At 42.8% G+C, this 65,179-nt stretch overlaps 1 pseudogene; it reads right to left on the bottom strand.

The window, feature by feature from the left end:
- Positions 1 to 15,562: 15,562 nt before the first annotated feature.
- On the bottom strand, positions 15,563 to 60,642 carry LOC117394575 (xylulose kinase-like; annotated as a pseudogene).
- Positions 60,643 to 65,179: the final 4,537 nt, after the last annotated feature.

Here is a 65,179-nt window from a genome sequence, read left to right on the forward strand (position 1 = left end):
CACCTTTTTACCATCACCGATAATCACAGCTTTGTGAAGCACCTTTTTACCATCACAGATAATCACAGTTTTCTGAAGCACCTTTTTACCATCACCGATAATCACAGTTTTGTGAAGCACCTTTTTACCATCACAGATAATCACAGCTTTGTGAAGCACCTTTTTACCATCACCGATAATCACAGCTTTGTGAAGCACCTTTTTACCATCACAGATAATTCACAGCCAGATAATCACAGCTTTGTGAAGCACCTTTTTACCATCACAGATAATCACAGCTTTGTGAAGCACCTTTTTACCATCACAGATAATCACAGCTTTGTGAAGCACCTTTTTACCATCACCGATAATCACAGCTTTGTGAACCACCTTTTTACCATCACCGATAATCACAGCTTTGTGAAGCACCTTTTTACCATCACCTATAATCACAGCTTTGTGAAGCACCTTTTTACCATCACAGATAATTCACAGCCAGATAATCACAGCTTTGTGAAGCACCTTTTTACCATCACAGATAATCACAGCTTTGTGAAGCACCTTTTTACCATCACCTATAATCACAGCTTTGTGAAGCACCTTTTTACCATCACAGATAATTCACAGCAAGATAATCACAGCTTTGTGAAGCACATTTTTACCATCACAGATAATCACAGATTTGTGAAGCACCTTTTTACCATCACCGATAATCACAGCTTTGTGAAGCACCTTTTTACCATCACCGATAATCACAGCTTTGTGAAGCACCTTTTTACCATCACAGATAATCACAGTTTTGTGAAGCACCTTTTTACCATCACCGATAATCACAGCTTTGTGAAGCACCTTTTTACCATCACCTATAATCACAGCTTTGTGAAGCACCTTTTTACCATCACCGATAATCACAGCTTTGTGAAGCACCTTTTTACCATCACAGATAATTCACAGCCAGATAATCACAGCTTTGTGAAGCACCTTTTTACCATCACAGATAATCACAGCTTTGTGAAGCACCTTTTTACCATCACAGATAATCACAGCTTTGTGAAGCACCTTTTTACCATCACCGATAATCACAGCTTTGTGAACCACCTTTTTACCATCACCGATAATCACAGCTTTGTGAAGCACCTTTTTACCATCACCTATAATCACAGCTTTGTGAAGCACCTTTTTACCATCACAGATAATTCACAGCCAGATAATCACAGCTTTGTGAAGCACCTTTTTACCATCACAGATAATCACAGCTTTGTGAAGCACCTTTTTACCATCACCTATAATCACAGCTTTGTGAAGCACCTTTTTACCATCACAGATAATTCACAGCAAGATAATCACAGCTTTGTGAAGCACATTTTTACCATCACAGATAATCACAGATTTGTGAAGCACCTTTTTACCATCACCGATAATCACAGCTTTGTGAAGCACCTTTTTACCATCACCGATAATCACAGCTTTGTGAAGCACCTTTTTACCATCACAGATAATCACAGTTTTGTGAAGCACCTTTTTACCATCACCGATAATCACAGCTTTGTGAAGCACCTTTTTACCATCACCGATAATCACAGCTTTGTGAAGCACCTTTTTACCTGCACAGATAATCACAGTTTTGTGAAGCACCTTTTTACCATCACCTATAATCACAGCTTTGTGAAGCACCTTTTTACCATCACAGATAATTCACAGCAAGATAATCAAAGCTTTGTGAAGCACCTTTTTACCATCACCTATAATTACAGCTTTGTGAAGCACCTTTTTACCATCACCTATAATCACAGCTTTGTGAAGCACCTTTTTACCATCACAGATAATTCACAGCAAGATAATCACAGCTTTGTGAAGCACCTTTTTACCATCACAGATAATCACAGTTTTGTGAAGCACCTTTTTACCATCACCGATAATCACAGCTTTGTGAAGCACCTTTTTACCATCACAGATAATCACAGCTTTGTGAAGCACCTTTTTACCATCACAGATAATTCACAGCCAGATAATCACAGATTTGTGAAGCACCTTTTTACCATCACTGATAATCACAGCTTTGTGAAGCACCTTTTTACCATCACTGATAATCACAGCTTTGTGAAGCACCTTTTTACCTGCACAGATAATCACAGCTTTGTGAAGCACCTTTTTACCATCACAGATAATCACAGTTTTGTGAAGCACCTTTTTACCATCACCGATAATCACAGCTTTGTGAAGCACCTTTTTAACATCACAGATAATCACAAATTTGTGAAGCACCTTTTTAACATCACAAATAATCACAGGTTTCTAAAGCACCTTTTTATTCTAGTGTCAGTTCTAACAACCTTGTTCTGTTCTCTGAATAAAGTGCAATCACACACAGATTAATAAATTAATAAAACATTACTCTAATGTTCAATTTAATATAGACAATCAGGGACTCGTTTCTATACGTCGTATCAGGCTAGTACAATGTCAGGAGCACAATATATGATAGAAGTAGCGATGCTCTCACTACTTGCTCTATGACAGACGTCCCCAATATTCCAATGACCCTCTCTTCTTCTGCTGAGAGTGTGTTGGGGGGTGGGGGTCAAGCTGCTATAACAGGTCCACTATTTTTTTAAACTTTATCCTATGTTATGGCCCGCTAACAACATTTATTGTATTTGCAATTGCCGTCCTTTTCATCCTCTTTGAGGAAAACGTTACACGGTTGTTCATTTAAAAAAAAACAACATTTGCTTATTAACGTGTGCTTTTTTCTAGCAGTACCTGTAAGCTAGCTCTGCTTGTATAATGTTTTCTTTTTTCTAGCAGTACCTGTAAGCTAGCTCTGCTTGTATAATGTTTTCTTTTTTCTAGCAGTATCTGTAAGCTAGCTCTGCTTGTATAATGTTTTCTTTTTTCTAGCAGTACCTGTAAGCTAGCTCTGCTTGTATAATGTTTTCTTTTTTCTAGCAGTACCTGTAAGCTAGCTCTGCTTGTATAATGTTTTCTTTTTTCTAGCAGTACCTGTAAGCTAGCTCTGCTTGTATAATGTTTTCTTTTTTCTAGCAGTACCTGTAAGCTAGCTCTGCTTGTATAATGTTTTCTTTTTTCTAGCAGTACCTGTAAGCTAGCTCTGCTTGTATAATGTTTTCTTTTTTCTAGCAGTATCTGTAAGCTAGCTCTGCTTGTATAATGTTTTCTTTTTTCTAGCAGTACCTGTAAGCTAGCTCTGCTTGTATAATGTTTTCTTTTTTCTAGCAGTACCTGTAAGCTAGCTCTGCTTGTATAATGTTTTCTTTTTTCTAGCAGTATCTGTAAGCTAGCTCTGCTTGTATAATGTTTTCTTTTTTCTAGCAGTACCTGTAAGCTAGCTCTGCTTGTATAATGTTTTCTTTTTTCTAGCAGTACCTGTAAGCTAGCTCTGCTTGTATAATGTTTTCTTTTTTCTAGCAGTACCTGTAAGCTAGCTCTGCTTGTATAATGTTTTCTTTTTTCTAGCAGTATCTGTAAGCTAGCTCTGCTTGTATAATGTTTTCTTTTTTCTAGCAGTATCTGTAAGCTAGCTCTGCTTGTATAATGTTTTCTTTTTTCTAGCAGTATCTGTAAGCTAGCTCTGCTTGTATAATGTTTTCTTTTTTCTAGCAGTACCTGTAAGCTAGCTCTGCTTGTATAATGTTTTCTTTTTTCTAGCAGTACCTGTAAGCTAGCTCTGCTTGTATAATGTTTTCTTTTTTCTAGCAGTACCTGTAAGCTAGCTCTGCTTGTATAATGTTTTCTTTTTTCTAGCAGTACCTGTAAGCTAGCTCTGCTTGTATAATGTTTTCTTTTTTCTAGCAGTACCTGTAAGCTAGCTCTGCTTGTATAATGTTTTCTTTTTTCTAGCAGTACCTGTAAGCTAGCTCTGCTTGTATAATGTTTTCTTTTTTCTAGCAGTACCTGTAAGCTAGCTCTGCTTGTATAATGTTTTCTTTTTTCTAGCAGTATCTGTAAGCTAGCTCTGCTTGTATAATGTTTTCTTTGTGTTGCTGTTTGGGCAGATATCACGATTTTCCTGTCCGGTTTATCTCCTAACACAACCCACAATTTCCCTTCATAATTAGGCTCATTATATTTAGTTTTTTAAATGTCGCATGAGTTCTGACATATTTAATAATGATTTAGTTAAATATTAAAGTAGACTTAAATAACTCTTTATTAGTCTGTATAAAACAATGCATGTTTATGGTGAAGTTCCAAACATGTACATTACATGGGAATATATAAAATTACATATGCAGTATAAATTAGATAGAAAACAGGGTGTTAAGCCACTTAAAACCTTTAGTTTATGTCTTGTCACTACATTCACCACTACTGAACAGACTCCTTTTACACTACATTCACCACTACTGAACAGACTCCTTTTACACTACATTCACCACTACCGAACAGACTCCTTTTACACTACATTCACCACTACTGAACAGACTCCTTTTACACTACATTCACCACTACTGAACAGACTCCTTTTACACTACATTCACCACTATCGAACAGACTCCTTTTACACTACACTCACCACTATCGAACAGACTCCTTTTACACTACATTCACCACTATCGAACAGACTCCTTTTACACTACATTCACCACTACTGAACAGACTCCTTTTACACTACATTCACCACTACTGAACAGACTCCTTTTTGATAAGTGTAGCCATCTCTTAGGAAGGTGTGTACTGAAATAATAAGGGTAGAGTACAGTACACAGGGTACATATCTCGACCTGCGGGGCACAGAACAATACAAGAACACAGGAACACTTACGAATGAGAGGCGGCTGTTCGATTATCAGTGCTCGAGCTGAGCGATCCCCAAACTTCAACCTGTCACTTCTTAAAAGATACCAAAGATTCAGGAGCAACAAAGTGGCTTGGAGGCATACACTCCATGTACAGTCTGACCTGCGTCTGTCTGCACAGCATTTGAAACGGTAGCCTCTGGTTGTTCTTTGCTGGACGAAAGCTGCAACGTCCTTTTTGTAACGTGGGAATCAGAATGAAACGCAGTATGGAGCATAGTATGGGGTAGTTTGCATGATGTGTAACACTAAAGACCTGGGTAGTGTTCTAATGTGTAACACTAAAGACCTGTATAGTGTTCTATAAAAAAAGAACTCTGCTCATAACAGCAGACCACTGGTGTGTCTAAGAGAAGTATTGTAACCCCACTCAACACACCAGTACACCAGTCTGATTCAGGTATTCCCATATACAAACAGTAGTGTGCAAATAGGGTTAGGGACAGTGGCACATCTTGTATCTAAACAATAATGTTCAATGCAAGATTTAATGTGTGTATTTGTAACTAATAAATTGTAAGCATTGTTAAAATTTGAAACATGGTCTGGTCTCATTCTTATAGCGTAACAGTAGTTAATTTCATGTTTACCATTTATAAACCTTACACTCAGCCTCATTGAAATTATATTAAAAGAGTTCTACAGAGACTGTGTTTTCAAATCCAGTGATTTCAGACAATTCACACTCCATGCTTTGACTCCCTGTAAAGATTGTAGCCAAAGCAAGGGCTTTGAAATCTATAATTTCAATACTTTGTAGCTGGGTTTATTCATGCTGGGTTTATTCATACATCTGTTGGCAGAAGATGCTGATCCATGCTCCGCAGGCAATGAGATCACAGGTGCTGAAAAGCCACACCTGGAAAGTGTCAATTCAAACAGACACCAGGAAATTAGACACAAGCAACACACTCAAAGGTGTAAAATTCACGGTTTAAGGTGGCATAAAGAAATAAAAGTCTTGGCTAATCAATGGGCAGGTTGTTTTTTTCTCTCTCTTGCACCAGGCAATTGCAAATAAAGCATTTAACTTTCAATGGTTGGGTGTAGGATAACACTGAATTATCTAGCAAAGCTGAAACCACTATACCCATCCGGGCTGCACCTTGTGTAACTTCAACCTGTTTATTTTTAAGTGAAATGTAACCCCTGACCTGTCCAGCAGACAAACAAAGCAATTCACATTTCAAACATGTCAATCAACCGCTGAGGCTGATTAGCAGGGTACAGATCTATGGCCAGGCTGGATCCTGACACCTATACCTCCAGTTTAAATCTATAGTGAGCACAGTGATGAATCCCCACATACATATTCATTCATTTACCTGTCTAGAACACCCACTTTTAGTTAGTCCCCTGGGTGGTTGTAATAAATATACATTTCTAATATGCATTTGAATGACACTTCTGTATTATTGCCTCACATTCTGGAGCCAGGCATCTCCTCAGTAAAGTGATCATGGTAAATGGATCACTATTACTGTGCTGTTGAGTTGAATCACAGCAGGATTAACTTGCAACACAATCGCCAGGTTAGGTTTCGCTGCCTACTAAATGCTATTGACTGACCCTGTTACAATTCCCCTTGACCTTATGCAGGACACTGTTGAGAACAGGAGGCAAAGTCTAATGCTAAAGTCCTGGAACAGCTATAGGTAATGGCTGCCTCTTGCTTTTTTCCCCCACAAGGCTTATAAAGTTTTCACCATTTGGATGTAACAAAAAGTACATATTATGCCATCATTAGCCAAGTTATTTATCTATTTGACCGTATGGGGCATTATTTCCACTTTAACCAAACATATAGTAACATAATCCAAGGTATCTTAAGCATTTGAGGAATATAGATGAGCCCAATGGCCTCCTCTCATTTACACATTTTATTCTGTTGTTCTGGACAAAAAGTTATACTGATATCAAAGGGATATTTTAGTGTTCATGATGAGTCTTGTGTATATTTTGTTTTAGTGAGTAAAATGAAAGAATGTTTTTTTTTTTTTTTTCAAAAGATCAAGTGCAAATGCAATCAGTTACACAGCTATATTTGGTGAGCTCAAGCACTCTAAATTGGGTATGCTGGTGATGTCATTCCTCCAGTACAAGCCAGAAGTGGAGCAATGCTCTTGGTGTGCAATAAGTAGTCCAATAAGTAGTGCTCGCTTCCCCGCACCTCCTGAGACAACACTGCTCCGAGACCTGTCTCAGATGCATCCGTCTGTAGGGTAAACCTCCGACTAAAGTCCGGACTGCAAAACACTGGCTTGCTACACAGCCTCCTCTTCAAGGCGAGAAAGGCCCTCTGACACGGCTCCATCCACTGGACCGTATTTGGGGCAGCCTTCCGGGTTAGGTCTGTCAAGGGAGCAGCGAGAGTAGCAAAGTTTGGGATGAACTTACAATAATATCCTGCCAGTCCCAAGAAAGAGCGCACCTGGGTTTTTGTGGTAGGAGTCGGCCAGTCAGCCAAGGCTTTCACCTTTGCAACAAGCGGTCTGACCTGGCCGCCTCCAAACCGATACCCCAAATACTCTGACAGACTCTTCCCAATGGCACATTTCTTTGGGTTAGCAGTGAGCCCGGCCTCCCGCAAGGATTTCAGTACTGCCGCTACCTTACAGATGACTCTGCCAGTCCTCATTGTGGATAACCACGTCATCTATGTATGCAGCGGCGTACTGCTGATGAGGCCGCAAAATGCGATCCATCTGCTGGAAAGTGGCCGGCGCTCCATGCAACCCAAAGGGCATGGTAATTAACTGGTATAACCCCTGTTCTCTCCCGTGATTCTGGGGTCAGGGGTATCTGCCAGTACCCCTTCGTTAAATCCAGTGTCGTCATAAAGTGAGCCGTGCCTAGACGTTCCAGCAATTCATCTACCCGGGGCATGGGAAAAGCATCAAACTTTGATTTTTCATTGACTCTCCTAAAATCAATGCAAAATCGTGTTGACACGTCTGGCTTATCTACTAAAACGATTGGACTATTCCAGTCACTTTGGGACTCTTCTATTACCCCCAGCTTGAGCATTTCCTCAATCTCCGCTTTCACTACCTGCCTTTTACGTTCAGGTATGCGGTATGGCCTTTAACAAACTCGTGTCCCCGGCTCAATTTCAATATGATGATGGGCTACTCGAGTCTGCCCCGGGACTGGAGAGAACACGTCAGGAAAAGCAGCCACCAGATTGTGAACCTCACGTTTCTGTCTTGGTGTCAGGTTATTACCACCCTGAACCGACCCCATCCTCGCCAAGAAAGAAAGATCAGGTCCCAAATCAGTGACGTCATCTGTGGGTGTTGCTAACAATGTCTCCTGTTGCACCCAAGTCTTCAGGAGGTTCACATGATAAATGTGCTTTTCCCTCCTTTGTCCCGGCTGGCAGACCTCGTAATCCACCATACCAACCCGGCGTGTAACCTCAAAGGGTCCTTGCCACTTTGCCAGTAGTTTAGACTCAGAGCTGGGTAATAATAAATGCACTTTATCTCCCGGCTTAAATGTGCGCAAACGGGCCCCTCTATTGTAATTGGTCTCGTGCCTGTGTTGTAGATTGTCACAAGCCCATTGACCTACAGACTCAAGACGTCTGCGCAGATCCAACACATACCGGACCATATTGGTCGAATTGTCCTGCTGTTCCTCCCACATCTCTCTGACAAGATCGAGCACGCCCCGAGATCTCCTCCCATACAGCAGCTCGAACGGGGAGAACCCTGTGGAAGCCTGCCGGACCTCTCTAATCGCAAAAAGGTGGGGAGGAATCAGCTTATTCCAGTTGCGCACATCGCTTTCAATGAACCTACGCATCATGCTTTTTAGAGTTTTGTTAAAATGCTTCACCAAGCCATCAGATTGAGGGTGATAAACTGATGTCCTGATAGTCTTAATCCCCAAAAGTTTACATGATTCACGGACCAGCCGTGACATCAAATTGGTTCCTTGGTCAGTAAGCATTTCTCAGGGAATCCCCACCCGAGAAAAAACTTTAACAAGCCCATCGGCGACAGATTTAGTGGAGGCAGAGCGAAGTGGTATGGCCTCTGGATAACGCGTAGCGTAAACCAGGATAACCAACAGGTGCGTGTATCCGACGCACTTCGCTCCAGCGGTCCTACTATATCTACCCCAATATGCTCGAACGGAGCTTCCACAAGTGGCAATGGCACAAGGGGGGCTCGTGGCACGGCTCTGGGGCTGGCATGTTGGCACTCTGGGCACTGCTCACAAAACCGCCTCACGTCGCCATCCAACCCCAACCAATTGAACAGTGCCTCAAGTCTCGCTTTAGTTGTGTCCCTACCCAAGTGACCAGACAGGGGAACAGCGTGAGCCAAATGCAATAAATCTTCCCTAAAAGGCTTAGGGACAAGCAACTGGCGACGCACCTCTCCCCCGGTCTGGTGCAATTTATCAACCCGACATAGTAGGTCACGGTCAAGTCTTCAGGAGGTTCACATGATAAATGTGCTTTTCCCTCCTTTGTCCCGGCTGGCAGACCTCGTAATCCACCATACCAACCCGGCGTGTAACCTCAAAGGGTCCTTGCCACTTTGCCAGTAGTTTAGACTCAGAGCTGGGTAATAATAAATGCACTTTATCTCCCGGCTGAAATGTGCGCAAACGGGCCCCTCTATTGTAATTGGTCTCGTGCCTGTGTTGTAGATTGTCACAAGCCCATTGACCTACAGACTCAAGACGTCTGCGCAGATCCAACACATACCGGACCATATTGGTCGAATTGTCCTGCTGTTCCTCCCACATCTCTCTGACAAGATCGAGCACGCCCCGAGATCTCCTCCCATACAGCAGCTCGAACGGGGAGAACCCTGTGGAAGCCTGCCGGACCTCTCTAATCGCAAAAAGGTGGGGAGGAATCAGCTTATTCCAGTTGCGCACATCGCTTTCAATGAACCTACGCATCATGCTTTTTAGAGTTTTGTTAAAATGCTTCACCAAGCCATCAGATTGAGGGTGATAAACTGATGTCCTGATAGTCTTAATCCCCAAAAGTTTACATGATTCACGGACCAGCCGTGACATCAAATTGGTTCCTTGGTCAGTAAGCATTTCTCAGGGAATCCCCACCCGAGAAAAAACTTTAACAAGCCCATCGGCGACAGATTTAGTGGAGGCAGAGCAAAGTGGTATGGCCTCTGGATAACGCGTAGCGTAAACCAGGATAACCAACAGGTGCGTGTATCCGACGCACTTCGCTCCAGCGGTCCTACTATATCTACCCCAATATGCTCGAACGGAGCTTCCACAAGTGGCAATGGCACAAGGGGGGCTCGTGGCACGGCTCTGGGGCTGGCATGTTGGCACTCTGGGCACTGCTCACAAAACCGCCTCACGTCGCCATCCAACCCCAACCAATTGAACAGTGCCTCAAGTCTCGCTTTAGTTGTGTCCCTACCCAAGTGACCAGACAGGGGAACAGCGTGAGCCAAATGCAATAAATCTTCCCTAAAAGGCTTAGGGACAAGCAACTGGCGACGCACCTCTCCCCCGGTCTGGTGCAATTTATCAACCCGACATAGTAGGTCACGGTCAAGTCTTCAGGAGGTTCACATGATAAATGTGCTTTTCCCTCCTTTGTCCCGGCTGGCAGACCTCGTAATCCACCATACCAACCCGGCGTGTAACCTCAAAGGGTCCTTGCCACTTTGCCAGTAGTTTAGACTCAGAGCTGGGTAATAATAAATGCACTTTATCTCCCGGCTGAAATGTGCGCAAACGGGCCCCTCTATTGTAATTGGTCTCGTGCCTGTGTTGTAGATTGTCACAAGCCCATTGACCTACAGACTCAAGACGTCTGCGCAGATCCAACACATACCGGACCATATTGGTCGAATTGTCCTGCTGTTCCTCCCACATCTCTCTGACAAGATCGAGCACGCCCCGAGATCTCCTCCCATACAGCAGCTCGAACGGGGAGAACCCTGTGGAAGCCTGCCGGACCTCTCTAATCGCAAAAAGGTGGGGAGGAATCAGCTTATTCCAGTTGCGCACATCGCTTTCAATGAACCTACGCATCATGCTTTTTAGAGTTTTGTTAAAATGCTTCACCAAGCCATCAGATTGAGGGTGATAAACTGATGTCCTGATAGTCTTAATCCCCAAAAGTTTACATGATTCACGGACCAGCCGTGACATCAAATTGGTTCCTTGGTCAGTAAGCATTTCTCAGGGAATCCCCACCCGAGAAAAAACTTTAACAAGCCCATCGGCGACAGATTTAGTGGAGGCAGAGCAAAGTGGTATGGCCTCTGGATAACGCGTAGCGTAAACCAGGATAACCAACAGGTGCGTGTATCCGACGCACTTCGCTCCAGCGGTCCTACTATATCTACCCCAATATGCTCGAACGGAGCTTCCACAAGTGGCAATGGCACAAGGGGGGCTCGTGGCACGGCTCTGGGGCTGGCATGTTGGCACTCTGGGCACTGCTCACAAAACCGCCTCACGTCGCCATCCAACCCCAACCAATTGAACAGTGCCTCAAGTCTCGCTTTAGTTGTGTCCCTACCCAAGTGACCAGACAGGGGAACAGCGTGAGCCAAATGCAATAAATCTTCCCTAAAAGGCTTAGGGACAAGCAACTGGCGACGCACCTCTCCCCCGGTCTGGTGCAATTTATCAACCCGACATAGTAGATCACGGTCAATTTCAAAGTGTGGGTACGCGGCGACACGACCAGGCTCAACCACCCGACCATTAACCACCACCGCTTGATCAAATAGCCGACCTAGTGTGTCGTCATGTTCTTGCTCGAGTCGAAAGTCATGGGAGCGAGCTAAAAAATCAGCTCCCATGGCTTCCAACTCGGGGTCTGGTCGACCCCGAGCGGAGGCAGAAGGACCAGGCTCCTGTGCTGGCTCCTGCACCTCCCCCCCTGAATCTTCGTCAACTGCCCCCACCCGAACCTGACCGGACTCCCTCCATTGCCAGCCCTCATTCTTAGCTACCCGGTGTTCCCTTTTTGTCTTACAGGGTTTAAATCTGTGACAAAACCAAGCTGGGTCGCGGAAGGGAAAGATATCTCCAATTACTTCCTCCTTCTCTACCACTGGGGAAGGCAGGGCAACCGCAGCCGCTACCCAATCATTGAACTGCAGGCAGTCCTACCCCAAAATGAGGTTGTGGCAACTGAGGAACCAAGCCTACCTGTATGCGTGTTGTTTTAGTGCCAATTTGTAGTGTTATCCATACCTTAGGGTAGGTGTGAATATCCCCATGTATACATTTAATGTTAACCCGTCCCAACAATCGTTTATGCCCCGGTGAGATCAACCCTTCTTGTATCAGAGACTGACCACACCCTGAATCTAAGAGAGCCCGAGTTTGTGTCCCTTCCACTGTCACAGGAAGAACAAAACTCGTTTGCTGGAGTGACTGAGATAATTGAACATGCTTACCTGACCTAGCGAGATCACACTCCATGGCGGGGCAGTCGCGAGCCAGGTGACCCAGGTCGTGGCACGTCCAACACCTCGGTTGGGTTGGCTGCTTTCTCTCCCTGAAGCCTCTGCCGGAGGTTGAAAGACAGGAGCAATCAAAGGGCTCCGACAATGCTGTGGCCGCCCGAGACCCCGGCCCTACACTGCGATCGGCCGTGGGGCAGCCCACCCCATCCCTGTTCCCGGACAGGGAGCTCCTGCAGCCACAGCCCGTCTAAATGGCTGCCGTCCCGTCCATCCCCCCCCCCCCCCCCCACCCCCGAGTCCCTTCACCCTCTCAGGGGCAACGTGGGGCGCAGGTGCTGAGGCAGCAGATTTGTAGGGTGCAGTGCTAGGAGCGGGCTCAGCTGCCTGGTATCTCTCAGCCATGGTGACTGCCTCATTCAGGGTTCCCGGTCCCTGTCTTTGTACCCACAGTCCCAGGATCGGTCCCAAAGCCTCCAGGAACTGCTCCAGCACCACCAATTCCACGACCCGATCCTTGGATTTGGTGCCGGGATCCAGCCATCCCACGGTATAATCACGGAGACGGTGGGCCAGTGTACGGGGATGTTCCATCTCTACTAACTTCCTCTCCAGGAGTCTCCGTCGGTACCCTTCAGGGTTGGCTCCGACTCTATTGAGGATAGCCGTTTTATGGGTGGCAAAGATCCTCATCTCCTCCGCGGACAAAGTTTGGGCAGCAGCTTGTGCCTCCCTGATTAACTGCAGCAGAAGGTAACTCGCCCACCGGTCCTGGGGCCACTGATTGGCCTCCGCCAGAGCTTCAAACAGGCGAAGGTATGCCTCCGGGTGATCCTCCGCCATCATTTTAGTGGCTGCTGCCATCTGGAAGCAGCCTCAGTCCCACCCTGCACCGCCGCTGTCAGTGTCTGGTGCAGAAGGGCCATCATCTCTGCAAACTGCATTGCATCCATTCTGATGATTTTTTTTTTTTCAAATGGGCACTGCTGTGTCTTGGCAATGCCAGTTATCCCACAGCTGCCACCACGTGTGGTAGGATGTGGGAAGACACAAGACAGACACAAAGTTCAAATATGAAATGCCGGCACAGGCGCCCAGATTTATTAGGGTGAGCTTGGTTGGCAGGTGTTTTGTTATAATTTGGGGCACTCTACCAACAATGGTATTGTGCCCCGTCTTCATACAACACACACAGGTGTGTAACCCAAAAGAACATTAAGTGAAAAGGTGAAAGTAAAAAGGAAAACAAAATACTTGAAGGAAAAACTACAAAATAAAGTGTGCAGGTTTTACCGCGGCTCGTTGCTCCCTCTAGTGGGAGCCCCAAGGAACAGGCACTGTTCTGCACCATCTCATACACTGTGGGACGGCTCAGTCCCGCTAAACTCACTAACTAAAAACAAACATTCGCACAGTAAATAAACCCATGTGGTTTGCTTGCACCCCAGGTCTGTAAGCCTCGCGCTGAATTGCCACTCCGTCTCTCCGAGTCGCTGATCCAGAGCCTCTGACTTTTCAGGATTCGGCCCTGAAGTCATGCTCCACTATGTTTCCTGTATGAGCCAGAGAGGATATAAAACAGCGCCTTTTTATTAATTCATTCACCCCGTGTAGTCCCACCCCCCAGCCAATGACAGAAAGTCAGCCAATTTCCTCACAGCTGAGTCCTGTCAACAAAACATTGCCTGACAGCGTGGGAATACACGGAGAATACAAACCCCCTACAGGCTCCCGCATGCACCTGACGGTCAGTCCAAATCCCTCCCCTCTCACAGACCTGCATGGAGGTTTAATTGGTTCAATTAAACAACTAATGTAAAAACATGACAGAAATAAACCCCTGGTCTGTAAGGGACAGAACAGTGGAATAAACCCCTGGTCTGTAAGGGACAGAACAGTGGAGAATGGCAGAGAACACAAATAAAGGAGTTGAAACATGTACAAAATGCAGATGATATAAAATGTTGGGTAATTTCTAAAATCACTTCAGAATTTCAGCTTTTAGTCTTTCTGAAGCAGTACCTGTGGTTGAAAAATAAGATTTGTTCGTAAGCTTGGTAACAGAGAATTACAAATACGGTAACGTATATTTTTTTCTGAAATTAAAGTGGTAAGACATGAATTAATATGGTACCCACTTGCACTTCTTTTTAAATCCATTCCAGTATCAGGGCCTTGTTCCAGCCTTGTCCTTAATTACTGAACTGGCAAGTCTAGAGCCTTGATCCAACACGTATTGCATTGTTTCATTGAGAAATTCATTAAAAAGATTAAGGACCTGGTTGGACCACAGCCCTGATTTGCAATGTACTGCAGTGAGCACCACTGGTATAAAACGCCCCTTTAGCTTACATTATCTTCTTTAGTATTACTGTAGGGATTCTAGAATCCCCATTGCTGCGCTTGCTGCAATGATAAGAGACACACAGTCTGATAGATGTCATGAAGGCTGCCTGATCTCCCTGATTAAACAACTTTAACCACTAGGGTTCCTCCAAAGCAACCCACTTTCATTTCCACAGCCATGCGGAATCCCAGCTTGACTCCCACGACGTCACAGTGCATGATCCATGGGCAGCCAATCACACTCAACTCTGTCATTCCGAATCCTAAGTGCCATTTACTCTTTATTAAAATCCAGTTCCTTTTAATTATTCAACAAGCTCCCTGTCATCTGTCCCCAGGGTTGCCTCATTCTGCTTCAATGTAGCTCATTGCGCCTGTCCAGATGCTGTATTACCCTGATGCTGTTTTTTAATAGAAAGAGGCTAGCATGTCATTTACTTTCACTGTCCCTCACCAGCCTGGTCTTTGGTGTTATAGCTCACACTGTCCCATTAATCCCGCCCACAATCGACTTCACGTTTCCATTCCAATATAATATGTTGGTGTCTGCTTATTACACCCCATCCGAAGTGTAGCCTTCCGGGGAATACGTGTATACTGTATACCGTGTATACACACACACACACACACACACACACACACACACACACACACACACACCATATGAGGCACTTAACCTCCAAGTATTTAATGCAGCAAAACAGGACAAATTGCACATTCAAGGTTGATCTGGCATTAATGTTGCTGATTGTTGCATACATTCATGCAAACTTCTAATATGTTCTGGCAATACTAACATTATGCAAAGCATATATGGAACTATTAGGAAATAAAGGAGGGTGGACGTCACAAGGCAATTTATACAAAGGAAGTGAACCCTTTCATTAACGGTGCAGTTAGACTAGAGGACTTAGCTGTTACTTAGCTGCTCATTAAATGGGAAGAAGAAAAGATTCCGCATCGGGGGATAGCAGCATGACACTAAGCACCCAGATACTACCCCGACTGCAACTGCAAACAGGGAATTGAGGGACACTGCATCAGATACATTTAAGATATGGCAAATATCCCACAAGACAACTACTGGGGTCTGATATGGGGAAAACATTGCACAGGATTGTAATAAAAGTGAGTCAATACACACTCAAACAAAAGAAGGCAGGAAATGATCAATAGACCAAAATAGTAAGCCAGGAGAGCACAGAATTAGGGATGTAAAAAACGGTCTCATATCCCGTCCAGCCGTACCTCTTTGAGAGTTGAAATTCCAGTACGGATCCGTGCTCAGTATTGGGGTTTCTGCAAATATCAGTGTTAACTTGTTCAGTGGACAAGTTTAAAAAACACATAAATAATACAAAATGTTATGTAAGTGCACTTTCTAATGCATGTTCCAACCATCTATATTTTAAAAACACAGAAAGCAGTAAAAAAGCTGCTGGACCAGTTTGTGCGTATAATGATGTGGAAACTGGACAGGTCAACGACCATTGTGTGGACCTGACTTCCTTAAGGTGTACCAGAGTTCCATAGATTTGGATCAGAACACTCAGTGTGTCTGGTCCCATTTGCATCCCTAACCAGAACATAACAAGGCTGTGTCCGCTTTAGGAGGATTGAAAAACTGAGCGTAACATGTGTCTATTTTCTTACTGTTGATCTATTCATCTACCGTACTCTGCAGCCCAACGATATCTACAGTACAAAGAGACAAATAGCCTCCCAACTGCATTTTTAAACTACCATAAAAAACATTGTATAAGTTGATTTTCATGTTCTGGGGGCCCTAAAAAGGGGTGAGCGACGAACACACCGAAGCAACGTATTCTTTACTATGCCTACCTATGTACAATGAAAAGACCGTTTACAGCCTTAGTATGCCAGTCAAAATATCAGCGCCTCAGATCAAAATATTCTTCCAATTGGCTTTTGAAACACTCCATGCGGAAGTTAATTTTTAATTATTTTTCATTGATTGGTACTCGATTGTAAATGTGCAGGAAGACAGTATTTCTTGTTTTGAAATCAACAGGTTAATGAATGGATTTAATGAATACCTGCCGGTAAATACTTCTTAAAGACAATTCCGAGTACGAGTACCGAGCTCCTGCACACCCCTAGATGTTACGGTAATAAAAAATACTGGGATTAATTTGCTGGCTTTCCTTTACAGCCAGCATCAGTGCTGTCTGTATAGGTTGCTTTATAATTGAACTATTCATATCAGAATGACGTTTAAAAACATGAAAGAAGAAAAAAAACCTGATGACTTATCTGCATTCCAAACTAATGGCTTACTCTCCTTTGCAGAAAATAAATCTGAATAAACTGTCAAAACAGAAAGAATAAACAGCATCACTCTTGCCTGCCATTCAGCAGCATGGAATCTACAGCAGCATCCATTGATAACAGTGTGCTAGCAAGGGACACGGCTCTGCCACCTTCCTGCATCTTACATCACATTCCAAGGAATGTGTTCTGACTCCAAGCAGCAGTTTGTTTGAATCAGGTGGCATGGACAGGGCCAGTCTTTAGCGGGTCTCGGTAAGAGCCTGATAATCTTACCTTCTCTGCTCCTGGTGTTGGTGTCACTGCAAGCTTTGGTTCTGGTGCCATTTTTACAGCTTCAGCAAAGCAAACCCCCGTTTCAGCTACAAGCCCTAAAACACAGATCACTGTAGCCTGTCAATCAACTATGACTGTAGGTATTATTAAAACTACTGATGGTTCCACAACGTTGCACATTAACAGCACCTCTTGGTTTAGTGATGCTGGTATTAAACATGCTCCTCAGAACTAGAGCGGACTATACTTTAACTAAACAGACTACCATCATATACGAGTTTCTGCCCTCGGGTACCTAGAGACACACAGAGGCCCAGAGTGGGATGGACCAGGATGACTCTTACCCAGTAGAGTTTTGAAAACATTTCGGGTGTTAAATCTCTCTTTAATAGTAGAACCTCTATCCTCAAGAGTTTCAGCTGTGTCATGCTTTCATAAACATACAAGCATTAGTTCCACTTGTACATTATAGTGTACTGTAAACCCACAGTTGCATTTTTATAGAATCGTACCCAATAACAGGGGTCACCACTGAATGTAAATAGCCATGTGTTTTGTAAATCATAGTCTATTCTATATTGCAAAACAGGTATAACACATAACTCTATAAACACATGTGTGCCCCTATACACCAGAAACAGATAAAGTGGCTTGCACCAATGAGCAGAAATACACCACTAGCTGCAAAAGAGGCTTGCAAGCATCTTGCAAAGCTAGGTGAGAAAAGCTGTGTAATGCTTTGATTGGTTAACATCAACAGCCATACAGAAAGGGAGTGTGTCAAGCTGACATTGCAAATTGACCAATAGGATTTATATATTTTTTATTACGATTACAAGCATTTTGGGGTTTTTTTAGTGCTTCTGAGGCGGGTCTGAGAATCAAAGAAGATTTGACAACTACAAAAATGTTCACAGTAAATACGCTTTGAGTGGCAGTATTTAAGGTGAGCATTATCGGACAGTCTGCGTTCATTTGAAAGGGACCATAACAGAAGCAGATTTGAATGGAAAAAAAAGAGTTTAAGACATTGTGGCAAAGTGGCTTGCAGTGTACAGGTGCAGGATTGATGCGGTGAGTAAAGAAAAGGCAGACAACAAGAAACCAAGTGCAACGATGGTTTATTTATAATCCCGCTCTGGCGACCGCAAATAAAAAAATTCCAGGCAAAACCCAGCAATGGGTATTGCACTGTTATCAAAAACGGGTTTACAGTCCCAAATAATAAGCACAGTCAATTAGAAAAAGAACACAATACAAAACACAGTCACCAGTCCTTAGCGCATGTGTGGCAAAGTGCCCCCCCTGTGTGTGTTATATGTTACGTGTTGTGTGTAAATGTTGGTGTATAGGCATTGGTACACGGGATATAAGCGGTCTGTGTTTCACGTGTGTGTAAATTGTGTATTTGTATTTAGGCACGGGGATGGCACATCACATCACGTGCAAGTAAAAAGTAATATGCGAGCACGGGGAATTGCACTTTAATTAATTCACGTGCAGTTGTACCGAGATTCCAATTGAATGATTGACTAGCAATCGAATCTCGGTACAACTGCATAAAAGCTGCATGTTTTCACTCACTGGGGGTTGGTGTTCGGTGAGTGGAGAACGAGTGTGGAGAAGGAGAGTTAAAATAAGAACGGAAGAACGTAAATATAAAGTAAATAGTGTTTTCACTCACCGTGTTTGTTCGTCCCTGTTTGTTAGTGTCTGTCCGTTTTGTCTACCTGTTTATTTTGGGCGTGAAGTGCCGTGTCCCGTGTTTTGTGCTGTTTTCAACCCTTTTATTTGTTAATAAACGCTGAGTGCAGCCATTGCACTCAGCTCATCATCAACCACTGTCTTTGTTTTGAATTCCTGTCTGGTCTGACGCCACCCACTCTGGCCGTCTTTGTGACACGTGGTGTCAGAAGTGGGATAACAGCGCCTCCAGGGCTCAGGCCAGAGCGGGAACCGCAGTTTTTTTTTGTGGAAAAGTAAATAAAAAAAAAAAAAAAAAAAAAAAAAAATGGAAGGCTGGAACTGGAGAGACGGCTGCAGTGAGCTGGAGGATCTCCTCGGCAGGTTGGAGGACCAAGGTTGGTGCCTTGCCTGCGGGGTGTGTGGGCACACGGTGGCTGTCTGCCCCTTCCAGGAAGAGGAGGAGGAACCAGCCCAAAGGAGGAAGGTGAGCAGAAGGAGGCAGAGAGGGGGAAAAATGAGGAGGAAGCAGAGGGAGCCAAGGTGGTGCACCATGTGCATTGCATATGGGCATGAGGACGAGGACTGCCCAGAGCAGGAGCCAGGGGAGGAGGAGCCCGAACGTCCTGCGCCTGAGTGGGAGGAGCCCGAACGTCCTGCGCCTGAGTGGGAGGAGCCCGAACGTCCTGCGCCTGAGTGGGAGGAGCCCGAACGTCCTGCGCCTGAGTGGGAGGAGCCCGAACGTCCTGCGCCTAAGTGGGAGGAGCCCGAACGTCCACAGCCCGAGTGGGAGGAGCCCGAACGTCCACAGCCCGAGTGGGAGGAGCCCGAACGTCCACAGCCCAAGAGGGAGGAGTCGGTGCGTCCACGTCCCAAGAGGGAGGAGTCGGTGCGTCCACGTCCCAAGAGGGAGGAGTCGGTGCGTCCACGGCCCAAAAGGGAGGAGTCGGTGCGTCCACGGCCCAAAAGGGAGGAGTCGGTGCGTCCACGGCCCGAGAGGGAGGAGTCGGTGCGTCCACGGCCCGAGAGGGAGGAGTCGGTGCGTCCTGTGTCCGGAGGGGAGGAGCTGAAGGCCCAAACCCCTATTTTTTTTTGGGAGGGACGAGGGCGTGAAGCTCAGGCTCCACAGCAGCCGCTGTTTTTGCTGCTGAAGGGAGCCCAGCGGAGACGCCCGCCACCAGCTCTATCCCCGCTGTCGGAGGAGCCGGCAGCGCCACCAGCCCTACCCCCGCTGTCGGAGGAGCCGGCAGCGCCTCCACCACCACCCGAGGGAGAGGAGCAGGAGCTGCCTCTGCCTCCACCACCACCCGAGGGAGAGGAGCAGGAGCTGCCTCTGCCTCCACCACCACCCGAGGGAGAGGAGCAGGAGCTGCCTCTGCCTCCACCACCCGAGGGAGAGGAGCAGGAGCTGCCTCTGCCTCCACCACCCGAGGGAGAGGAGCAGGAGCTGCCTCTGCCTCCACCACCTGAGGGAGAGGAGCAGCAGCTGCCTCTGCCTCCACCGCCACCACCACCGCAAGGAGCAGAGGAGCAGGAGCTGCCTCTGCCTCCACCATCTCCAGGAGCAGAGGAGCAGGAGCTGCCTCTGCCTCCGCCACCACCACTGCAAGGAGCAGAGGAGCAGGAGCTGCCTCTGCCTCCACCACCGCCAGGAGCAGAGGAGCTGGAGCTGCCTCTGCCTCCACCACCGCCAGGAGCAGAGGAGCTGGAGCTGCCTCTGCCTCCACCACCACCACCGCAAGGAGCAGAGGAGCAGGAGCTGCCGCTGCCTCCGCCACCACCACCGCAAGGAGCAGAGGAGCAGGAGCTGCCTCTGCCTCCACCATCTCCAGGAGCAGAGGAGCAGGAGCTGCCTCTGCCTCCGCCACCACCACTGCAAGGAGCAGAGGAGCAGGAGCTGCCTCTGCCTCCGCCACCACCACCGCAAGGAGCAGAGGAGCTGGAGCTGCCTCTGCCTCCACCACCGCCAGGAGCAGAGGAGCTGGAGCTGCCTCTGCCTCCACCACCGCCAGGAGCAGAGGAGCTGGAGCTGCCTCTGCCTCCACCACCGCCAGGAGCAGAGGAGCTGGAGCTGCCTCTGCTGCCCGTACCTCCGCAGGGAGTACGGTGGCCGGAGCCCCAGAAAGGGGAGCTGCCGGCCACGAAGAAGGGGGAGGAGGTCTGGAGACCACTTTCCCCAGCAGCAGTTTCGCTGCAGGAGTTCTTGTGGCCGGAGCCCCACAGGAGGGAGCTGCCGGCTATGAAGAAGGGGGAGGTCGGGGGACCACCTGCCCCCGCAGCTTTTTCGCTGCAGGACGGGACCAGCATGCTGTCAGCCGTGCCACTACCGGCAGGGGAGCTGACAGCATTTCCAGCCATGGGCCCACTGAAGCCTCCCTTCCCAGCCCGAGACTTTTGCCTGGACTGCTGGGTATTTAAGGGGGGAGGTGGCCGTTGAGGCCATGTGTGCGTTGCACAAGGGGGGGTATATGTGGCAAAGTGCCCCCCCTGTGTGTGTTATATGTTACGTGTTGTGTGTAAATGTTGGTGTATAGGCATTGGTACACGGGATATAAGCGGTCTGTGTTTCACGTGTGTGTAAATTGTGTATTTGTATTTAGGCACGGGGATGGCACATCACATCACGTGCAAGTAAAAAGTAATATGCGAGCACGGGGAATTGCACTTTAATTAATTCACGTGCAGTTGTACCGAGATTCCAATTGAATGATTGACTAGCAATCGAATCTCGGTACAACTGCATAAAAGCTGCATGTTTTCACTCACTGGGGGTTGGTGTTCGGTGAGTGGAGAACGAGTGTGGAGAAGGAGAGTTAAAATAAGAACGGAAGAACGTAAATATAAAGTAAATAGTGTTTTCACTCACCGTGTTTGTTCGTCCCTGTTTGTTAGTGTCTGTCCGTTTTGTCTACCTGTTTATTTTGGGCGTGAAGTGCCGTGTCCCGTGTTTTGTGCTGTTTTCAACCCTTTTATTTGTTAATAAACGCTGAGTGCAGCCATTGCACTCAGCTCATCATCAACCACTGTCTTTGTTTTGAATTCCTGTCTGGTCTGACGCCACCCACTCTGGCCGTCTTTGTGACAGCATGTTATAGTGCTCTTGGTGCAGGTACAATTGAAACCAATTTGTACCGTCACACATGACCCCTTGGTAAACGATTGCAGCCGTTCCTCCTATCCGTGGCTGCCACATCATTTCCCTTCCCGGTCGATGAGTTAGTGCACCGAAGCTCCGCCCCCTTTCTAGATAACCGACTTCCTTTTAACCCTGGGAATGAAGTGTCAGGCCAAACAGTCCAGGGTACTTTGTTCCCATTACTTTTCGACCACAGAGTAGTTGCGCTCCCGGGGAAGCATAATTTTACTGATATACAATATCGGGTGTTCTACTCCGTCAACCTTTTGGGAGAAGACCGCACCCAAACCCACATCCAACGCATCAGTGTGGAGGATGAATCTCTTGGTGAAATTAGGTGTGATGAGAGTGAGGGCCTGGCAGAGTCTTCGCTTAATAGTATTAAATGCCCCAACACTCTACTGACCACTTATTAAATTTGGTGCACTCTTTTTGGTGAGGTCAACTAAAGGGTTAACCACTGTGGCATACTCGGAGATAAATAACCAACTAATCCCAGTAGCGACCTCACCTGATTCTTAGTTTTGGGGATTGCCACATCTACCAAAGCCTGAATTTTGGTGACAATGGGTTTCACCCTTCCATTCCCCATAAAAAATCCCAAATATTGAGTCTCAGTTTTGGCAAATGCGCATTTTCCCAAGTTAGCCCAGCTACTCTTAGAGACTGAAGGACGGCTGCAATCCTAGCCAAATGCTCTCGCCAGATGGAGCTGTAAATAACCACGTCATCAATATACACTGCTGCATATTCATGATGTGGGCGTACAACCTGGACCATCAGTCTCTGAAAGGCAGCGGGCACACCATGTAGCCCAAACGGCATGGTTTTTAAATTAAACAGCCCTTCAGGAGTTGAAAATTCGATATTCTCTCTGGAACTGCGGGTTAAGGGGATCTGCCAGTATCCCTTTGTCAGGTCCAGAGTAGAGATAAACTTCGCCTTTCCCAGTCTATCTAGAAGCTCGTCGACCTGAGGCATGGGGTACGCATCGAACTTGGCAATAGCGTTTACCTTACGGAAATCAATGCAGAAGCGGTTGGTGCCATCCTTTTTGGCCACTATCACAATTGGACTGCACCACTCGCCCCTGGACGGCTCAATCACACCAAGTTCGAGCATCGCCCATAACTCTTTGCGAACGCCACTTCGTTGACTTTCTGAATAAATTTCACGTTCATTACGGTGATCGGGCTGTCTAATTTCATAATTTACCATTGCCCAAATCACTTCATATGGCCCCTGCCATTTAACACATAATTTCGATTCTGAGGAGGGAAGCAGCAGCATTACCTTGTCTCCCGGTCGAAAGGTTCTAATTAGTGCATTTTTATTGTAATGCTGCTGTTGCCGGTGCTGAGCCAATTTGAGGTTGTCCTGAGCCAAACGACCGACCAAATCCATGCAATCTCTTAGTAGGAGCACATGCTGCACTACATTTTTGGAACGAGCCTTTGTGCGCCTCCCACCCCTCTCTCAGCAGATCGAGGATGCCGCAAGGCTGTCGGCCATACAAGAGCTCAAAGGGGGAGAATCCTGTCTAACTCTACAGCACCTCTCTCACTGTAAAAAGGAGGTAGGGAAGAAGGGATGCCCAGTGTTTTTGCTCTTGATTTACAAAACATCTCAGCATCTGCTTTAAGGTCTGATTAAAACATTCCACCAAACCATCTGTCTGTGGATGATAAAGATGTCCTGATGGGATGTATTTTTAACATTTTATAGACTTGTACATATTAGACAAAAGGTTGGTTCCATGATCAGTCAGAATCTCCTTGGGGATCCCTACTCTAGCCGTAATCTGCACTAATTCTGTGGTTATCGCAGAGGCACTAGTGGATCTCAACGGAACTGCTTCCTGGTATCGAGTTGCATAATCTACCACCATTAATGTATGCATATACCCAGAGTCAGAAGGTAGCAAAGGGCCCACTATGTCCATTGCAATGCATTCAAAGGGGGTGGAAATAAGGGGCAGTGGGACCAAAGGGGCGGGGCGCACCAGACCCGGCGCTACTCGCTGGCAGTCTGGGCATGTGGCTACATATTTCGACACTATGTCCGCGCTTGATTGCCACATGTCTGCTATATTGAGAGGGGCAGGAGTAGCATCTGTCCTAGATGGCTGAGTAACCACACTGCGTTCCGACCCTCTTTGACTGGTGTTTGTTACTCTTGTCGCAGTCTCCCACCAAACCCCAGCCTTGTCTCATTAATGCTCCCTCCCATTTTCTTATCCATCTCTCTATTTGTTTTTCTAGGATGAAAAAGGGGGGAAAACATTTCGGTTTGAAAGGGAAAAACTTCACCAATTATTTCCCTTTCTTTTCTGCCACGATTACGTATGCGGTCAAGACTGCCATTAATTTCACCAAATCTTTATAGTTTGGCCAGTCTCGGCCCAGAATAACTGGGTGTGGTAGCCTAAACGCCACCCCCACTACTAGAAGACGTTTTATCGGTCCTACCGATAAATATGCTTTTATGGTGGGGTATGTCATCGTGTCTCCATGGATACAGGAGATAGCCACCTGACCTTGTGGCTTCCATGACACAATGCCTAGAAGAGCAGTCCTAATTAAGGTCTGTTCACACCCTGTGCCCACTAATGCGTGGGTGTTTACATTACCTAAAACCACATTAACAATACAAGGCCCCTCCCGACCATTTTCCCTTCGCTTATGTATTTCAGTTGCCCAATTATATGCCGCCACGTCACACTGTTAAGAAGCTTGCACTTACAGGTAGACATGCTATTCTGTTAAGAAGCTTGCATTTACAGGTAAAGACGTGCTATTACGTTAAATCCAAGCTCCAAAACCATTTTTCATCTATAATGAAAACCTACAAATCTGAATTGAAAGAACCCAGGAGGATAATGTGTAGCCAGGTACACACTGGAGACTAAAATAGCAGCTTGTTTCTAAGGCAATGTGCTGTTTACATAGATACATTATGACTGCATTGACCTTTAATTCGAGTCAAATATCTTTTCTCCTCAATAAATGTCGAGTCACACTGAATCTGCTTGACATTTTGAGCTGGGTTAATCCAACATGATGGGTTATCATTTTCCTATTTTTTTACTCATTGTTACTAAACACTAATTATCATTGGTGTGACTTGAATCTAATTTAATTACATGTTACGGTTTTGGGTAGAATACTGACAGCCTTCTATAAAAATAAATCACCGTTTACATTATCTAATAAAGGATGTGATCTTAGAAAAAAATCGGAGACGATTACCTGAATTGAAATCAATTCTGCTCTGCAAAAAATCCAATACAATGAAGTTTGTTTCATGCAATCTTTTTGTATCTGATTGGTGATTGACCAATTGATCTTCATCAGCCTATACCCAGGTTTAGCCACAACTGGACTTTTTAGAGCAATTTACAGTAGCAAGCAGTACAACTCCCTTAAAAGATTACTGCAGAAGGGCTGGATTGCAGCAGCTTGTTATTTTTAAGGGTAGTCCCAGATAGGTATTGCAAACTAGTGGTGTAAAATGCTCTAATACGTTCTAGCTGTGGCACAATCCATCAGGATGCAAGAGGTTAACAATGAAAGGAAGGGAGCCTTTAGACTGCTGCACCCGGACACCTGCTGGTAACGTGAAAGCAATGGCTTTATTGGAGCACTAACTACATTAAAAATAATGTTTAAAAACACAAAAGCAACACTATATATAATGTCCATTTCCCTGGCAGTTCATTTCTTAGTTTAGTTTATACCAAAACAGGCACACCACTGGAACAACGACCGTCATGGGATTCCTCCTCTTCTTCATAAGACTATTGATTTCTTTAAAAGAGACTCTTGCACATTCCTCTAAGTCATAAAGGAATGCAACTATACAATGGATTGACTTTTCCGTGCAGAAGCAAGGAAAGTCATGTTGTTTAAATGCTTGTGAGGATATGTGACGTCTAAACATGTGTACAGCAAGTAATAGTTGATATAGTTTCTGCTGTCTTGCTCGTATCTTGATTATCACCTATGAGTGTATGTGTAACTCTTCAGAGCAACTCTAATATATAGTATACAATACAGTTTCAGGCGATCAAGACAAACAGCCCAGGATCATATACAATTGTAAGGGAATTGAATTGAATTTATTTGGTATAAGTCCACATATAATATCAATAAAAATAAATAAATAAATAAATAACACTCTTTAATCTTACAGATAAAAACAGTTCATACATAAAATAAATGAATAGTATGTTGACCCAATACCCAGGATACCCCAAATTGACTTATTTCCATTGGGGTCCTGTTCAGAATGAAAAGAGACAGCATAGTATTATGATCAATTGAAACATATAACAAGAATGTATCATCATAGGCATTCAGAAAGACAATGTTACTCAATCTGAAGTCTCCTATTAGCTAAAAAAATCTTTACAGCCTTCTTAAAAACATTAAGACTCATTAAGATTCTTAATGTGACTTTGAAGCGAATTCCATATCTGTAAACCCGTAAAATAAAAAGTATTCATGGTTGAACTGGTTACCTTTGGAACTGAAAAATTATGAACACTATTTCTAGTAAAGTAACTATGTTGATCTACTACTCTCTTAATTATTATGTAAATAATCGATTGATTGTGAATTTTGTATACATGATTTAATTTTAGTTGATTAACTCTATCACTAACATTGAGAAGTCCAATACTGTTTAATTATTTCTGTCCAATATGTGATCTGAAGTCCATGTCTTTTATAAAGCAAATTACTTTATTTTGTGTCACTTTGAATCTTATTCTTCAGTTTTTGGGTAAGACCTGGGTACCAAGAGTACACGAGTAGTCAAAATGGCATTGAATCAAAGCTTGACAGACCGTCTTTTTCATTTTCCCATTAAAAAATCTCGCTTGCCGATATAGAAATTTTAGCTGAGAGTTACTTCTCTTTATAATGTGATGTGCCATATAATCTTAGTGGATACCATCCCTTCTTTGTGTAAGGGAGCCCAACACAACAGAACATACAGTATTTTGACACAACAATTGAGTTGAATTATCGTATGTTCACTTAGATTCTGCACTTAACATGACATCCTTATTGAGTTCAGTCAAGTCAAATATTGACTCGGTCATTGAAACGATGCCTGTATCATTTTATGTCCAGTCGAATGTTGATGGGATAAAGTTATTGATGGACAATTTTAAATCAGAGCCGACGCATTTCAGCATTCACTGCCCGTCAAATATTTGGAAGCAGAGTCTTTTCTGATAGCCAGTGACAGAAGGAAAACTTACAATGTTCTTTAAGGAAGCTGGCTTTAAAAGCAAAAATCCCCTCCTCCCCCCGACACTTGACCAGCTACTCTGTGTTGAAATCGACAGAGGAGATAAATAATGACAAGCAATTAAAACTGAGTACTGATAGTAAAGGAAAATACCATTTTCAACACGCACTGAATACAAAAAAAAAATAATAATACCAGACAAATATAATGCTGTTTGTCTGTCAGGCTAGGATAAAAGACTGATAGTATTATCTTTATTAGTTTTAGAAAAATAAGAGACAAGTGAAATAACCAATTCATGTTCTCTGTGTCCCAGCTCAGAATATGTTTATGAAAAATAAGAGACTGAAATAATCGATTAATGTTCCCTGTGTCCCAGCTCAGAATATGTTTTAGAGGTTTTGTCACTCATAAGCTCAGCACTTCAACAAAGTACATTGTTATTATTTAAAACAAAATCACAAGATAACATTTAAGAACAGCAAAAATGACGGCACTCCTACATACAGTACTTGGACTTACTGGGAGTCCAGTATTTGAAGTCATTCTATGCTACCAAACTTACCTGACTTTGTCCAAGCCTTTTGTTTTAAATAAATCTAATGTCTGCTCTGTAACCTTCTTATCACTTCCAGTGAACACCTCTGCACTCAAAAAAGCAGCTCTGACAAACCCCAGGGTCGATTTCAAGTGGGACTCTAGATCAAACCGATTTCAAGTGGGACTCTAGATCAAACCGATTTAATTTGAAGAACTACAGTGCTCCTCCCATATACTACAGTATCAGAGCTTTATTTAATTTACTGGTTATGTATCTTTCTTTTTTTCTGTATGTTTAAGGATATTGTTCACAGCCAAGCTGAACGGGGCGAGGCAGCGAGGGTAGACGTGGTGTTCAGTCTCTGCAGCCCAGGCTGAACAGGGCGAGGCAGCGAGGGTAGACGTGGTGTTCAGTCTCTGCAGCACAGACTAAACAGGGTGAGGCAGCGAGGGTAGAGACGTGGTGTTCAGTCTCTGCAGCCCCAGCTGAACGGGGCGAGGCAGCGAGGGTAGACGTGGTGTTCAGTCTCTGCAGCACAGACTCAACAGGGTGAGGCAGCGAGGGTAGAGACATGGTGTTCAGTCTCTGCAGCCCAGGCTGAACGGGGTGAGGCAGCGAGGGTTAGACGTGGTGTTCAGTCTCTGCAGCCCCAGCTGAACGGGGCGAGGCAGCGAGGGTAGAGACGTGGTGTTCAGTCTCTGCAGCCCCGGCTGAACGGGGCGAGGCAGCGAGGGTAGAGACGTGGTGTTCAGTCTCTGCAGCACAGACTCAACAGGGTGAGGCAGCGAGGGTAGACGTGGTGTTCAGTCTCTGCAGCCCCGGCTGAACGGGGCGAGGCAGCGAGGGTAGAGACGTGGTGTTCAGTCTCTGCAGCCCCGGCTGAACGGGGCGAGGCAGCGAGGGTAGAGATGTGGTGTTCAGTCTCTGCAGCACAGACTCAACAGGGTGAGGCAGCGAGGGTTAGACGTGGTGTTCAGTCTCTGCAGCCCCGGCTGAACGGGGTGTGGCAGCGAGGGTAGAGACGTGGTGTTCAGTCTCCTCAGCCCAGGCTGAACGTGGCGAGGCAGCGAGGGTAGAGACGTGGTGTTCAGTCTCTGCAGCCCAGGCTGAACGGGGCGAGGCAGCGAGGGTAGACGTGGTGTTCAGTCTCTGCAGCCCCGGCTGAACGGGGCGAGGCAGCGAGGGTAGACGTGGTGTTCAGTCTCTGCAGCACAGACTCAACAGGGTGAGGCAGCGAGGGTAGAGACATGGTGTTCAGTCTCTGCAGCCCAGGCTGAATGGGGCGAGGCAGCGAGGGTGGACGTGGTGTTCAGTCTCTGCAGCCCAGGCTGAACGGGGCGAGGCAGCGAGGGTAGACGTGGTGTTCGGTCTCTGCAGCACAGACTCAACAGGGTGAGGCAGCGAGGGTAGAGACATGGTGTTCAGTCTCTGCAGCCCAGGCTGAACGGGGCGAGGCAGCGAGGGTGGACGTGGTGTTCAGTCTCTGCAGCCTAGGCTGAACTGGTTTACACAAGTTCCTCTTTTATTATTTATTTATTCATTAATTTTGTTAGAGCTCTGGTTCTTGTGTATATAGATTGGTACATTTGTTGCATAAATTATAAAAACAATTGATCACAAAATTATAAAATCTTAGAAGTGCAAGTTTTAAACACAAGTGCTGCATCTCAGTGTTTTAGGGACTGCCACACAGTTTTAAACACAAGTGCCGTATCTCAGTGTTTGAGGGACCGCCACAGTTTTGTGTAGTTTGTGTAGATTGTTAATTTGGCAAGCAATGGGGTTAAAAACCCATCCCTGGAACAGCATGCACACTCGGGGCTTTTCTCATGTTCTGTAATTCTTCAGTTTTTTGGTCAGTCAGTGTTTATAGTTGCTTCTGTTGCTTGTTTGTCATGGAAGGTTGGTCTCTAGCCTCATGTCGCTCCCATTTATAATGCTGGATGCTGCTGTACCTTTCCTCAGTTTACAATGCCACTAACTCACTATAAGGTAATAATAAAGCCAGCACTACTAGGTTGTAAAATTGCTGGAAATAAGAGTTTGGAAAATTCCATAGTTTAAAACTGTATTTTCTGGACTGTACAAAATGCCATTAAAATAATAAAAATAAAAAAATTGAACAATTTCATTTGTACAGCTGACCCTGTCTCTTATCACAATAAGACCTTTAGCTAGCCGCCTGGAGGGGCGGTCTATCTAGCCAAGGATTCCCAGAGGTTTCATTTCCCCTACTAACTTGGTTAGGGTTTTTTTGTTTTTCCTCTCCTGAGTGCTAACGGATCACACTGACACCAAAGCAAGCAAGCATAGGTGGGCCGAATGGCCTTTTCTCATTCTTGAATTTATCTTCCTATGTTCTCGTAACCACGTTGGATGGGCAGGAGGAAGGGAAGTGAAGCCGATGCAAGCAAGCCAACCCTGATCCTGATTGAAGTTTTTAACGTGATTTTTTTTAGGAGTGGACACATCAAAACTTCAGTACTTACCGTGCATGGCCCTGTACGCACATCCCAGAAAGGCTGAATTAGCAGTGTCAATTGTGTACACCAGGGCACTGAATACGCCTGCCAGGACCTACACAACAATGAGAACTTGATTAGACATGAGTTTGGAAGAGAATGCTGCAGTCTGGAGAGGAAATAGACCCCATTGGGGCTGGTTAGGGTTAGCCAGCCTAGCTAACAGTATCCTACTCTGCTGTTTCACATTGATGCTGGAGACACCAGCTTGAGGCTTCTAAAGCTGAGGGAATGTGAAGCCCCTTTTTCAGAAACAGTGGCTTGAAACCTGGTTCCAGGAGACTGGGCGACATAGTTTGAGGCAACTTTGTTGCATCAAACCCCTAGTCTCCCCTGGTGTGCCATGCAGCGGCCTGAAACCTAGTCTCCAGAAACCAATTCCAAGCCACAAAGTGGCTTCATGTTCCATCAGCTTATTACAGCAAGAAGGAGAATACACCTAGATGACTAAAGTTTGGATAAAACGGTTAAAGACTTAAGAAAGGAAATGGACAGGAGTACGAATGCTACTTTACAACAGGCAACCCAATAGTGCAGGTCAAGACCTGCAGTGAGAGTGCTGGGACAAGATGTGGCACTCCAGGTGTGTACCTGCGGCTGGGCCAAGGGGACAATGGTTAGGGGTCTGAAGAATCAACAAGGGAGAAAGAGATGCTAGAAGGAGAAGGGGCAGGGGTCTTACATTGATCTGTACTTCTTACAAAGCCGTTCAAGTCAGACGAGTGAAATCCAGAGATACGATGTACACCACAGTTCACAGGATATCAGCACCTCTGTTATAGACAAGAACTGAACGAATGAGGCTGAAGCCAAGGTGTGTGTATGCACTAGGAGTGTTGATATAAGCCATACACAGGCACTGGCAGTATATACCTATATACCTGTTATATACCGTTGTTTTTGTTCACAAACAAGTTTTAAAAATACAGCTTGATTAGTTTCCTTTTCATTGTGATTTCAAAAGGTTGATGAAACAGAATACCATTAAGTGGCTGAGGTAAGTGTGTGATTGTGATGCCACCGTTTTGAACGGACTTTGAAGTTGAATGGAATCCCGAGAGTGTGTGTCAGGCATGATTCATTTTTTTTAAAACATCAACGTCAACCAGACTAATGTTGACAATAAAGCATGGTAAAAACTCAATATTGTGTGTGTGATGTCATGAATTGGGTTTTCTCTGTGATGTGTCGTTGTTTAAAGCGGGTGAAGAGTGCAGTCCAATTTGCCGAAGGATTCCCAGCATTCTATAATACTTTGGATATTATATCCACATATCAGAATTGCTTGGGCTACAACCAAGCTCGTTAACTTGTACAGATACAGACGTGCTCAAATTTGTTGGTACCCCTCCACAAAAAACAAAGAATGCACAATTTTCTCTGAAATAACTTGAAACTGACAAAAGTAATTGGCATCCACCATTGTTTATTCCATATTTAATAGAAATCAGACTTTGCTTTTGATTTTTTATTCAACATAATATTGTAAATAAGAAAACAAATGAAAATGGCATGGACAAAAATGATGGGACCGCTAACCTAATATTTTGTTGTACAACCTTTAGAGGCAATCACTGCAATCAAACGTTTTCTGTAGCTCTCAATGAGACTTCTGCACCTGTTAACAGGTAGTTTGGCCCACTCTTCCTGAGCAAACTGCTCCAGCTGTCTCAGGTTTGATGGGTGCCTTCTCCAGACTGCAAGTTTCAGCTCTTTCCATAGATGTTCGATAGGATTCAGATCAGGACTCATAGAAGGCCACTTCAGAATAGTCCAATGTTTTGTTCTTATCCATTCTTGGGTGCTTTTAGCTGTGTGTTTTGGGTCATTTTCCTGTTGGAGGACCCATGACCTGCGACTGAGACAGAGCTTTCTGACACTGGGCAGTATGTTTCGCTCCAGAATCCCTTGATAGTCTTGAGATTTCATTGTGCCCTGCACAGATTCAAGGCACCCTGTGCCAGGCGCAGCAAAGCAGCCCCAAAACATAACCGAGCCTCCTCCATGTTTCACTGTAGGTATGGTGTTCTTTTCTTTGAAAGCTTCATTTTTTCGTCTGTGAACATAGAGCTGATGTGACTTGCCAAAAAGCTCCAGTTTTGACTCATCTGTCCAAAGGACATCATCCCAGAAGGATTGTGGCTTGTCAATATGCATTTTAGCAAATTCCAGTCTGGCTTTTTTATGTTTTTCTGTCAAAAGTGGAGTCCTCCTGGGTCTTCTTCCATGGAGCCCACTTTCGCTCAAAAAGTGACGGATGGTGCGATCAGAAACTGACGTACCTTCACCTTGGAGTTCAGCTTGTATCTCTTTGGCAGTTATCCTTGGTTCTTTTTCTACCATTCGCACTATCCTTCTGTTCAATCTGGGGTCGATTTTCCTCTTGCGGCCGCACCCAGGGAGGTTGGCTACAGTTCCATGGACCTTAAACTTCTTAATAATATTTGCAACTGTTGTCACAGGAACATCAAGCTGCTTGGAGATGGTCTTGTAGCCTTTACCTTTACCATGCTTGTCTATTATTTTCTTTCTGATCTCCTCAGACAACTCTCTCCTTTGCTTTCTCTGGTCCATGTTCAGTGTGGTGCACACAATGATACCAAACAGCACAGTGACTACTTTTCTCCATTTAAATAGGCTGAATGACTGATTACAAGATTGGAGACATGTGTGATACTAATTAAAGAAACTAATTAGTTTGAAATATCACTATAATCCAATTATTTATTATCTTTTCTAAGGGGTACCAACAAATGTGTCCAGGCCATTTTAGAATATCTTTGTAGAATAAGCAATAATTCATCTCTTTTCACAGCTTCTTTGCTTTATTCTATGACATACCAAAGGCATGCAAGTATACATGATAAAATAGCTTTTCATTTCATCACTTTTGAGGATGAATAAAGCATTATTTCAATGAGCTGTAAGGGTACCAACAAATTTGAGCATGTCTGTATGTGAGTGCATACGCTCTGTGAAAGGGATCGTACCTGCAGGATGCCCTTGTTTGAAGATGCTCCACCAGTTGCCAGGACTCGAGTTTCTTGTACTGAAATAAAAAGCAAAAAAAGTATCAAATACTGCATCTATAGAAAAACAAAAAAGGGAGCTTGTTTGTTTCATACTCCCATTAGATCCCCAAAACAGAATATACAATTGATATTGTATACTGTTTCCCTTAGTCTGAAGAATAAGCAACCTATTAGTACAAAATCATTCCCACACTGTAGTAACAATTAAATATATGAGCTTATTGTCATCAAAATGAGGTGCCATGAACATGTTAAAAACAAATTCAAAAGTTTCATGACATTTAAAGATGAATTTTAGGATTATATTTGAATTATGTACCAAACACAAAGGCTGAGTGCTTATAGAATTTCATGCAGAATATAACTTTTCATGTACTTTTAAAAGCTAGAATTCTGTCAATAGAATTATTTTTTTTCACAAAATAAATTGCTAATAGAAATCAACTATTGACCTTTAAATAAAAAGAAATGTTCTGAGTAAACAGGCCAAGGTTGAATTGAACCAGTGTCGGCGGAGGTCTGTTCCAGACATATTTAGCAATAAAGGGCTTCATTCAAAGCAACAGTCTCGATCTACTTCATGGCTTTTAGAACAAAAAACTACAAAACAAACTAATTTCAGGGCACTTACCAGCTCTGAATAGCAATCTTGAACTTCAGTATGGTTTGCAACATAAAAGACTCATTACATTGCATTTAATGACATTATTATACTGTTTACAGTGGTCTCCCTCTGCAGTAGATGGGGCGAGCGGTACAGTTCACAGCCTACCTCTGTAAAGCACTTTGTGATGGTGGTCCACTATGAAAGGCGCTATATAAAATATATAAAAAAAAAAAAAATGCATCGCAAGTTCCTGGTCCGGTACATTGTATTTAATAACGTTATTATACTGTTTACAGTGGTCCTCCTGTGCAGTATATGGGGTGAGTGGTACCGGAAATGCATTGTGAGGTCCTGGTCTGGTACATTTTGTGAACAATTCCCTGAAGAACAGTGGTACATTTCTCTTTAGAAATACAAATAAATAAATACATTGGCAACATATGGTGTCATTTCAAATTTTATCATTTTTTTCTTTATTAGTGTAAGACTTTTGGGAGACTTCGTGTGGGTTTAAACACTCGAGACCTTTCCAGGTATCGTCTTGAACAAGGTGACTAATCAGGGTGCAGCAATACAGATATTAAACATCAACTCACTGACTGTTCGGTCATTGCATAAACATGAGCATAGACAACAAGCCCCTGGCTTTCTTACTGAGGACAGAACTGTGTTACTACTAAAACACTCCCTCCAGGAACCACTAAACTCGACTGACCAGCAGTGCAGTAGATGGGTTTCCAAGTTTCCATGGTTCGCAGTTTCTTTTATCTGTATTTTTTAACCGGTTAATCAAGGCCTGCAGGGGTTTTGCTGTTCTTCAGGGTAAGAAACAAATGTGACACAAAAAAAAAAAAATTCTGCTCCTCTGCCTGGCTTATCTATTGGGTTTAAAATGCTGGGTATTCGTGTAACAGAATGGGTCTCTGTGGCAGAATGAGGGTACTGGCCTGTGTATATATGTGTTTTGTAGTGGTGGTGGGTAATTAAAGGGTTAATTCACCAGCACTTTAAAAACATGTGAGAATGTGGTGGAGGGTTTAATTGATTAAGTGGGTGTAAATTGCTGCACAGGTGTGTATATAAGGGAGCACTGAGAGCATAGGTTTAGTTGGTGTTAGGATTCTGGAGAGGGTAGATCTCTGATCCTGTGTGTGCGAGATCTGGTTTTGTTTAAACTGTTTGTTTTATTTAATAAATACGTGCCGTAGCGCTTTTCCCTGCACATCCTGACTCTGAGTCTCCTTACCCCGGTCAGCCTGTCACAGTCTCCAATCTGAATTGGTAGGTTATATATCATAACCCTGGTTCCTTGAACTAGAAATGTTATCCATTACCCACTGGGATATACAGTACCTCTGTGTAGCCTAATGGAATAACATTTTGTACTTGAAAGGGAACTAACAAATGTTTTAAATCTAAAAATAGAATGTATTAGCTGCAATTAGCACCAGTAATAACCGTATTATTTTCTAGTATTTGATATTGCAGTTTGGAATACGCAGATAGTTTGAAGACAGCTCTACAGATGAAAATGTGACTCTGTGTCATGGTACTTAATGATGTTGTGTGTTGCAGTTTAAACTCACTGCAGTGGTCCTGCTGCAACAAGACCATGAGACCAACAGCTGATAAACTGCACAAGGAGACAGCATTCTGACTACAGCATTGCATTGCAAACATATGCATATCCATTTGTATCAATTTGTCTCTATTGGGGAGGAGAAATCAGCATTGACCGAAGTTGATTGCGGTGTTCCACAAGGTTCTATTCTGGGTCCATTGCTATTTTCATATATGTTACCATTGGGTGATATTGTTAGGAAACATGGTGTGAACCCAGCTGCATTTGTCTTTAAAGTCTGGTGATACTTCTGTTGGGGAGTTATTTGCTGCTTGCCTTGCTGATATCAAGTGCTGGATGTCTCAAAACCTCCTAATGTTGAATTCAGATAAAACAGAGGTTATGTTTGTAGGCTCCCATAACCAACTAAAAATGTAAGATTGCATGAGTTTGACCCTAGCAGTCTTTTATCAAATCCTAAAACTGAAATAAAAAATGTGGGGGTTCTCTTTGATTCTGATTTATCATTTGAGTCTCATATTAGGGAAGTTTCTAAAGTATCCTTCTATCACTTGAGAAACAAAGCCAAACTGAGACCTATTATCTCCTTATCTGACACCAAGAGACTAACACATGCCTTTGTTTCTTCCAGAATTCATTACTGTAATGCACTCCTCTCTGGCATTCCAAAACGTGCAGTGTCCCGCCTACAGCTTGTTCAGAATATAAGACTAGCAGCACAGGAAGCTGGACAGCAACGTTAAGAATAAGAAAATGTATTTTAAAGCATTAAACAAACGCTCAAGAGATTACAACTCTAATGCACTGACAGGTTTACATCTCTGCTGTGAACCCGGATGGAGAGTAGTCTAGTTCACCTACCTTATTTTGATGGTGGAAACTAGAATCATAAGGTGTTAGATATTCATTTTCACCACTGTACACCTCACATCCTCACTGAGACACATTATGTATGGCTTGTGTAATGTTATTCTGTAGGTAAAAACAAGACCAGTCACTGAGGATGCAGAACAGCAAGAGCCCATCATGTTCTTGTTATTAAGAATTAAATCGGACACGCTTCTAACTGATTGGTTTAGACAGTGTCAGAACAGGAAACAAGTGAAAACAGGTCCCTTTCCCAAGTTAATTTCCCTCTTTACCAGACCTAGCAAGACCTTCTTCAGCAGAGCGGGCCGTTAGCTGTACAGACAGGGCAGGGGGGTTGTGTTTTAATTATCATTTGAATTTGCCTATTTTGAGAGGAGTGTCAGCTCAAAGCCAGATAGAGTTGCTTTGTGATGCTGAACATTCATTGAAGCGACTGTTACTGGAGACCAACTCTGAAACCTGTATCATAACAGATGATCTTGCACCTTTACATGAGTGGCAGATGATGGAAACAGAGGCAAAATAAGTGAAAAGGGGGTGCTGTTGTCATGGCAACCCCTCCATAAAAGTATATTAGCAAACGTTATTAATACACTTTAAAAACAACGCCACTATCAGTTACGTGTCCGTAAAGAGACAAAATAAGTCAAAATGCATTCAAATTAGGTTTGGGTTTTTCAATACAATATTACAGATAGAAGTGAGGGGGTCCATTAAAAAGCATGGCTATTTCCTTTCTTTAAGGAGTGCCGCTGGTAAAATCTACACCAAAAAAGTCTCAAAAATGTTTGAGACTTGACATGTTTGCACTTTTTCTTCCTTTAGTAAAATACAGTACTATCTATTGAGCACCCACACTGACATGAAACCTTACCTAATGAATTGAAAGTATCGGAACTGCTTGAAGATCACGGTTTACTGTGGCTTTACCAGGGGAATCCATGCTGTTTGCTTAACAGTGAATTGGGAAGGAGAAGCCCATCCTGTGGTCCGCAGCATTGACAGCTGCCATGAAGGGGTGATAAACACTAGGATGAGTGTAGATGAAGTGTATCGCAAGGGTCTGCTCCATTGAAAAGGATATTCTGGGAATCATTTCATTCAGTGACCACCCACCCCCCCCATGTCGCACTGGTATTTTATTGTTATATACTACTTGTAAAAAACCAAATAAAAAGTGTACAAAGTAGTTTTACTGTAAAATACTAAAATTGTGTTGCTGCTGTTTAATATCTTTTTAAAAATAAATCAGACAGATGTCTAATGCAGCGGATTTACAACTTGGACTCTACGTTCATAATAAATAAATAGCCATGAACACACTGAAACTTCTTCATACAGACAGCAAAAATAAGCAAATAAACAGTAAGTAAACAACAGCAATAGGTAATAAGGACCAACAGCACTCTGGAATACAGCCTGCTGTTATAAGAATAGTACTGAAACTTGTTTTCAGTACTTAATTCAGTTTATGGTTTTTCCTTTTTTTTAATGTTTTAAAAAAATGTGAAAGCAATTAATTGATATGCATGTGAATACAAAAAAAAACAGCAGTGCTTCACTTGTTTGACTCGGTCTTTTATTTATTATACTTGTAAATAACGCTTCAGTACCACTGTCAGATGTGCTTTGCAGAGTGAAGCTATAGGGGCTATCAGAAAAATACTCATTTTTAAACAAACCTTTAGAGTAAAATACATGTACGTGTATTGCTGTTTCTGTAAACATCTGAACGCTAATTAATACAAACCATTGCTATGTTCCCCAGCTGGTCGGATGAACGTGCTAGTGTTTCCATTTTTATAGCCTCTTAATTAGTGGTTGCTAAAAGGGAGCTACAACCTGCATTCCGCGTGGTCCTAGTGTCCCACATTCTACAAGTTCATCAACATCCTATCAAAATCCCAGGGGGGGCTGAGCCCCCTTTTTAAAATTCCGGCAGGGGCTGGGGATCCCGAGTCTCCCCCCCCCCCCCACCACCATAGTCGGCGCCTATAGAATACACAACGGAATCCATCTCTGAAAGATGAAAGCAGAGTAATAGAAGGGCAGTTATGAAGTTAAAGACAATAAACATATAGAAACGTTTCCTGACTTGAAAGAAAAATCCTGGTAAAGTTTTTTTTTTTGTTTGTTTATTTTAAATTAAACAAGCGCCATTACTGAGTATATAATTACAAAGTGCGAGTTTCTTCTAAGGCTGCAAAATGAATGAACACTCAGGGATTTGTTACTAACTTGAAATATTGCTGGTACACTGCCTTGGAGAATTTGTTTGACCATGTTCTCATAGCTAATATTGTCGCCAGGCAGATTTTGTAATGAACTCTGTCCGTTAGCATAAAGAGTCACTTAAAGAAAAAGTAGGTCTTCAATGCCTTTCCAAGCTTTGAGTGTTTTTTTATTTTTTTTCTTTGTTTAATTGGTACAGCAGTGGACAAATGTTTCAGAACAGACAAATACTTTGGAAAATCCATCTATAACATTAAATCCTGAATCATAAACTCAGGGGTGAAACTAACCAATATGGACACAAACATACATTTTGTATTGAACATTTATATGTAATTTACTCCTATTTTTATGTTAAATGTAACAAAATGAGCACAAAAAAAGCTTGGGCATGGCCCACAGCCGGAAGTTTAGCCCGGTGGTAAGGCAGTACTGCACTGTTTCATTCTGGAATATTCCGTTTAAGGACGGTTTGGGCATAAAAAACACTACAGATGGTGACACAGTTTTGTTTGTAGAACACGTGGAACATTATTACTAGGATAGACTATTTGTCTTTTTTGTGATGTTAGAATAGTTAAGCACTTAGAAGCTGGATCAATATACAAAGAAAAAGACCATCATTTTCCAGCTTCTGAAAAAGGCCATGCCCTGTCTTAGGCTGCATCTCTGGTCAGCCTTTGGTGGTCATGAGACACCGTTGTCAATGTGATTCTGTGCATTTCCATTCATTGTAACCCTTAGCTAAGTGAAAAAGTTCATAGAAAAAGTTAGCAACTTAAAAAAATTTAAAAACCACAATATGCAATGGTCTATATTGAGCTGAACACTGTGGAATCTTCGCAGTACATTCTCTGATATAGAGTCTGTCCAGTCAGAGTTAATAAAAATAAAAATAAAATAACCATAACCCACATTGCTGTCATGGCTACTGGTGTTCCAGAAATCTAAGAAATCTGAAAGAGATGCCCGATAATGAAAAAAAGAAATACACCAGGTAGACATAACTAGTGTTTTGCTTTCTTTTTGTAGAATACTTCTACAACACTATGAAGGTTAAATTCTTAAACTAGCTTGGAGACTAACTCACTATGTGGCTGTGAAAATAAACGCAGAAGTCCCAACTGGCTATAGAAATAGCTAACCCCCCAGACAGCAAGGGGCTTGGTCTCAGTTGGAATATGCCAGATATGTTTTCCTTTAAAAACAGCATCGAAATGTATGTGATCTTACATGCCAAGCAAAGGACTTTCTATTAGAGAAAGATACAGAACATCATTGAAACAGAAACTCTATAGCTGTGGCCAAAAGCTTTGCATCACCCTATAGAATTAACTCATTGTGCTTCATAAAGTCAAATGAAACCTGCTGAATAATGGTACATTAACATATTGAATTACATACCTATTTGTAGTTTTCCATATACTTCACGAAAATTGAAAAATGTGACACATCGAAATCTATCATGAAATATTGTACTACTATTATGGCTTCCGGTAGACTTTCACGATATAATTTTGTAGTTTATTTGATTACACGATGTTAAATAAAAGATCTAAATCATGTTCATATATGCCAAATTATGTCTCAATCTTAAAATTCTAGGTGGTGCAAAATGTTTGGCCATAGCAGTACAGATTCTATCTCTGACACAATACGACATAATGATACATTGTAATACATTACATTTAATACATATAGCATCCATGTCACTGGACATCTGTACCAGTCACGTGTATCTCTCTGTAAAACATGTTACAAATTGAACTGGGGATCAGACATTGATATGACAGATAGATATTAACAGTTCCCTCCAACACCTTGTATCCTTGTGGCCTCTTGTCTGATTAGGTCTAACCCCAAAGTTTCTCAAAAACCAGCAAGAGTTTCGATAATAAACTAGTAATTTCAACACAAAGCACTTAATTGCATTCAGCATGGATAGACAGGGCTAGTCTCACTCTCCGAGCAAGTCTTGATATGAAGTCAGAGGTATATCCTGCCCTAAAGAATTGCTTTTCTTTAAATAAGTGACTGATACTCAACGTCAGTCAAGAGACAGTTCAACATGAATCCACTCGACTCTGAAAGGCAATGCTGCTCACTGCAGCTCCTGGTTTTCTGCAGGAATATAAAGAACATTCATTCATGGTCTGAAATACTGCCAATATATCTAACAAGGTTTTGTCTGCAGCTTGGCTGCACACGGATTAGTATTTACTCCAGTGAAATGAGGCGGAGGTACAAAATTAACTTTAGGAGAGTTAGTGCTAATTAAGATTCAATTATACTGAAAGCTTAATGACATTTCCAAAAAAAAGAAACTGGTTGGATGTTATTGGATTTTTAATTTGAATTAAATCGTTATTGAGTCAAAATTAGATAAAAAACCCAAATCAAATTTTAAAATTGCTTGCACTGCAGCTCCAAAGCAAGTTTAATGAATAGATTATTGCAAGCAGGCTCCTTGTCTAGTGCAGGCTGCAGTGTTTTTTTTTTAAATTGTTTTTATTTGGAATGTCCAATCATTTTTTCCCCTCACCGCAGCAATTCCCCTCATGGCTCAGGAGAACTGAAGGTTCAGTGGGTGTCCTCTGATCCCACGACTAAGCCAGCTTCCTCTTCTACACCTGTTGGAATGAGCTTAATTTTCTATATAACGTTTACTTTGTGTAGCGTGTGTGTGTGAAAACACATTGTTACAATTATTCATTTGTAAAACCTCTTTTTTGCGGCTCCTGTGTGCTAAACAATAAGTTTACGTTTGTGGAAGCCAGCAAGATGCTGACATGACCATATATGGAAGTAGACAGCAAAAGTCCCTGAAGGTGACCACACACAAACAGCAGCATCACAGCAAGCTGCAAATGAGCTCATTGCATTTCCTTACAACCAAAAGCGACATTCTAATTTGGCAGTCACCCAGACGTGGTAAATATTACTCTCACTCTGTATTAGGCTATCAACTTATAAACTAATATGTTTATAAGTTGTCACAATTTATATATATATATATATATATATATATATATATATATATATATATATATATATATATATTACACACATACATACAGTGGTTTGCAGAAGTATTCACCCCCCTGCAAAGTTTTCACATTTTGTTGGCACCTGAGCGTACTCCACAACGCTTTCAAATTAGACTTTACATGTAGAATCTACACAAACTACTCCACATTGATAAAGTTAAAAAATGCATATAGAATATAAATAAGTAAGATTTACAGAGAAAAACAGATTAATCTCAGTTGCATAAGTATTCAACCCCTTTGCTACTGCAGCCCTAAATCAGCTCAGTTGCAAATTATTTGTTTGAAAGGTCACAAAATTAGTGAAATGGTTTCAGCCTGTGTGTATTCAAAGTGGTTTAACTTGTAGATAATTTCCCTCAGGTATATAAAGACTTTCAAGCTGCAAATCACATAGTGATCCAACAAAGCAACCATGAAGACCAAGTCAGGGATAAAGTAGTAGAGAGGCACACAGCAAGAGAAGGGTACAAGACAATTTCAAAGGCGCTGATTATTCCTCTCAGCACAGTGAAGTCCATCATAAAGAAGTGGAAGATGCATCATACCACCCAGACACTACCCAGATTAGGTCGCCCTCCCAAACTGAGCAGCAGGGCAAGCAGGAAACTGGTTCGGGATGTCACTCTGAAGCCAACAATGACCTTGAGAGATCTGCAAAGTTCTGTGTCTGAGATGGGAGTCAGTGTTCACACATCAACAATAAGCCGGTCCCTACACAAAGCTGGCCTGTATGGACAGGTGGCAAGAAAGAAGCCATTACTCAAAAAGCCTCATCTTAAAGCATGTATGGAGTTTGTGAAAAAGCATGTAGATGATACTGCAGACATGTGGAAAAAGGTTTTGTGGTCAGATGAGACAAAAATTGAACCATCCCAACTGTCAAGCATGGTGGTGGCAGCATCATGTTATGGGGATGCTTCTCTTCAGCAGGGACTGGGAAGCTTGTCAGGATAGAGGGGAGAATGGATGGTGCAAAGTACAGCCAAGACTCTGAAACTGGGGAGGAAATTCACATTTCAGCAGGACAATGACCCGAAGCACAAAGCCAAAGCAACACTGGAGTGGTTGAACAAGAAGAGAATGAATGTTCTTGAGTGGCCCAGTCAAAGTCCTGACTTGAATCCAATCGAAAATGTATGGCAAGACTTGAAGATTGCAGTCCATCGACGATCCCCAACAAACTTATCAGAACTGGAGCAATTTTCCCGTGAAGAATGGGCAAAAATGTCACCATCCTGCTGTGCAAAGCTAGTAGAGACCTATCCAAAGAGACTCACAGTAGTAATTGCTGCAAAAGGTGCTTCTACCAAGTACTGACTTAAGGGGCTGAATACAACTAGTACATTTTATTTTGTACATTTTTTTTGCAAGTTTTGCTGACATTTAACCTCCTCCTCCTCATATAACACTGTTCAGTTTAACCACTACAGCTTTGAATAATAAAAAAAGTTTGTTTGAAAAACTGTGCGTAGATTAATTGTAATTCAACAAAATGTGACATTATTGGTAGGGGGTGAATACTTCTGCAAACCACTGTATATCTCGGTCCTACAATTTATGAAAACTGGTTATTTCGCACAGCCAGGACCTCCTCTCCCCTGACTGTATGACTCACCCCGCACACCACGCAGCTGTGTTTTTAGCAGGGGAGACCCTCTGGGACCCCTGCACTCCCCTGACTGTATGACTCACCCTGCACACCACGCAGCTGTGCTTTTAGCAGGGGAGACCCTCTGGGACCCCTGCACTCCCCTGACTGTATGACTCACCCTGCACACCACGTAGCTGTGCTTTTAGCAGGGGAGACCCTCTGGGACCCCTGCACTCCCCTGACTGTATGACTCACCCTGCACACCACGCAGCTGTGCTTTTACCAGGGGATACACTCGGGAGGACCCTGCAGGCTGTCAACACCATTAATGGAACAGTGAGTCAGTGTGCAAGATTGTCAGGAAAATCTCAGTGGACATGAGGGGAGTTCAGGTGCAACTGGAAACCATGATTTCATGGACCTGTTCTGGGTCACTTCAGTGGCACCTTGAAAATGCTGGAAGTGGTGTGTCATTAGCTTCATGTCATGACACAGTGTGTGTAGTTTGACAACACATGATAAATAGCATGTACACAGCATGCTTCTGGGTTGTGTGTGGTTTATAAAATGTTTCTAGTTATCTGATATGCTTAAAGTCGACTTATTTGGGTTGTCTGTGTTTATTGCCGGTTTGCACAGGATGGGTACACACTGGTGTGGGTCACTGTAAAGATGCTGCAATCTAATTCAGACTTTATAACAAGTGTGAAATTGACACATCAGCAAATATGTTAGATGTGGGAATAGATTTAATCTGAGCAGTGCAGACCAATTTCTGGCCAGTCAATCAAGCTCAATTTGTATTGCTGGGATGGCGAGGTAAACCACAATGCATTGCAGGATTTCTTTTTTTGAGTGTCCAGCTACATTGTTGACCAGCCTCCGTCCTGTTACATATACAGTCATATTATACAATCTACATTTTCAGATCATTTCTCACCTGTTTAATATCCTATTATACATGAATAGTACCATTCTATATCACTGGTACTGCTCAGCCCATACACTAACTCACAGTGCCAAAGGGATAGCATTTCCTTCCTTCCTCAGAAGGTTTTTTTATCTTTTGTGGAATCAAATAGATCCGAACACAAGAGCTGGTACATAATGCCACTATGCACTGAGGTGTGCAAAGCACTCAACTGGTATGCAGCAACTTATTTAACAGCAATGCATTCATACCACTGAACTGCATAGCTTTATGAAAATGCTACAAAGACATTTGAAACCAGAAATCCCATTTCATGTCAACTGCTAATGCTTTCATTATTTGATCCTTAATAGAGGTTTAACAATTGATCCTGTGTCCATGAATCGTAATCCATTCTTTACATGACTCGTTATAGAGGTATGTAACTCACCAATTGTTTCTTGAATTACGAATGACTGTGTTTTATAGTTGATATGAATGCACACTCTCCCTGTCTGATCATTTGTTCTGCTTTTTAACATAGTCCATCATTAAATGATTGTTTGATGTTATTACATATCATAAAGACACCCGTCAGGACCTCCACATGTATTGTGATACTTATCGCATTGCAACCTGCATACCTCGCAACCTTTTCAGTCACTCAACCACAAAGCTGAGCACATCTGAAAACAGAAGCACAGTAAAAGGTTGCCAAGTGACAATTTTAAAGACAGCCAATGTAAATTCAGAAACAAAACTACGAAACAACCACACAGTAGTAAAGGTTTTAATTACAACAAAACCTGTTTGCAAGGCTCAAACTAATTATTGATCAAAAAGGTGCTGCAATACACTATGGAGATATTATGATTACAGTCCACCAAGTAGTTGATTATACTGTCCTCCTCAGGATGTTGGATGCCACTTCATCAAGCAATAAGAAGCATGAAGAAATGGTCATATTAAAAAAGTTAATTAAAATGACATTGATGTTTTCTTTGTTGTACTCGAGTCTCATTCAAGTAAAACATGTTCTTTATATATACAGAACTGTGCACATGTATTAGAACACCTCAGGGTTTGTCATTTCTATCCTTTATATACCGACCTGCATGAAAACCTCTGGGTGAGAGAATTTACATTTCCGCTCAGCAATCAGTGATATAGTAATAATCGGCACGCATGTGTCAAAATGTTAGACCGCTTTGTGCTTTAATTAGGCATCTTAAACAACTTCTAAAAAGTCTCCTGCATTTTACCATTTGTGGTTATGTGTTCCTTTTCTCTTACTATTTTTAATTAATTGCATGTGTGGCCTATTAAAGTCATCAATTCAATCAGACAATCACTCATTTGCCTGTTTTGACAATTTTCCAAGATTTTCAGTTCCAGTGGTTTGATTTCATATGCACAACAAATCCAACTACACAAGCAATGGGGTGTTCTAATACATGTGCACACTGCTGAACTACAGAAGCACTGGGGTGTTCTAATACATGTGCACACTGCTGAACTACAGAAGCAATGGGCTGTTCTAATACATGTGCACACTGCTGAACTACAGAAGCAATGGGGTGTTCTAATACATGTGCACACTGCTGAACTACAGAAGCAATGGGGTGTTCTAATACATGTGCATACTGCTGAACTACAGAAGCAATGGGGGGTACTAATACATGTGCATACTGCTGAACTACAGAAGCAATGGGCTGTTCTAATACATGTGCACACTGCTGAACTATAGAAGCAATGGGCTGTTCTAATACATGTGCACACTGCTGAACTACAGAAGCAATGGGGTGTTCTAATACATGTGCATACTGCTGAACTACAGAAGCAATGGGGTGTTCAATACATGTGCACACTGCTGAACTACAGAAGCAATGGGGTGTTCTAATACATGTGCACACTGCTGAACTACAGAAGCAATGGGGTGTTCTAATACATTTTGGTGACCTCAATCAATCAATCAATCAATCAATCAAAACCTTTATTTATCCAGCTGAGTCAATTGAGAACAAATTCTCATTTACAATGAGGACCAGGCACGAGGCTCACACCACCACAGCAAACAACATCAAACACAGTAAATGAGGAGTAAAAAACACTTCAAACATAAAACATAAAACTCAGCAGCAACTTAGCAGGAACAGATGTCAGTCAGCAAGGAGTCAGCAGTGTGGAGTAGTGGTTAGGGCTCTGGACTCTTGACCGGAGGGTCATGGGTTCAATCCCCGGTGGGGACACTGCTGCTGTACCCTTGAGCAAGGCACTTTACCTAGATTGCTCCAGTAAAAACCCAACTGTATAAATGGGTAATTGTATGTAAAAATAATGTGATATCTTGTAAGTCGCCCTGGATAAGGGCGTCTGCTAAGAAATAAATTATTATAATTATTAAGGAGTCGACCCTACAGATAAAAGCAACCTCGAATATGTGGACGGATAAACAAACTCTTCTAGTCTTTACATGGAGACATATGGAAGACTCAAATGCACGACGACTTCATATGAGGATGCCCTTTTCCCCCATATAAAGCAATTTCAGCTATTTTCATGCACAAAAGGGTTGAGTCAGTCGCATACCAACTCTCCCAGCATATCCTTCCCTAGACTTCCATTATTTAGCCTTCTGTCCTTCCTATATTCCAGCAAGAACAACTACAATAGCAAGTACAATAACAAAATATACTTCTACCGCCAGGGACATATGCCTTCTCTCTCCTTCAATCCTATGTGTCACTTTCTACTGCTGTGATCCCAATAGGGACTGTATCGTGCAACTCCCAGCAGTAGAAGATTATAATATTGTAATTATTGTTCAGGACCTTTTCCCTTAAAAGATGCTTTTGTTGATATGCTTATATATTTTACTGGGAACAACTAATGTATAAACAGGGTTCATCAGCTTATATTAGTCTTAAATTAATATTAAACCATATAGAAACAACACCTTTAAGAAAACATAGCTATATCAATTGCTCACCTCCATAGCACGCACAAAGTTTCAAAGTTAATTGCTTCTAAACTCAATAATAAATCATAATCATTTCTAATAAAGATGTGATTATGAAAAGTAGTTAACATGTTTAATCAGATTAAATGACTAATAAAGTTTAGGCACGCCCAAACTTCTGCAAAGTTAAATCATTATAAAACTTTGGAAGAAGTCTTGAAATTTGCATCTGCAGATTTCATATAAAGCAACAGAAGGCATAGCTTGTCAAAGGTCATTAATCTCAATTCCAGCTCCATCCCAGGACTTACAAAAGGCAATTCAATTCTAAGAGGAAGGACAGCTTCAACCCCCCCACGCCTTCTACTCTCTAGTGGAAGGCACACAATGATATCACTAAATACTGGGGCTGCCACCTTTACATTTTCTGTAAAGGTGTAAACTATCTGCAGTTGAGAAGGAAGGCACACACGCTCTGGGTAGAGTCTAACTCTGAGCTCCACCAATAAGCCAAGACCTTGTGCACACAGAACCAGCATCTCTGCAATATAAGCCATGACCATGTAGTGGCCTTGTAGGTCGGTAATAGTTGAATAGTAGCATTTCAGAAGGGATGTGATGTGAAGAGTGAGCGCATGACTGAAAATAATAATAAACAAATGACGGTAGCTGATTTCAAGTTTCAGACTCAGCCCAGTCTTGCACCCCAACAGCAGAAAGCAAATCACTGGGAATCAATTCAGCTGTTTATTAATCCCTCAGCTGGCAGCATGACCAATCACCCTTAAAATCAGCTACATCTTTCTATGGGGGTTCATTATAGAGTCACCACTGAAGTGTTTTCAAGACGGGGTGATATGGGTTCATTATAGAGTCACACCGGAACCCACTGAAGTGTTTTCAAGACGGGATAATATGGGTTCATTATAGAGTCACACCGGAACCCACTGCAGTGTTTTCAAGATGGACTGATGTGGGTTCATTATAGAGTCACCACTGAAGTGTTTTCAAGACAGGGTGGTGGGTTCATTATAGAGTCACCACTGAAGTGTTTTCAAGATGGGGTGATGTGGGTTCATTATAGAGTCACCACTGAAGTGTTTTCAAGACAGGGTGGTGGGTTCATTATAGAGTCACCACTGAAGTGTTTTCAAGACAGGGTGGTGGGTTCATTATAGAGTCACCACTGAAGTGTTTTCAAGACAGGGTGGTGGGTTCATTATAGAGTCACCACTGAAGTGTTTTCAAGATGGGGTGATGTGGGTTCATTATAGAGTCACCACTGAAGTGTTTTCAAGATGGGGTGATGTGGGTTCATTATAGAGTCACCACTGAAGTGTTTTCAAGATGGGGTGATGTGGGTTCATTATAGAGTCACCACTGAAGTGTTTTCAAGACAGGGTGATGTGGGTTCCTCATTACAGAGTCTCTCCTTCACTCAAGCCTTTAAGAGATTTTTATTATCTTATGTTATTTATTTATTTATTTTTGGGCTAATGAGTAGAGGCAAAAATAGTTTTTTCAAACATTCTTGGTATTGGTGCAAACACAAGCAGGATGTCATTGCCTAGGTTTTGCAGGGAAACCAAAAAATGATGAAGCTATTATTTTTCATTTATTTATTTAACCAGGAGATTTACCCATTGAGACTGAGGCCTCATTAACTAGGGGGTCCTGGAAAACAATATAAAGGACAATTGCAATGTATAAAAAAAAACAATTACAATGTACAAAGAACACACCAAAGCATGTGGGGTTCAAATTTAATCAGCAGTATACAGAGAAAAGTCCTATCTATTTGTTAAAGTGGACTGAGAGAGAAGCATTGGCAGAAAGCGATCCAAAAGCAGTTTTAAAGATGCAAACCAGAATGTTTTTTCTGAAATGTTCTGCAATCCTGCACACAAAGCTGTAATTCCTGAGTTATTGCATCTGTTTTATCTTTTTTGGCTAATTAAAGTAAGAACGTAATTAAGGAATGAATACCTGGAAATCGACTTTACCAGCACGCAACCCAGTCTAATAAAATGTTAATTTCAAAAGATTTATTTTATTTCTTTTTTAATTTCATCTAATTAGTGTCTGATCAATAAAGCCATTGGTTCCAGGGCTGTGTCAGTGTGAAAGGGGTTCATTCTCAATCTTTTGCATGAGGAAGCTGGGTAGATCACAACATGCAGACGCTGGACGCTACTGGGTTTGGTACACACAGCTATCTACCTGTACATTATCAAAGAATGATTGCTTTTGCTAAACCCAGCAAAAGCAGCCCCCTTTAACAAAGTGGCTGTGTAAATAACCAGTTCTCTCTCCCAGATTGCGTGGGTGTTCATCCTGATCATGCCTGTTTCCTGTCCCATCATCCCCCACCCAACAAAAGTAACATATTTGTAAATAGTAAAATATGTTTTTCATTCCAACGCTTGGCTTGAAACCACTAAATTATTTTTTTTTATGTTAAACAAATCTATACTGCAGGGAGCAATGTGTTTCACTGCAGACCCTACAATCACTTCAGTAACACAGCTGAAACAATAAGCTTATACTGGATGCTCTACTTTTGAAGTCCTGTTTCTTGCTGCAGTTTTGAGGTCAGGATCATTAGCCTCCTGCTATGACAGAGACCATCAATAACTCCGCTCTCCGAAGATGTAGGAATCTCTCCGTCAGGGTAAGGGCAATGAGAGTCATCCCACTCTGGGGTGATGGAACAGACTGATTCACACATGCAACTGAAGATAACAGCATGGCTAGCAGTGCCAATTATCCATAGCCTTGCAACAAAGGAGGCTGGAACAGTAATCAAAGTGAAACCTTCTTCTTAATCAACTGGCATTGAAAATAAGCATGCCACCGTTCTCCTTACAGCGTCTGAGAGAGCACGTGGATAGAAAACAGGATTCCTTTCAACAAGAAAGCCGCCAGGAGATTCTCATGCTGTCTGGGAAGATTCAGCAGAAAGGAGTTGTTCTTATTTACGTGTAACAAGGCACCCTAAGGGCATGCCTTTGTGCTGACATTAGAAATGGTGCTTAGCCGGATATAATAATAATAATAATAATAATAATAATAATAATAATAATAATAATAATAATAATTAGCAGTGAGCACAAGTAAAAGCACTGACTTCACAGGACAATCAGCAGACCGCCTTAGACTGCTCAGATTTCATAGAAGGTCATAGCTCCCATTTCTCCCATAATGCAATTTGACTCTCAAACATTGGGGGAACATTCCAGATACTTTAAGTCATCGTGAATTATGGTAGGATAAATTTAAGAAACTCAAAAAGAAAAGAAAAGAAAGCCTACAACACTATGATTTTGTTTTATTGCTGTTTTTACATTACCATATTTATACGCATTTCAGTTGAAACTGGGACATATAGTACTGGATTCTTGGATTCTGTGTTATTTATTTACAGTTTATTATAAAGATAATATACAATTTAAATAAGGAGTAGCAGTTTCTATTATACTTAGTGCTTCTGACTTTCAGTTTTAACTGATAAAACACCCCCGATACAAAACAAATGAAATCGGTGGATAGCCAATAAACACAGGAAAACACCGGAAAAACTGTGGAAATGGTTCATCAATTCACGTTGACTTTACCCTTTTCCCATTAAAAAATAAACCCTAATACAAAAATAATAATAAATACATTTCCCAGTGCTGCTGGGCAATGTCCCGCCTTCCTGACTTGCATCTATCATTGATTTGTTCTGAATACTTTAAACCCGCCCCAACTACTGAGTGGCAGCACATTCCTACATTTCTATTGGAGACTCCGCTTGTGAGATTTTAAACAAGATTACAATCAGGAATGGAGGCTTGTTAGCGGGATTTAAAACTGTATTACAGTTAAGATACGGAGGATTTAAAATAGAATTGTGGCAAAATGTAAAAAAATATCTACACACAAAAACCCCAGAAGAATGTACCCGTGACCATAAGGATTTCGTATAACACAGCAAAGGAAAGAAGGTACAACTTAAGTGTGCAAGTACTGTCGAGTTACTACTATACATATTTTGACAGAAAAAAACGCTACAATATTAATGTGGCTTGTGGTCTTTTTAAATCATTTCGGGAACAAAAATGCCCATGTGTTAGACCAGAGGAAGAAGAGAAGTCTGCCACACTCTGTGTTTCCGAGATTGGTAATTATGCCTTTTTCATATTGTTTGCTGATATTGAAGTTTAATAAAGCATCAGTATTAAACTGAATAATTGTGTTTGATGCCCACAAAAGAGGAGGGACCATTTATCACTGACTAGTAAACTGCAGAGAGAAAGGATACTCACATATTTTATAGCCCAGTTTCTCAGCATGAGCTCTCTTTGCCAGGAACTGTCCCTCAATTAGAGCCCTGACCTCAACCTCCTCCGGGAAGCCTGCCACCTGAGCCAAACAACAAGGAGAAGAAGAAGGACGCATTCCTTATAATCGGGTAGGAAATTATGGAGGATGCTTGTGATACTGGAAAACAGTTACAAAAGAAGGAACTGTTAAAGAATCATGTGTCCACACAGCATGGGAAACTAAGTGGCATGAATGGACATCAGAACATCTGTTAATATACATGTAATTGAGAGAGTTACAGCTTTAAAAAAGGCAATAAATTGACTGTTTACCAGTTTCTAATTGCAATTAAACCCTGGAAATCAGGCTTTACCTTTGTAGTTGACCATGTCTGTCGACTGCCAACTACCAGAGGGTAATGCCTGCTAATCAGGGCTATACACTGTATTGCTGAAGTAAAAGCCAGCGCCATCTGGTGACCAGCTACTTGGTTTTCTTTTGTAGTGCTGGCAATACACAGTAGCTATGCACCAGATCAGGGGTGTTCAACCACGGTCCTGGAGGGCCACTCCACTCCAGGTTTGACAGGTAAAATGATATCATTAACTACTTCAAGGTCCGGATGGAGGTTTAATTGGTTCAACTAAACAATTTAGAATAGGTTTGGAAGACCAGGAGTGGAAGAGCTAACTTTAGCCACCCCTGCATTAGACAGTGTTGACTCTCATTACTGTTGAAGCGCCTCAACACTGACTGCATACAACATAAAAAAACCTGTTGAACTGTATCCCTGGTCTTACCTTGTCGTTTTCCCCATTAACTCTGTGAACCCCCACAGCTGCTGGGGTAATCTCCATTACATCAAAATAAATTCCTGAAACAACACAAGAGAGTTCTGGTAAGATGCATTCATCTTGATGGTCTCAGTCTTTTAGAACTGAAGACTTTGAAAAAAAAGTCTTGTAAACACGATTGTCATTGAATTTCTTACATTTCTTTCAGTGTTTCTAAATGCAGCACTTTGAAGTGTTTACTAATTACAGATGATTCTCTCACCTCTGCCTGTGACTGAGAGCGCTAAGAGAAAACAGAGCAATCTCCCCCTGAAAAGGGTACTATTGTTTAATATGACTGTTAGGATCTGTTCTCATCCTGTTTCCCAGGGGTGGAGACAACACCAAACCCTGGGGTAAAAGAATGCAACCTAAAACTAATTTCACCATTGAAGAAACTGAGAAAGCTCTATAGTCAAAATGTCAAAGGAAAACACCCTTTCAAGTTACAAACTGAAAAATAGACTTAAACTGCCTTAAATTAAATGCATGCTGTGTTTATTTCTAGGTTGGTAAATTACAGCTTTTTTTTCTACTTTTGAACAAATATATATATATATATATATATATATATATATATATATATATATATATATATATATACAGTATGTGAAAAAAAATCAGCCCCTAAAGGAATTTATTTAACAAATAAAAATAAAAAATATAATTTTAATTTAAATTCTGAAAGTAAAACACTTGACAATTTAAGAAAACCAAAATTCAGGGGGCATTCCAATGCTGTCAGTCTTAATTAAGCACGTTTTGGCACACAGTGCTGTAGCTTTAGTGCTCTAGACACCTTTACCTGTAACACCACAGTGCAGAACTAAATTGCCAAAACTTTTTAGATAATAAGGCTAAGATCCCCTTGAATGAACCAAGGCTAAAACTGCACCAGGTGAGCTAAAGGAAGCATACAATCAGCTAAGCAGGCTGGAGCTCCACACACACCATTGGCCTGCTTGTTCATAAAGACACACGAGACACATTTAGCACACATGTCTTTACCTATGTTGTCGATATTCCCAATAGGTGTGGCCTTCAGAGCTTTTGAAAACTCTTCCCATGATCCTCCTGCACATTCCTCCCTGATTCTCTCTCTGGTAAGGGAGCCATTTTTAAAACTAGAATCAACAGACACGGTGTCAGAGAATCTTAACGAGCACAGAACAACCACCTTGAAGCAGAAACACACAAGTGACACAAACACAGGCTTGCTGTAGATTTAAACACTTCCGCCTCTGTGCTTTGGGGAGGGGAAATGTTTTCATGCAAGGGGTGGTCAATATGACTACAGTTCAGGGGCAATGCGGCACATATGGGGCCAGAGCCAGGCTAGCTCTGTGCTCAAGTGTAAACGGATGACTCAGATGATAAGAATCTTTTAATCTGATTGACCCTAAGCCAGCGCAGGTCCGGGTTGTAAGTGTACACACACCTAGAGAGTGGTGAGAGCTGCAACACCCTACCTGAGTTCATACTGTTTCCATTTGAATGACTCAGACAACCATTTAATGTGTTTTATCTGTTATTGTGCATTGTATTTCATTATAATATAATGGAATGTCATTCTTCCAAAGGAGAGGGTTTTAAATAAGCATTACCATATAAGTGCCATGTAGGACTGGCTATGAACTGGATTGCAAAAGATATGTCCTTCCGCTGTGGGTCTGGGGTCCTGAATCCATAGGAAGACTGTGTCACTGGTACCAAAATTGATCTATTTCAACAGAAACACAGCATCCCTTAGCAAACATGCACGTGATAGCCATATACAGCGGTCCACACACCACCACAGAGTCAACTGTATTTTTACAAGACTGGAATTAAACATACAATATAGTTCAGTTGTTTTAAATAATCATCCAACATTTCATTGTTGCAGTACTCACAAAATGTATCTGCTTAAACTTTAATATACACAAAATCTAAAGTTGCAGAGTCCCACAATTTTCAAAACTCCCCAGTTACAGTTACCTTATTAACCGCTGGTAAAGAAAAAAAAAAGAATCTTCCTTGGCTATTGAAACCTGCTTTCCATTTGGGCATTCTAGAAGCCAAACAGTCACATTTCTTTTTTTGTTTTACCCCTGATTTTCTCCTCAGTTTGGAATGTCCCATTATTACTATTATTTGATTTCTTTCTCTTCACTGCAGCAATTCCCCACACAGCTCAGGAGAACTGAAGGGTCAGTGGGCGTCCTCCGATCCCACGACCATGCCAGCTTCCTCTTCTACACCCAGGAACTCGAGAGTAGATGTCAGCGAGCTCCCAGTCCCTGGAGGGTAAAGGTCAGCCCTGAAGGTATCCGCCTAAGCTGACTACACGTCTGGCCAGTGGAGTCCGCTGTGGCGCAATGAGGAGAAACAGTCCCTGCCGGTTTTGCCTTCCTAACCCAAAGAAATGCCAGAGCCAATGCAACTCTCCCTCTGGAATCCCCAGCACAGCCAGGACGTGAACCTGCACTCCCCTGGCTGTATGACTCACATGGCACACCACGGGGAGGCACTGGGAGACCCAGATCCTTGTCTGTTTTGAGCCAAATGGTGAAAATGCTGTACAATAGGAGTCTTATTTCCATCCCTGCATTCTGTGATAGCGATCCCGGAGTCATCTGTGTATCTAGCATGGAAAGAGCAATAACCAAACAGGACCCTTTATTAATTCATCGGCAGTGTTTACTCACTGCAATGTCTCCTTCCTGGAGTCTCATCCCTGCCAAGGACCCTGGGCAAAACAGGACAAGAAAAGTTCAATACAAACCAGCTCTCTCCAGTCGCCAATCAAGCTGCCTGCATTCCCCCGCAACTGTCTGCTGTTATAGTGTTTTAAAAGAACCCCCCCCCCCCCAAACAATTCAGGTATAGAAAATGAATCTCTAAAAATCAAGCATTTATAAGTTGTTTTAATTAATGTACTTGTTGAAGTATCACTGGAAACCACAAGGGGGGGCTCTAAACCCATTAAGACATGGCTGGATACTTACCTGGGTTGTCCCCTGTGAAAGCTATTACTTTACAGTCTGGTGAGAAGCCATAGCGCTGGACATAGTATGACGACACAGAACCCTAGAGGGGAAACCAATTAGGATTAAAAATGAGTCCCTGAACATTCATCTTAAAAGGGCATGTTCACAGTAATTTAATGGAAAAATCCAACACATTTTATCCAGCACACAATCCACTCACACCAAATACAGCATGCATCCTGTTTTTGCATTGTTTCGGAACACACTTCCAGTGTGTGCAGTTTCTAGTGTATTTTCTTACGCGTATATTCGGTGTGAATGAGATTTCGTTTTTGTTGCTCACCTGGGGTCCCCAGTTTCCCTCCCAGCCCAGGTGCCACGGCTCCCAGGCAGTGCTGTGCCCACTCCTTCTTAGAGATGTCCATTAAGTTCATCCCAGAGCCTGTCAACAAAGAGAACCACAGCAAACTACATACAGCAGGTATTCAGACAGAGCACGGCTTACAACTGAGCTTTGCCCAAAAGTGTCATGCAAGTTTATTACACCATTTAAATCTATAATTATATATATATATATATATACACACACAGCTATGGTCAAAGGTTTTGCATCACCCTATAGAATTAATTAATTTTGCTTCATAGAGTCAAATGGAACCTGTGGAATAATGTTATGTTAGCATATTGGTTTACACATCACTTTGTGTGTGTATATATATATATATATATATATATATACAGACGTGCTCAAATTTGTTGGTACCCTTACAGCTCATTGAAATAATGCTTCATTCCTCCTGAAAAGTGATGAAATTAAAAGCTATTTTATCATGTATACTTGCATGCCTTTGGTATGTCATAGAATAAAGCAAAGAAGCTGTGAAAAGAGATGAATTATTGCTTATTCTACAAAGATATTCTAAAATGGCCTGGACACATTTGTTGGTACCCCTTAGAAAAGATAATAAATAATTGGATTATAGTGATATTTCAAACTAATTCGTTTCTTTAATTAGTATCACACATGTCTCCAATCTTGTAATCAGTCATTCAGCCTATTTAAATGGAGAAAAGTAGTCACTGTGCTGTTTGGTATCATTGTGTGCACCACACTGAACATGGACCAGAGAAAGCAAAGGAGAGAGTTGTCTGAGGAGATCAGAAAGAAAATAATAGACAAGCATGGTAAAGGTAAAGGCTACAAGACCATCTCCAAGCAGCTTGATGTTCCTATGACAACAGTTGCAAATATTATTAAGAAGTTTAAGGTCCATGGAACTGTAGCCAACCTCCCTGGGTGCGGCCGCAAGAGGAAAATCGACCCCAGATTGAACAGAAGGATAGTGCGAATGGTTGAAAAAGAACCAAGGATAACTGCCAAAGAGATACAAGCTGAACTCCAAGGTGAAGGTACGTCAGTTTCTGATCGCACCATCCGTCGCTTTTTGAGGGAAAGTGGGCTCCATGGAAGGAGACCCAGGAGGACTCCACTTTTGAAAGAAAAACAAAAAAGCCAAACTGGAATTTGCTAAAATGCATATTGACAAGCCACAATCCTTCTGGGAGAATGTCCTTTGGACAGATGAGTCAAAACTGGAGCTTTTTGGCAAGTCACATCAGCTCTATGTTCACAGACGAAAAAATGAAGCTTTCAAAGAAAACAACACCATACCTACAGTGAAACATGGAGGAGGCTCGGTTATGTTTTGGGGCTGCTTTGCTGCGCCTGGCACAGGGTGCCTTGAATCTGTGCAGGGCACAATGAAATCTCAAGACTATCAAGGCATTCTGGAGCGAAACGTACTGCCCAGTGTCAGAAAGCTCTGTCTCAGTCGCAGGTCATGGGTCCTCCAACAGGATAATGACTCAAAACACACTGCTAAATGCACCAAAGAATGGATAAGAACAAAACATTGGACTATTCTGAAGCGGCCTTTTATGAGTCCTGATCTGAATCCTATCGAACATCTATGGAAAGAGCTGAAACTTGCAGTCTGGAGAAGGCACCCATCAAACCTGAGACAGCTGGAGCAGTTTGCTCAGGAAGAGTGGGCCAAACTACCTGTTAACAGGTGCAGAAGTCTCATTGAGAGCTACAGAAAACGTTTGATTGCAGTAATTGCCTCTAAAGGTTGTGCAACAAAATATTAGGTTAGGGGTCCCATCATTTTTGTCCATGCCATTTTCATTTGTTTTATTATTTACAATATTATGTTGAATAAAAAATCAAAAGCAAAGTCTGATTTCTATTAAATATGGAATAAACAATGGTGGATGCCAATTACTTTTGTCAGTTTCAAGTTATTTCAGAGAAAATTGTGCATTCTTCATTTTTTGTGGAGGGGTACCAACAAATTTGAGCACGTCTGTATATATATATATATATATATATATATATATATATATATATATATATATATATATATATATATATTCTTGAAAAATAACAAGTTTACTGCACTGTGTTTACTTTTTGTTCTACCCAGCTGAAGAAGGGCTTTTGTCTAAAACATCCTGAAATAAAAGATTTTTTATCATTTAACATCCCAAAAAAATAAGATAGATAGATAGATAGATAGATAGACAGACAGACAGACAGACAGACAGACAGACAGACAGACAGATAGACAGATAGATAGATAGATAGACAGAGCGTAGTAAGCAATTCATGATGTTAGTTTCAATACTGAAGTGGGAACAGCATATGTTCTGAACCCTGTAAAGCATTGCTGGATGGAGTTATAAGCAGCTGAAACTGATCTGATGAGAAGAGTGGTTAAAGACTCCTCCCAATCGTGCAAGTCGTCCAGAAGCTGTGATAAATCCAGAGATGGTCAGAATGCATTCTGAACAAGACTGGTGCAGCCTGGGAAGGTTTCACCGGGACGCCTGGTCAGTGACTAGCCCTAGACGATGTCTTCCTCACCCTGCGGGAGTGTAAAGACAAAGCAGCATTCCCTGTGGGTGCCAGCCCAGACGCGTAATATAAATGTAAAGTGAAACCTCAGTGCAGAAATGTGTGGCATTCATTATATCAACTCATTTGATGATGACTTCATTAGATTAAATCATCATTCAACTAACAATGTTTGTCTAAGTGCAGCTGTATGCACATGAGCCTATCAGCTTGTAACGTTTCCTACAATCCTTCATCTGTGTTATGCTATTGTTAGGTGAACTTGCTTCCCACTCTGTATATCCCTGTTAAAAGCCAGTGTGAAAACGATATAACTGAGGATAAATCAAAACACGGTCAAAATCTCAGACATGCTTTTCAATATCTGGACAAGCGCTTATGTAAAATGGCTTTGCCAACTTCATTATAAGCTAACAAATTCTATTAGCAAACACGCTGCTGACCTAGTTAAACAAATACACTGGCTCCTAACAAACGGTTCTTATCTTTAAATGGCACTGGGTTACATGGTTATTATTATTATTTGTTTATTTAGCAGACGCCTTTATCCAAGGCGACTTACAGAGACTAATGCATCAGCTGCAGAGTCACTTACAATTACGTCTCACCTGAAAGACGGAGCACAAGGAGGCTAAGTGACTTGCTCAGGGTCACACAATGAGTCAGTGGCTGAGGTGGAATTTGAACTGGGGACCTCCTGGTTAAAAGTCCTTTTCTTTAACCACTGGACCACACAGCCCCCTTATGGATGGTTGAACATGGTTGTGGCAATGTGCTCTGCCCCTGTGTGCATTTCTGTGTTGTATGTTGCGTGTGCTGTGTTAATGTTGGTGTATAGAGATTGGTACACGGGATATAAACGGGTCTGTGTTTCACGTGTATTTAAAAATGTATAATTGTATTTAGGCACGGGATTGCACATCACCGCACATGCATTTAAAGTAAGTAATATGCGCGCACGAGGTTGCACATAATTAATTCACGTGTTGGGATTCAAGTGAATAATTAATTAGTAATTGAATCCAGGCACAACAGTATAAATAGATGGATATTTCATTCACTCGGGGTTGGGTGTTCGTGAGTGGAGAACGGGTGAGAGAGAAGGAGAAATAAAAGCTAAAGTAAAGAATAACAATTGCTACAGCGTGCTGGAAGTGCCAGCACGGTACTTGTTTAAACGTTCATCCGCTTGTTTTGTGTGTTAGTGCGTTTTGTTTATATATTTATTTTGGCGTAAGTGCCGTGTCCTGTTTTTTGTGTTCTCTTGTTTTGTTTATTAAATGCTGAGCACAACCAAATGCTCAGCTTCACCAACCTCGCTGTCTCTGTCTGTCTGTTTCTTCCGGGTCTGACGTGTCACCACTCAGCCAGCCTTGTGACAATGGTTGAGTGACATTTGCACAAAACTTGCACAAAACAGCCATTCTATACATACGTATTGTGACAGGGCAGAGCTTGTACACTGGGGAAGGTGTGGTTGTGGCTCTAAACATGGGGAGTTTATTGCTGGATAACTTCACTCAGACTACTTGCTCACTAAATATCTTGGTATCCCTGAATAGAAAACGGTCTCATCTTTACAAAATATGCAAGAGAAGTTAATGAACAGTCTCTCCCACGAGTGCTGGGCTACCCCTAAAAATCTTGGTATCCCTGAATATATAATTGAATAGATAGACAGAGAGAGATAGGCCACATAGGCCAAGGTGACCTTATCCTCCTGCTCTCACCCTTCACATCACGTCGATAAAGAAGCATGTGCAACTGTGACAGGATGAGCGTAGTGTGGTGTAAAACAATCGACTCCAGTCCTTTTAATTTAGCGTCTGGGTTTTTATTGCTTTGCCAGCACGCACTCAAAATAATAATAATAATAATAATAATAATAAACAATAGGGAAGCCGGGGTACACAACAATGTGTAACCCGACAACGTAATGAAAAACGGGGGTTGCAGTCCCAAAATAAACAAACAACAAAACAAAACGCCTTCCTTTTGTACGATCCAGGAAAACACGCGGGGTAATAAAATCCAGCACTTCCGGGTTTGTCGCTCCTCCGACGGAATCCCGGAGCGTCCCGTTAGTGCTCTAGATACAAAAGAGTGGAAGGGTTAGCACAGTAATCCACCAACGAAAAGACGAACCATCTCCCAACTCCCTTCCTCTGTTTCTCTGTCTGTTTGTTTGCTTGCTTTCTCTCTCCCTCTCTCTCTCTCCCACACACGCACGGTACCTTGCCAGAAGGAACAGAACCCCGGGCCACGCCCCCTTTTGTACACCCCGTCCCGTCCCCATTGGTAAGCGAGGGCAACCGCCGTCAGCCAATGCGTGATTGCCACCGCGCTTCCCGACCAGGTCTGTGACGTTGCACACTGCGGCTCCTCCTGCTCCTCCTCCCCAGTGCCCTCACCGGTCGGAAGGGAGATCTAAAACAAGAATTCACTCTCTCTTTGTCACATATCCCACCGCTCAGAGTGGAGCCGAAGGAACACTTGGCCAAACCTACCAACGCCATTACTCCCCCCTCCCGGGAAAAATAATCCACATTTTGGTGATCTTTCCCTGCACGATGTACCATACGATACATGTAAGTCTACAATGCCAAATACCACCGAGTTATCCGGGCATTGCTATCCTTCAGAGTGCTTAACCATCTGAGTGGTGCGTGGTCCGTGACTAGATCAAATGAATGTCCCAGTAAGTAATATCTGAGGGAGTGAGTCGCCCATTTAGTGGCCAAGCACTCCTTCTCTACAACCGAGTAATTGCGCTCCCTAGGAAGCATTTTTTTGCTGATGTAAAGAATGGGGTGCTCCACCCCGTTAACCCTCTGGGACAAGACCGCCCCCAAACCAACCTCTGACGCATCAGTATGGAGGAAGAATCTCTTGCTAAAGTCTGGTAATATTAGCGCAGAAGCCTGGCACAGTTTGCGCTTAATGGTCTCAAACGCTCCCTGACACTCTTCTGACCACTTGACTAAATTTGGCGCACTTTTCTTAGTGAGGTTCACCAGAGGATCGACCACGGTGGCATACTCGGGGATAAAGCGGCGGTAATAACCGGCCAATCCTAACAGTGACCTCACCTAGGATTTAGTTTTGGGGACCGCCGCGTCCACCAAAGCCTGGACTTTGGTGGCTACGGATTTCACCTGTCCGTTTCCCATGATAAATCCTAAGTACTGAGTTTCAGATTTCGCAAACGTACATTTTTTTAGGTTGGTTGTCAGCCGGGCAGCCCTTAGAGACTGAAGGACGGCTGTAAGTCGAATTACATGCTCTCTCCAGGTGGAGCTATATATCACCACATCGTCAATATAAGCTGCTGCATACTCACGATGGGGATGTAACACCTCGTCCATCAATCTCTGAAAGGTGGTGGGTGCACCATGTAGCCCAAACGGCATGGTTTTAAAATGGAACAGACCATCCGGAGTTGAAAATGCCATTTTTTCACATGAATCACGGGTTAAAGGGATCTGCCAATATCCCTTCGTCAGGTCCAAAGTTGAGATAAACCCGGCCGTCCCCAGTCGGTCGAGGAGTTCGTCAATCCGAGGCATGGGGTAGGCGTCGAACTTGGCGATAGCACTGACCTTTCGAAAATCGACACAGAAGCGATTAGTGCCGTCCTTCTTGGCCACTATAACAATATGACTGCACCACTCGCTTCTGGAAGGCTCAATGACCCCAAGTTCAAGCATCGCCCTCACCTCGTTCTGAACGCCACTCCGCCGGCTTTTTGGGATCCGGTAGGGCCTCTCCCGAACAGTGACCCCTGGTGGAGTAATAACAGCATATTTGGTAAGGTTAGTCCTGCCGGGCACGTCAGAAAACACATCCCCAAATTTCCCAATCAACTTACGCAATTCTACTTGCTGATCCGGAAGTAACTGTTTCCCCATTGAAATCTGGCTGGGGCTAGGGGTCCTAAGTCATCCTCCATCTCGCCTGGGGCTATGAATAAGACCTCCCTTGCCTTCCAGGGCTTTAACAAATTGACATGATAGATTTCTGTTTTATTTCGGCGATCGGGCTGTCTAATTTCATAATTCACTAATCCTATGGCCCGTATCACCTCATATGGCCCCTGCCATTTAGCACACAGTTTCGATTCCAATGACGGAAGAAGCAGCATTACTTTATCTCCTGGCCGAAAGGTTCGAATTCGTGCATTGGTATTGTAATGCCGCTGTTGCTGATGTTGAGCCGATCTGAGATTGTCCTGAGCCAGTCGACCAATTAAATCAAGGCGATCACACAGTAGGAGCACATGCTGCACTACATTTTTAGAGGAGCCCTTGTGCTCTTCCCAACCTTCTCTCAACAGGTCGAGGATGCCCCGTGGCTGCCGGCCATATAATAGCTCAAAGGGGGAAAATCCCGTTGAGCTCTGAGGCACCTCTCTCACCGCGAAGAGGAGATAAGGAAGAAGGGTAGCCCAATGTTTCTGCTCCTGACTCACAAACCGTTTCAACATTTGCTTCAGTGTTTGGTTAAAACGTTCCACCAGCCCATCCGTTTGGGGATGATAAACGGATGTCCTAATGGGACGTAGTTTTAGAATTTTGTACACCTGCTGTAGCGTTTTCGACAAGAAGTTTGTTCCATGATCAGTCAATATTTCTTTTGGGATCCCTACCCTAGCCATAATCTGACTTAACTCCTTCGCAATTGCAGTGGCGCTAGTGGACCGCAATGGAACTGCTTCCGGGTACCGCGTTGCATAATCCACCATCACTAATATGTGCGTGTACCCAGAATCAGAAGGCAGCACTGGCCCAACTATGTCCATTGCAACGCGTTCAAAGGGAGTGGAGATAATAGGCAGTGGGACCAGAGGGGCGGGGCGCACTCGACCCGGTGCTACTCTCTGACATTCTGGGCAGCTAGCTACATATTTTGCCACTTCGGTGTAGAGCCCTGCCCAGTAAAATCGAGCCAGTATTCGGTCCCTCGTCTTGTCCACGCCAAGATGTCCTGCAAAGGGGACGTCATGCGCCAGCCTCATGACCTCTAGTCGACAGGACGGGGGAACCATCAACTGTTTGACAGGCTGTCCTGTGCCTGGGGCTGGGTTTACTCTATAAAGCACATGCCCCTCTACCACGAAATGGGAATATACCAGCGTCCCAATGCCGTCAAAATCCTTACCCTCAATAGACCGGACCTGTTCCCAAGCGTGCACCAGTCTGCTCCCACACTAGGTCCACACTTGAGGCCCACACGTCCGGGATATTGTTCTCAGCTCCTAAAAAGTTGCAGATTTCAAGTTCCTTATAAAATGTTAAGTAATTGAGAACACAGGACCAGTGTTGGGAAGCTGTGTTCAAAACCCTAACAATTATATATATATATATATATATATATATATATATATATATATATATATATATATAATATTGTAGTGGCAACAGAAGAAATTAGGAGGAAACAGCGTGTAAAACAAATCAATGCTCTTTTTATTAAACACACACACAGGACTGGAACCGACGACAGACTGAACCAACCAGGCCACTGTATCTAAATACTATATTTGTAGACCTGGTTGGAGACAGGTCTGCACAGACTGTATTAAAATAATACATAAAGTAATACATGTACATAAATCAAGCTTAAAACAGACCAAGCCACACACAACAACAACAATTTTCAAGGTCCAGAGTCCAGGACCTTGTCCCCTGCCACCCGGTTACAATCATTCGTAACCACCTCCTTTGAATTCGATGTGGATGTCCTTTTGGTACTTCAGTGGTGAGAACTCTATTTCTGATGCATTTATGCAGTGTGCAAACCAAACTTTAGTGCAAAATCATCCTGTATATAAGATAAGCTGAGTTTAAGGCTAATTGCTTGCTTGTTCTAGGTGCAACTGAGACCAGTGTGAATGACTACTGGGTCACTGTTCACAAACTCCCTATATCAGTTACCTTAGTAAACCAGCTGTGGGTAGTCGGAGTATTAGTGAAGCTATTTTAATTCTAGCTGTGTTTAGACTCTTCTGTGCTATCAAGGTATTGTTTGTTGATCTTGCTGCTGTTGTTTAGAACCCTTTACAGGTTAAGCTGCTTGTTAGGCTAACATTACTAGGCTGATTGCTTGCTAACTGTCTTAGATTTGCTCCAGGTGCAACTGAGGTAAGTGTGAATTGTTACTGTGTTCACGACTCAGTAAACCAGATGTGGGTAGTCTGACGTGGCCAGTGTAGCAGGAAAGTAAATGAACAATGTTGGCTGGGAAAGGTGACTCCCTTTTGCTAAACACTCTAACGCAATGTCAACACACATTTGCACTGGGGCGCTGGCTTTGTAAATGAAATTGCTGTGCATTGATAGTGAAGATGCAATAAAAGTTGTTTTTTCCTGTGGGAAATCAAGCAATCCATGAAAAGGTGAGCAGTAAATGATTGAAAGTAAAGGTTACAGAATGTAAGCCCTGTGCAAATACTGTGTCTAAATAAAGTACTGCTCCCCAGTGTTTGCAAAGCTGCAACCTGGATATCTGAGATGCATGTGCTGTTTAGATTAGGGCTAGTCTTAGAGATTCATAACATGCAATGTCAAGTTAAAACATATCGTGTGCTCTGCAGAAGGGGACCAGTTCCACTAGTGTTTTATTAGGTCAATGCACAGTACTGGACTTTTTAACTGTCCCTTCTGAGGCTGCTATCTGGCTTAGCAATGTATCAAGACAGCAAGCAGGTGCATTGGCTTACGAACAAAATGTGTTCTTTCCTACCGGCTGCTTGCCTCCCCTAATTGTGGACATGCTTTGCAGCCAGTGACATGCTTTGACCCTGAAGGTGAAATGACCTAGAAAGTGAAACGTACTGAAAGTAAGGTGTGTAAGTGGGAGCTTTATTTTTCCCAGTATGGCAAGAGCACAGAACATTCAACTAGGGAAGAATGTAGTCAACAGTCATACTAGCTTATTAACTGAACAGGAGATGTGGGCCACTGCAGTTTTAAGATGCAATGTTCAGTGTAATACTGTAGGTTGTTTTTACTGTCACTTAGATAAGCATAGAGATTTCTTAGCAGTGATCGGGCT

The sequence above is a fragment of the Acipenser ruthenus genome, chromosome 3, assembly GCF_902713425.1.
Source record: "Acipenser ruthenus chromosome 3, fAciRut3.2 maternal haplotype, whole genome shotgun sequence".
Classification (NCBI taxonomy): Eukaryota; Metazoa; Chordata; class Actinopteri; order Acipenseriformes; family Acipenseridae; genus Acipenser; species Acipenser ruthenus.